A 70,415-nucleotide genomic window follows, 5' to 3' on the forward strand; every position below is an offset into this window, starting at 1 on the left:
CATGGGGATTTGCCAGTAGCCGGATCTCAAATCAATAGAAGAAAAGTACGAAGCGGAGTGCAGACAATCAATTGCGTCATCTATACGTGGAAGCGGGTAGACGTCCTTCTTCGTGGCCGTATTTAAGCGACGTTAGTCAACACAGAACCTCCATGTGCCATCTTTTTTCTTAACAAGGATAACTGGAGCTGCCCAAGGACTGGAAGACTCTCGAATTATGCCTCGCTTTAGCATCTCTTGAACTTGGTCATCTATTAACTTACGTTCAGTGGCTGAGACTCGATAGGGTTTCTGGCGTATAGGAGGTGCGGAGCCGGTGTTGATCGTGTGATGAATACGACTGGTAGGCGGTGGTGTAGAATCGTCTTTGGCAAAGTCGAACACGAACACGTGCTTCAGAAGGAGTTCCACTAGAGTGCGACGCTCGGTTGTGGGAAGAGCCTGATTAATCATAGTCTTAACTTGGGTCTCCATATCTCTTTTCACGTGCTGCTCACTGACAGAGTTGGTTAACGTCGCGACGGAACCTGACACACCTTCCTCGAAACGGGCGAGTTTGAGGCCCCGGGGCAACACAGCTGGCTCTTCAGAGTGGTTCACTGTCCACAGCTCGGTACGGCCTCCCACCACGGGAACGACGCAACGAGGCACGACGATACTCTTCTTAGAGCAGGCGAGTGTCGTAGGCTCTGCCACAGCTTCAAAAGATTCGCACTGATTGTGAACAGAGGAAACCCGCACGAATGCTGCGGAGAAAGCTGGTACAATAGTGTCTTCTTCCACCGCAAATGCTCCAAAATCCGGTGTCGAGTTATCCACAAGAGCTGAAAGTAGTGAAGAATTCAAAGAAATTTCTCCCGTACGACAGTCTAAAGTTGCACCACACTCTTGCAGAAAATCAATCCCAAGAATCACATCATGCGTTGACCGTGGTAGCACTGCGAATTCTGTTCTAAACGTTAGACCACCAATAACAACATCCGAAGCACACACACCAAGTGGAACCAAAGGTTCACCACCGACACCACGGAATAACGCTGCACGGTCACCACTAAACATCACTTTCCTACCTAAACGGTTCTTAAACCTCAAACTCATAACGGATACGGTAGCACCAGTGTCCACAAGAGCCATTGTTTTCACACCATCAATAAACACTTCCAGTTTGTTCTTCAACATAAACACGGGCAGAGGTATATTGGACGTCATCGACTCGCCGGCGGCCTCACCTCCATCGGCCGCGCCTCCTAGTTTCCCGGAGGCGGAGGGGATGCACGACGTCGAGGAGAAGGTGACCGCCGTTGGCGCTGAGGTGGCGGCGTCACACTGCGGTCAGATGCAGGTGATGAACTCCGCAAAGTGCTCGGACGGTACGGGTCCCAAGCGGACGTTGGGGGTCGCTGCTGCGCGGTGTGCCGTTGTCCGTAAGTAGGCGCCGGGGGTTGGCAGTCTTGAGAAGTCGGGAAACGACGGCGGCAATATCTAGCGATATGCCCTGCAATACCACACCGGTAGCACAAAGGTTGAGAGCGCCAGCGACCGCCATAAAAGTCCTGGCGAACAAAGTCGCGACGTTGGCTGGAGCCAGGATCTCGCTGCTGACGAACCACGTCTTCTGGGTAAGTGGGCCTCCTTTCCGTCGGCTGGTGGCCATAACGTTGGGCAATGTTCCGATCTTCCATGGGCAAAGTGCCGTTAGGTTGAGCCCACGGAGTCGACAGGGCGGCAACATCGTTCTCCGGTGCAGAACTGTGCCGCGGATATTCTGTGCGGCAGAAGGTGTCCCGGGATCTTGACAATTCCTCGCGCACAATCTCTCGAATCATATCAGCCATAGAATTTGGAGGACAGGCTTCAACACTGGCTATAGAGGTGACATTGGCCAATCTTCCGAATTTAGGGGTGATTCGACGCAGCTTAAGAGCTTCAAATGTTCTGCAATGTTTGATAACGTCAGCGGTGGTGCTCAGGCTCTCTTTACTAATCAGGAAATTGTAAACATCTTCCGCAATTCCTTTTAGAAGGTGGCCGACTTTATCTTCTTCAAGCATACTGGAGTTAACTAGCTTGCATAACTTTAAGATGGCTTCGATGTATGCCGTGCAAGTTTCTCCGGGTACTTGCGCGCGGTGAAGCAATGTCGGTTCCGCACGCTTCTTCTTAGCCGATTCATCCCCAAAATTTTTCTTTACCTCGGTCGTAAATGTAGCCCATGAACTCAGTGTATCCTCATGATTGTCGAACCAGTCAAGGGCCGTGGCGGCAAGGAAAAACACTACGTTAGCCAGTTTAGTAGCAGCGTTCCAGCGATTGTATTTGCTCACCCGCTCGTAGTGTTTCAGCCACTCGTCAACGTCCTCTTCAGGTTTACCAAAAAATGTGCGGGGCTCTCGATAATGTGGCCAGTTGTTCGCTGTGGATATCCCCGGTTGCTCGGCATTGTCGTCTCCAGGCATGTCCGATGGCAGTGGTGGGAAGCCTGCGAGTCTACGGCTCCTTCGGTAGATGGAATGCTCCGTGGTCGATACCCCGCACCTCCACCAAACTGTTACGTGCTTAGCACGCACGGGGGTTTATTCACAGAAGGGATCGGTCGGAGCAGGATGGAAGCAGGCAGCCTACCAGCGTCCCTCAGCTCTTTTTCTTCCTTTCTCCCTGCCGGTCAGTCCTTCATCTTCTGCTTCTTCCGTCGAGATTCTGTGGAAGCACGTGACAATATTATTTATTGTTCATTAATAAAAGTGGCTTATAATAATGGTTCTTTTCTACTTGGCTACAAATTTGGCGCCAAGATCAGGTGGCGTAGCTACTTTTGGCTACTTTTAGCTTCAGTTCTGGCTCTTTTTGAAAAATTCCCAACGGCAACCCTACCTGTTACTGATACTGCAATGTCACTGAAGCCTAAAATCACTTTTTAAACATCGATTGTCACTGCTGTCGTTCTTTTAATAAATTGTTCTTTGTACAAAACCATTTACGCTTTTCGTTCTCGAGCGAGCGCAGCTGCTAAGCAGTCGCGCCGCTCGTCAACATGCACCATGCTACATCAACAGACACATCGAAATACAATAACGAGTGAGCAAATTACGTAAGTACTTTAGGAAATCAAGCTTGAATGCAGCACGGGAGCAGTTAATTGCCAGTATTTACAAAGCTTCGATCGAGCTAGCGGCCGCCAGCACCAGTAACGCGCGAGTACAGTGCACTGTAGCGCGAGCAACCGGCCAGAACCAGCCGCCTAAACGCGCGGCCATATTGGATTTTTGATGCGTTTACCGCCTCTCCCAGGTTCCGCCACCATCGCCTCCGAAAAAAAAAACGTCCCCATTGGCTCTATGAGAGTGTCACTCCCTTGCTAAAGCACCGAACAGTGGTACAGAGTGGTCGCATGCAGGTAGACCATCGAAAAAATTCAGGGGGGCACTTTGTTGACCTAAAGTGCGGTGAGGCGAAAGCCTTAAGCGCAGTGTTGCTGCTTGTGTCACTGATGTGTGGTTAAGATGTTAAGCTTCGCTTGTAAGAGTGAAACACGACAGCGTCTTGCAACGCTGCCAGGGAGTCCACAGAACGCCATCGCCCGTTCGCTTCTACGCCTTGCTCGTCGGTAAATTGGTTTTTGAGGAAAGGAAATGTATCTTTTTTGACGAAAGGAAATGTATCTTTCTCGCATATCTCGGTGAACACCTGGACCTCACCGTAACGGGAAGGGAGGAAGATGGGAGTGAACGAAGACACCGTATTCACTAGACGCGCCTTTGTTCATTCCAAACCACCGAGCAGGCATGGCGGAGATCTGTCAAAACTGGCAATAAATACAAAAAGAGCAGGCATGGCGGAGTGGTAGCATGCTCGTGTCGCACTCCAGAAACCGGGGTTCGATTCCCGAACTCCACCAGTTTCCTACTCGGTTTTATTTATTTATGTAGCCTGATTAGAAAGGATAATTAGGCTAATTGGGTAAATTAAGCAATTAACTAAACTCATTCCCACTTACTTGGAGCATCACTATACGATCCCTTTAATTGGTTGCATGGTTACTAGCCAAAGTATAATTAACCCCGTTTGAAATTCGCGCACTGTGACGTCACGACCGTTTCGACCAATTGAAAAGCGTGACATTTCTGTCGACAGCTCCTGCTTACAACGATGAGGCATTAAAGGCTTCCGCCTTAACATTTGGTGGAAAAACCGAGGAAAGAACGTCTCCGCTACTATTTAGAGGGCTTTGTTTTCACCACTCCCCGCGAACACTTCCTTCAGTGCTACATATAGAGAGATGGCGCCACAGGCTTTTCCGAAACGAACGTGGCGCAAAATACCAGCGTGTGTCCGTGGTGGCCTTCAAGCGACGAGGCACCTTGGCCGAAATACAACTTGCACTACATTGTGATATTCTAGCACGAATTTTTTGCGATGTGGCCAGAAAAGTGTTTAAATACGAGCAGTACATGAAGGAAGCTCTACATAAACCTTACATACAGGTGCATTCAGCACACCTCCATTGATCATATGTATTTAGCTTTAGCTTCAAAGCATTAGAGTGCAAGAAGCTACTAAGGAGAGGAGGTGATCTGCTGTGCGAGAGCTCGAAAAACCTTCAAGGAATAAGTGAGTGGTATGGCCTTAGGTCGCAGAAACTCTAATCGCTTCCTTTCACATGCGTACGTCAATGCCATCTACTTTCGGTGACACGAGCAGAAATGGGGTAAAAAATTTGGTCGAACTGGAGTGAGTTCATGTTAACGGCGTCCGTATTGAAACATTGGATGTGGGCGGGATGAAGTTATCAATTAGAATAAACCGGCTTTTCAAATTAAGCAAGTTTGAATTAAATAAATACGCAGTTTCGAAACGCTCTTACAGACTTACGAAAAAAATACAAAGTTGCATGTAAAGACAGCTGAAAGAGTAGTATTTTCATTAGGTTTCGACAATCGATCCAGCCATGTTCTGCTGCAAATCTTCATTCGCCCTGCCATGGAATCTTTAGGTTAAGTTTTTTTTTTTCTCAGAATAAAGTATTGTCTTTGTGAGGGACTGTGGTCCCTTTGTATGAATTATGGGTCCAATAAATTTCTCTTCAGAGAAATAAAAACAATATGGCCTTGAACGTGCGTTATGGAATGGTTAACGACATTTGATGTTTAGTTTACTCTGCCTTGATTTTTTTTTTGCTAAAAGTAATAAAATCACAGTGCTAATAGAAGATCATAGTCTTCTTTCGCAGACCATAGTGCTCGCAGAACTAGTAAGCATGAGTGGTATCGAATATATATACACATATATTTGACACTATCTTTCTAATCATTTGATGCATCTTCGGGCTTCGGCGCTCGCTCAGGTGGTAGCACAATGAAAAAAGAATCGAAGAATTAGGAAGAGACGATGCCAATTCCGTTGGCCCGGTCAGCCGTCTTTTGCACCCCCATTCGTTGTTTGGCAGACAGACGACATATTGTAGTGCTCCCGCATACTCGTTGAAAGAAGGGACAAGGAGAGAGAGCACGTCTCACCGTTAATATAGAAGCAACACCCCTTCACCCCTATTTCAAGTTGCGGGAGTTGCGAACAGAAATTGAAAACTTTCGCCTTCCTGCTTAGGAGCTCACAAAACAATTGTTGTTTACATTTTAAGCGCATTAAAAGTCACGCACTCTTTCATATACGGGTCAATGGAGTCATCAGCGCTGGCAGCGTCAAATGGGTCAGCTGACGCATTCTTTTCGTTTGAAGGAGCAACGCTACAATAAACCGTAGTTTTCAAGAGGCGCTAGTTAAACTTTAGTTTCTCCGGATCCTCGTGTCAACGAAGCTGTTCTTCACTCTTATACGTTGATGAAACGCAACTTCATCATGATCAAATACCACACGTCAACGCGCCCGTGTGCTCCTAAAGAGAGGCATTTTTTAATTGGCATCGCTTAAAGCACGGCCGAATCACGGGGCACTTTCCGACCACCAGTTTGAGGAGTTATCGTTGCTTACTTGTTATGTTTTGCCTAATAAATACTTTTAGCTCTTTTGTTCTTTGTTGTTTTTCTTCTAGCCGTTAACGAAGATTGCTGAACTTCAAACGTCTATTAACACTCTGCCACTAACAACTCAAATTAAGCGCATAATGCGAATAGCAAAGGAGTAAGCTGACCTCTATCGCACTTTCTTTTAGGTCGCTGCTCAAGTCCGGGGTTAGATTTCCATCGCTTAATATATAATCTTGCTAATAGAGGCACATTTCCAACGCAGAGCATAGTAACTTAATTAGTTATCGATGGTAGGAGGCTTTTAAGCGGCGCAGCAGAGGTGTTGAAGTTAGCAAATACAGGCGATTGGAACCTCTGTTAAGACCTTCGTAACCATTAGGACATCGCATGTTTTGAATAGGGAATTTGGTTCCGCTGCCAATATAAGTATTACATTTCTTTAGTGATGCAACTCTACCCTGCCTCTAAACGAGTGCGCGGTAAAGCTTTTTACTCCCATTAGGCTAATTCATGTTTGGAGAGTAAACATGATGCTGGCGAAGCAAATGTTTCCCTTTAAAGTGTTTGTGCGCATTTCAGCTTGCAGCATTTGCTGTTTGAACAAATTTGTTTCCTCTTCCGAAAGCGAAACTATAGCTTTACTTGAGCCATAACAATGTAATAAGGGCATTGATTACAGTGGCAATAAAGTGCCATTTCGTTTGTGCTACTGACGGCAGAATTTCATTCATTTGGCAAGTAATTTGCGCAAGTAATTTAGTAATTAGACGCGCCAACTAGCACATCTTTCAGTGCGGACATGTGCCCTCTGGGATATAACTACATATATTTGTCGTGCTCTGTTAGTGGCCCACCCCTTAACCTTTGTGTATAATTATATGCAGTGAGTGCTAAAGGCGCGCACCTTACCCGTCCCTTATAAGCAGTCGCCTTATTTTAAGGCGAAAGCCTTTAATGCCTCATACTATCGTTAGCAGACGCGTCGGCAGCCGTGTCGACAGACGCGTCGGCAGATTCGTCCGCCTTTCGGCGTCACTGCTTAAAAGGCTCAAGGTTCCAGCATGAATAAAGGCGCATCTAGTGAATGCATGGGCTTCATAAATAAAATAAAAGGAGTAAAGTCAAGGAAAGGAAATTAAAAAAATAAAAATAAGAAAATAAACAAAAATAAAAACAGAATAAATATAAGATGCTAAAATAAAAATAAAAACACTAAAATTAAGAACAGGAGCAAAAAATAAATAAGAACAAAATATGAGAAATAAAAAGTAAATAAAAATAAACAGTGGCCAGGAAACGCTTTCGCCTTGCAGCACTTTAGAGAGCCAAAGTGACCCCTGAATTTTTTTGTTAGCAACACAGTTGCCTCCTTTCCCTCACTCCTTTTAGCGATGGTATGAACACATAATTGCCAATCCGAGAGAAAACGCGTGTCCACGCCACTTTTTATTCCGGTGTAGTAGATTTGAAGCATATATTCCGAGATAGTGATATCCGCATAAATCAGCAATGAACCCATATTACTGATCGTACTAGAAGCTCAGAACCAACCTAAGGATCAACCTCCTTTCATTTCGCTATGACCGATCCCTCTGAGCAGAGCCCGTCTCAGAGGGACCGCGCAATAGCAGCGCCATCTTTTAAAAGTGAGTAGAAGCGTGCCCGCTGTTTTTAAACATTCGCACCAGGTGGCGGCAGTTTTCGTATCAAATTGCTCACTGACTTGACCTGATTTGTGAACAGTACTTGCTGGTTGTTTTTAATTTATGCTGCTATAATGCACCATAACGCTGCAGATACAATAGCAGTAAATACGACATTGTTTGTAGCTACATTCTCGGCAGTGTTCTATGATACCTTTGAACTCGATGATACCCTTGATGATACCAGTGATCTCTGCTGTATTTGGAGCCAGAATTCCGTCTCTTGTTAGGGCAGCAAGCACCAAACGCTGGACAACCCTCACCGTCAAGTGCGCCAGTTGCTTCGACGAACAAGTTGGCATATGGGTATATTTTGCTGGTGTCCTATACATAGTACTATAATATGGAATAACAACTTATCCGATCACGAAGTACTCGACATTAGCGTCGGCTCTCAGTGATGTTAAGTTTCCCACTATAATTCAATAGCAGACATAACTACATAACTGCCCCGCTCCTAATTTTGCCTAATTTACAATTCTGATCTATGTGGGTCCAACAAACATAACCATATTCCAGTATCTAGCGTGCGTGACTAAAATACAATTGTGCTATCAAATTACTTGCCAAATGAATGAAATTCTCCCGTGAGTAGCACAAACCAAATGACACTTTATTGTAACTGTAATCAATGCCCATATTACATTGTTATGGCTCAAGTAAAAAAAAAAGAGGCCCAAGTAGTTTAATTGATTCGTAGTACTTAAATCTTTAACATTAACTGTATAAGTGTAGAACTTACTAAACTGATTTCTTGCGAAACAGACACGACCAATTTTCTTACCGGCTCTTACGACTGGGTGTGCACAGCAAGATAAGATGAGCTGACAGAGGCACACCTCAGGGCGCGGGTGGTACGGCTCTCCACTACTCAGACTAGCCGACAAGTCCTCAGTGATTTAAACATCAATTGCCCCCGACAGCTAGACACCAAAACCGACATCCCGGCCTCATGGAGAGGACAATTCATGGCAGCTCCACTACCCAGGAATATGCACCCCGATTTTCACCAGTCAAGACGACAAGCACGAGCCGAAGCCATGAAAAGGCACTACGGCGGTCGCGAGGGCGTGTTCTATGTTGATGCTGCGGGTCCCGAGCAGGCAATGACGGCCGTCGCGGTAGTGCATCAATATAAAGCAGTGGACGGACTAGTACTGGCTAGCCAGGACATACTGGATGCGGAAGAAGTGGCGATTGCTCTAGTTGCAACACACACTAGCTCAGAATACATTCTTACAGAATCACAGACAGCGTATCGCAATTACCTCAGGGGCAGGGTGGCACCGCTAGCAGCTAAAATCCTGCAAGATAGCTACACCCGTGGCTACCAACCCGCACAAAAAACAATTAAAATGGGTACCAGGTCATCAGGGCATCCCAGAGGACGAGAGCGCACATGCCTCAGCCCGAGCATTTCTCCCCCGGGCACCCACTGCGGATGCCGTGGAACCTCCTACCCCACTACTAACTTACACCAACATACTTCAGCAATTAAGATTATCCCGTCGGGTCTACCCTCCGCCGGCTCACTAGATAAAGGGGAGGAACAACACCCCCGAAAGCTACAGACCAACACTTACAACAGCCCACGAATACTACATACCATAGACCCGGAGTCATTTGACTCACAATGCAAATTCTGCGGGGAGAAGGATGACCTGTGCCATATGGTATGGGCCTGCCAACGAAATCAGGCGATCACTGTTAATAACCAGCAAACGCAGGAGGGGTGGGAGGCAGCTCTGACCAGCTCGGACGAGACGAGTCAAAAAGAACTCATCGAAATTGCGCGGACAGCAGCCTACGTCAATGGGGTTCCGGACTGAGAGCTCCAACCGCCGCTACAACCTCCTAAACTATTTCTTTAAAATATTTTCACCACCACCAGCAGGCAGGAAAGTTTGTGATTCGCATATGGTACTCTAATGCGAAATTTGAGCGCAGCTCATCAGCTGTTTCAGCTTTTCGATAGATTGAGGCAAAGAATTTGAGCAAATCATGCAAGTAGTACAATTACAGACAACCTGTTATTTTTCACACATATTCCTTCTTCAAGAAACACTCCACTAACAGTTCTTGATTGTCATGAAGGAAGCTTTGGGGACGGAGAAATAGATGAATATATGCTCGACTTGCTGCAGCAATGCCTGGTTCTCAAAGACGAGGTCTGCGCAACTATTTCGCGAGATTGTCACAGCTGCGGGAGCCGTTACGAGCGAGAGGAACGGGATGTTCTCCCGCATAAGTGGTAAGATGTTCCGGCTTGCCTTTATATCTACATTAATGTCCCCACTCCCCCTGCCATCCTGGCAGGTGCCAGCGTTTCTGGCACAGCGTTGTCAATGCCTTAGCATGCAGCGCACATCTGTCACTACCACCACTTAGCTTAAAGCATGGCTGATGTGTCCAGGGTTCCAAGAGGGCAGTTATGCACATTCCCTCTGGTTCAGGTGACCACCGAGATGTGCGAGACAGATACTGCGCATTTCCTTTCCTCAAAAACCAATTTACAAATTTTACTGCTTTCCAAGCCCCGCTCTATTGGTTTCGCAGCTGTGGGAGACAGATACTGCGCATTTCTTTTCCTCAGAAAAATACCGAACGCACTCTGGAAATTCTAAAGAGTGCTTGGCGTAAGCTTTGTGGTCAACCCACTGTCGCTTCCCCGAACCGCTTGGCGCGGAATGACTGGGGTTGCTTCGGAGTTATGCGTCTCACTCACTCGACTGCAACGAGACGTCTGGCGAAGGAGCGGCGGTTTGTAACTCTATGGTTTGGAATGAACAAAGGCGCGTCTAGTGAATACGGCGTCCGCTCATTCCCATCTTCCTCCCTTCCCGCTACGGCGAGGTTTAGGTGTCCTCCGAGATATGCGAGACAGATACATTTCCTTTCGCCAAAAACCAATTTACCGACGAGCAAGGCGTAGAACCGAACGGGCGATGGCGTTACTCGCTGGCAGCGTTGCAAGACGCTGTCGCGTTCCACACTCGGAGGCGAAGCTTAACATAACCACACGTCAGTGACACAAGCAGCAACACCGCGCTTAACTTTCGCCTCACCGCACTTAAGGTCAACAAAGTTCCCCGCTGAATTTTTGAAGAAGAATGCGAGATTGCCGCCTGCGAACGAGGGCGTTTGGTTGGAAAATTGTAGAGGGCTTTCGTTATTCTGCAAGTTCATCCGACCTCGGTGGCAATAAGCTAACAAAATTTCCTGTCTTTCCTACTGAACAGATTGTAGTCTATAGCAATGAACTACTTTATCAGGCTTCCAGTGCAGTCATCCCCATTCCTTTCTGTACCCCATCCTCCCGGCAGGAGGCCCTGCAGGCAGCGGACTTCGAGAGCCAGGTCGCCCTAGTTTTGCGGACTCGGTCCGAAGCAGCCTCCAGAGGACTGCTAGACTGGGAGGCCCCCATACAAAAGACGTCTCCATCAATTCGTCTTAATCAAATAAAAGTTGTCGCTGTTGTCATCTTCTTCTTCTTCACCATATGAAAATGGCACATATGGTGAAGAAGAAGAAGATATCATGAAGCTGTTGTCATCTGTTATTTTATCTCTCTTGCTCTTCATCGTCTTCTCCCTCTTTACATCAGTAAGCATGGCGCATCGGCTTCTATTTCTTCACTTTCCTTTTTATTATCCAAGCCCGCCTCAATAAGACTGCGTTCAATGTTTTAAGGCGACAGCCTTTAATGGCTCATACTGTCGTGACCAAGACGTGTTAGTAAATTTGTCCGCGTTTAAGATTGGACGAAATGGTCGTGACGTCACTGCGCGCGAATTTTGACGGGTGTCCACCGAAATATGTGAGACAGTTTCTGCGCAATTTTCTTTCCTCAAATACAATTTGCATTTTCTTCACTATGGCCCCTCTTTCTCTTTCTTCTTTCACTCCACTTCCTCCCTTCCTGTACGGTGCGGTTCAGGTGTCCACCGAGATGACAGAGAATTACAGCGCGATTTCCTTTCCTCGAAAGCGTTGCGTTCAAAGGGCAACGCATCGCGCCGAACGGATGGTGGCGTTCCATGGACTCCCTGGCGGCGCTACAACACGCTGTCGCGTTCCACTCCTAAAGGCAAAGATTAAGCGTCATTAATTGGAAGTTAATTAGTGAACCAACATCATGTGAAGTGAACAATCGCGTAGCAGAATGCAGCACTCAGGATTTCGCCTTTGACCACTTTAGCCACTAAAGTTCCTCGTAATTTTGTTTTTTCCAGATTCACCTCAGACTAGAAAAACCGTATGATTGTACAAAAAATACAAAATGTAACGCAAGCCCATGCGGCATGAATGTAGACACTGAATGCGTTCGTGAATTAAAAGAAAAAAAGCTTGGAAGCGAAGCTACCAATCGGAGAAGAAAAGGAAGATCAGGCTACGACGTCGCTGTTCGCCGCCACCGCCTGCGTCTTGGCCACTCGATCTCGCTTCGTCTCCAGTGTTCCTACAGGCAAGGCTGAACATCCGGGTGCCACCGGAGAGAGCTGAGGCGAACGCTTCTACTTGGAGCTGATTGACCACCACGAAGACAGCTGCGACGCGGATGTGGCTGAGCCGTTTTGAGGGGCAGTGGTGAACGTAGCGGACCCGGAGCTCGATCGAGGTGAAGGAGAACGGAGGGTGAAAAAGGACGAGGGACAGGAGCAAGCTGAGCAGCAGGAGGACCGTGCTGAAATGGGGGTGCGCAACTTGCTGTTCCGTTTTCAGACGTTCCAGTTCGTCGGCACCGTGATGACGAGCCTGGTCTGGACATTCGCCATTAACCGCTTGGTGAGTAGCCCACAGCAGAGGTTTACCGAGGATTCCGCTGCTATCACCGGTGTGGTTACACTACGAATTGTTAGACCAAAGTGAGCGTACCTGAGTCAGCAGAGCTCGTGAAATCAGCCAAGGTGGAGTTCTAAGTGGAAATACTCTGAGGATTGCCAGTCGGGTAGCGGATATAACTGAACGCAGGAATCCTTTTTCTTTTCCAACCCGTACCCATCATATTACGTGACATAGACCAGTAACAAGTTACATAAATGCATTTACGGCCGAACGCCTCACATGAGTAGGTGGATAATTCTGACAACAATACGGAGTGTCTAGCGTTCCGTCCAGACGGAACTTCGCTGCTGCTGCAGTTCCGTCCAGACGGAATATCAGGTTACTGCAGCTATAGAGTTCCGTCCATACAATAGACAGTTTTAGTTTCACGTACGCAGAAGCTTCACGTAAGTAGAGCGCTTACAGGTAACCTGTGCGCACGCGCAGAACGTGAAGTGTCTGTGTGGGTCGCACGGACGTACGTGAGATTCGGATCTTTGCGTTTCGGTCTTCACGTTGCTTGCGTACGTGGCGTTGGCAAGATGGCGGCGCCCTGCCCGCCCGCTTCACAACGATAAAAGCTTCGTCGCTAATCCCTCGACGGGGTATCGGGCTGTAAACTGCTGTATTTGCCTTTAGTTCGACCATTCTTGCTCTCTCATGAAGTTCTAGGTGAGAACTAGCTTTTGTTTTCCAGATAGAAGTCAGTTTCAGCAGCTCCTTAGCGTGACGGAGAAGCGTTTGTGGTCGTCACAGCAACGGGTGTGCCGACGGTCTCGCGAGACCACGCGAAGCTCAAAGCCTCGCGGGATATCGCGAGACCTTCGGAACAGTCAGCGGGAAAAGCAAAACGGTGCACGTTTTGGCTCCATACGCACACGTCGTCAACATGAGTGGGACACCAGCGCGCCTTCGCTTCTCGAAAAGTGATGCTTTTGGAATGAAGAAGATGACTCAGCACCGCCACCAACGACGACGAAGCGCTAGCGCCGCCCGTGGAAGGCTCGTGCCGGAGAACTGCCGCTTGTGTGCCGGGCTCTCGCCTCGCTTGTTCCTAGACGACTTGCGCCCGGGTCTTCGTCGCCAGCGCTTCAACGTGCTGATAAACCACTCTACACTTTAAATATGCTGCGGGGCGTGAAGGAATGCAATCCCTTTGAAGATAACTTGCAACATACAGTTCGATGGAATGAAATCGCCCAACGTTTGTCAGAAGAAAGGGGGAAAGTATTTACCGCCCGCACTGTGGCTTGGCCTGGCCCCGCTCCAAGCAGCTCGGCTAAACAAAATTAGTTTTATCTGTACTAGATGGCGCGGCACAACATGCTAGCGCATTTTTTAGGTTCTATGGCAGATCTACACAGTTTGCATCCCGTACGTGTAGCTAAAAGTGTACGAAGCGACACGAGCGTACGCTACGTAGACTGCTCACGTTTACGTGCGTGAAGGTTCTACGTACGTATAACCTTCGCGAGGTTATACGTTATACGCTGTCGCGAGGGCATATGGACGAGCCACAGTTCCTGACATTTGATCTTCAACGGGCAAACGCCAACCCAACTAGCCCCACGCACAGTCGCTGAGTAGATGAGTAGACACGTTTTAGATCGATAGCTGAGAAGCCTCAATGGCAAAAAAAGAGAAAGAAAACGGCGTCGCCCATCACATAATTTCCATTGGCTGAAGGGAACTGACGTCATCAGGTGGGAAGTGACGTGACTTTCGGTAAAGGCATCAACAGCTTCTAATGCCGTATTGCCACAGCTTCTTACCAGCACCTAAGGTAATTAGTACCACAAGTTCAGGTGCAGGAGCGTTCTCTCTGCTTCCAACGGTGTCTTTTGGAGGGAGACTGAGGCCTTCTGTGTGCTGTTACCTTTCGCCTTCGTCGTGTGGAAGAAAACGGCGTGGCTGCAGCGGAACGCCGACTAGCCCCGAAACGCAAGTTGGGTGAACGCCTGGATTACCCACGGAAGCCGCGTCCGTCTGCCCGGATGAAGTTTTGAGCGAGCGTCTCCCTACACCGCGTGCGAAGAATGCACGTTCGAACGCATGAAATGCGCGGGAACGCCGCTCGTGGACATTCCAGCGTCTGCGCTACGTGGATGGCATCTTTCTCCCTCTCCCAACACCTGACGGCGGTGTGATCCCTCAGGAGTGTGTGTGTGTGTGATTGGTGCCACAGACAACTTCCTTCCTCGACAGGCCCGGCCCCCATCTAGGGAACGTAGGGAAAGGGAACACTTTAAAACCTCGGCAGCGGTACGACCGGGGGGCTTTTCATCAGATGGTCTCATCATGTGCTCTCCTCATGCAGCGTTTCAGCATGGAGCGTCTCGTCATCGAGCTCCCTTGTAAATAATGTAAATTTAATTGTATAAAAAAAAGCTGTACAGCTTTCCTTTGTAGCCGTATGGCTGCGCTCGGGTGGATGCCAATAGTAATTACTCCCTTATTACAAATCTACTTCACCTTGGGGGATTCCCCTAAACATTTGACCAACATAATTGTATAAAGTTTTCTCTCCTTGTCTTTTCCCGCACCCTCGTCTCCGACCTCCCTCATTCCCTCTCTGGCCCGACCATGCTACCTGATCCTTTAACAGTGCACTGCCGTCGATTGCGCAGGAGGAGTCCCTGGACTCCAGGAGCGGCAGCCAGGATCCCCTGACCGCGTTGGTGATATACCAGCTGAGGCTGCGGGTTCCTGCGATCGTCGGCCCTATGCTCTTCCTTGTATTCTCGGGGTTCCTGACCGACCAAGGCACACATTCCCTGCGGCAAAATGAGTGCCTTCTCGCTGTGTACGCACTCCTGGGGGTACCCTTCGTGCTGTCGCCCTTTCTCCTGCCCAAGCGTGACCCATGCGCTGCTCGGCGCACCCCGATCGAGGAGGTGAGCACTGGAGGCAGATTTCTACTCCACCGTTATCACATGGAGGCTTACAGAGAGTGAGTTATGTTTATAACCTAACCCGACAACAGTACTCCCGCACTCTCGTCAGGTTACATGCCTTCCAGTTGGAGCAGTCATCGAGTTGTGTCTCATGGAACCAGAGGAACATGTCCAATAGGGTAGCCATGTAGCATAGCGCGTCTGCTTCTGGATAAATCCAGAGGCCTACTCTTGCACGCTGCAGGATGCCTTTGCTGAAGGATTGAAGAGAACAGGAAACCAGCCTTTAAAAGAGTTCCATTACGGCACTTTTGATGTTGACGGAACACGACTCACAAAAACACTGGTGCACCGCTCATTATTTTCTGCACCTTGCACACAGCTATAGCGAAAGAAAACAAATGCTTCGTAAAGCAAGCGGCTCTGCCTCCGAGCTACTGGGCATGTATCCCGAAGGGCAAATGGCCACCTAGGCACTTCTCGAGATAATGCTTACACTTTTACTGTAAGCCATAACTTCAATGTAGGCCACTCCCTCCCACTCCACGACCTGCCTCGACCCTGGCGTCTTAGCAGTAACAGCGACGTTGCTTTCAGCAGCTTGCAATGCCTAAAGCACGCACGTGATAACCTTTGATCACACTAGATCACGTGGTCCTTACTGTGTATTTTTGCGGGTACTTATTTATTTATTTTTTATTTACATAATACTGCACACCTCATGTGGTCCAAGCAGGAAGGACAGATAAGACATAATTACAAGCGCCATAAGTTATTACATAGGCAAAAGGTTTACACATGACACAAATGAGGAAATACACAATTCAAAGGAAATACATTACACATCAATCTGCACGCAAGAATTCATTTCTAAGATTATTTTCAAAATTATCACTTGATACAATCTGTTCGGGCAGTGCATTCCAATCGTTTATTGTGCGCGGAAAGTAAGAGTATTTAAACGAGTTTGTTTTTGCAAAATATGGTGTTAGGGCATGGGAATGTTGGTGACGGGTTTTTCGTGTAGTCGAAGGTGTAACATAAGGTGAAGAAGAAATTCCAAACTTTCCCTGGATGAGGGAATGAAGAAACATTAATCGAGCAATTTTCCGTCTGATATGAAGAGGTTTAATTTCGTTGGAGACCATTAAAGCAGATGGGGAATCAGTTCTCTTGAATTTATTGTAAATGAAGCGCACATCCCGCCTTTGTACGTTTTCTATTTTTGCTATATCTTTTTTGGTGTACGGATCCCACACTATAGCCGCATACTCAAGTTTGGGCCGAATAAGGGAGTTATATGCTAATAGCTTAACGTGACTGGGTGCTCCTTTGAGCTTGTGTTTCAAAAATCCAAGTTTTTTTAACGCAGATGAACAGATGTAATCAATATGGTCACTCCAGTTAAGCTGTGAATCTATTAAAACGCCTAAATATTTGTATTTTTCTACTTCCGAGATAGTAGTGCCGCAAGCAGAGTAACTAAAGTGGATAGGTTGTTTCTTTCTTGTCATGCGCAAAACCACAGTCTTATCAGAATTGAAGACCATTCCTGATCTGTGACACCAGGCCACAATTCCGCGGAAAGCATCATTCAACAATATCTGGTCAGCCACAGAACTTATTGGGGTGTACAGCATGCAGTCATCGGCAAATAAACCAATTTTAACATTTCTATCAATGAAACACACAATGTCGTTTACATAGACTAAAAATAACAGTGGACCTAGTACACTTCCTTGGGGGACGCCAGATGTCACTGGAAGTAACGTGGAAGAGATGCCACCAATATCCACAAACTGTGTTCGATTTTGTAGGTAGGAAGCAATCCAGTTTACTAAGGTGAAGGGCACGCCTATTAATTTCAGTTTTTCAAGAAGTTTATTATGGGGGACTTTATCAAACGCTTTGCTGAAGTCTAAAAAAATTATGTCTAGTTGTCCAGATTTATCTAATATGGAACTAAAGTTATGGATAGCAGTAACCAACTGCGTGACAGTTGAAAAACCTTTCCTGAAGCCGTGTTGAAATGGAGACAAGCATCCTTTAGAGTTTAATATTTTATTTCAAGTATGTGGTTAGCGATAATGTGTTCGATTAGTTTGCAACAGGTACTCGTTTAAGAAATCGGACGGTAATTGCCTAAACACGCGCGGTCCCCCTTTTTATGCACAGGCACAACTCTGGCTGTTAGCCAGTCGGGGGGCAATGAAAAAGACGATAAAGATAAACAGAAAATTTTTGTTAAGAAATGAGCTAATGATTCAGCATAACGGCGTAAGAAGGCGTTTGGTATGTCGTCTGGACCATGTGAACTTTTAGTATCTAACCGGAGTAGGGATTCAACAACGCCTTCGTAGGATACAGTGATTGATTCTTCAGGCGGAAGGTCAAATACATGTTCATTGGCACTTTCTTTAGAAAACACAGAATGAAAGTAGGCATTGAAATGCGTCGCAATCGATTGAGGGCACGTAATCACGTTGTTATGCACAGTGATTTAGTTTATTTGCTTGTGGGAAGTTCGAAGGTGATCCCAAAATTTATGGGGATCATTTCGTATAAATTGTGGAAGACTTTCTGTAAAATAATGTTTTTTTGCTGATTTAATGCTAGAAGAAAGCTCTTCTGTTAAAATAGCTAACTGACTAGAACTGGCGTTCTTAGCTTTTTTCAGCCGTTTCCCAAAAACAATTCTCTGTCTTCTTGCGCAGCATACTGGTATGCAAACCAAGATCAAAGCGGCAAATCCCTTTAAAGGAGGTCTGAATTAGAGCACTGCACGGGCCTCAATCTGAGGCCCAAGCCCGGCCCGGGCCTGAGACCTGAAGCCCGGCCCAGGCCCGCGGCTTCAAGCCCGGACCCGGCCCAGGCCCTCTAAATTATCGCTCTAGCGAGCCTGGCCCGGCCCGTGAATCCCGGAATTAAGCCCAGCCCGGGCCCGGCACGTTTCACAGTAACGCTTGAGGTATACTGTTCACTCTGAGCAAGTAGACTGCTACTAGACCGATAAGAATCTGCCCGGCAAATGTTCTGAAACCTCAGTTTGGCTTGCAGAAAGTTGGTTCTTTTTAAACCAGAAGGAAGTGATTAAGAGTAGTGCTCGCCAGGCCCGTCTTTTGGACAGTGATCTCGTGTAGGTGCGCAAAGATAAACTCGGACGTTCCGAGAGCCAAATAAAAAGAGCTGCATACGCACGTAATAGACTACTTTGCATTCCGCCATGATTTTAATCAGTTATATTTTGCCGCCCGGAAGTATAAACATTAAAGCTGCCTAGCAAGCAATGGGATGACATTTTTTTAGTGAACGTGATCTCACAGGTTGAATCCATAGCCGAACTGGTCGCCTTTCAACAGAAACGAAAAGCTAAAAGGCTTTAGTATTTCAGCGTGTGTTTTGAAGGCTCCTAAACTCATGTGTTCTTCCCGCATGCATTTCTAATAGGGTATAGGTATGTTTTGGGATGACGAACGATCAATGGCCAATTAAGACCGGTTGAATTTTACTCTTAGTGGTGGAGCAGAAGATAACGCGCGAACCACGTGACAACTTACAGGGCAATACACTTGTCATGACAACCAGACTGAAGAAGCGAGGAGGGACAGATGTGGTTATGAGATGAGATTTACAAACTCTCGCGAGCTTTTGTGGCTATTTCATTTGCGAGACGTTCCAGTCAGCTGATCAGAAAGAAAACCAAACGCGCTTTAGTTGGTGAATTTTCTCACACTTGGAAAATATAGCTATAAAATTATAGCTGTGTTTTTGGGGCTTAAGGGCCCAAGGGGAGCCAGGCTGTGTGAGACACCGAAGCAGAGGGTTCCGGATCATTTCGACCACCTGGGTTTCAACGAGCAATGATACTATAAAGTACATGGCTGTCATACTTGCCGCCTAAATAGAAATGCGGCCGCCGAGGCTAGGAGCAAACCCTGGTTCCCCGGCTCAGTAATCAAGCGCCTTGACCACTAAGCCACCGAGGCGTGGAAGTAAGGAAATAAATAAGTCAATGAATAAAGCTTCGTTTTTTTTCTCAGCGCGTACTATAATCCATAGCTCATCCGTGTCGCTGCTCCAATGCCGCAGTTGTGTACTTCACTCTGCAATAATGAATGAATAGTTGGACACCAGCCGTTTCTGTACGGACCCAAGCCCGACTCGGGACCGCAGCTTTAAGCCCGAGTTCGGTGCGGGCCCGCAACTTCAGGCCCGGGCCCGGCAAAACAGACCATGTCCCGGCCCGGCCTGGGCTTTCGGGCCGGCCCGAGCCCGTGCAGTGCACTAATCTGAATTCCAACCAGTGACATCGGCCTATTTCCGTGACGTCACTATGAATCGCATTGCGCCTGCTAGCAAACCAAGATTAAAGCGGCAAATCCCCTTAAAGCAGGTCTGAATTCCAACCAATGACATCGGCCTATTTTCATGACGTCACTATCAATCGCATTGCACCTGCCAGCCACTTGCTAGCGCTCGTGGCAAGTTCTGGGCCATTTACCGTGACGGACATAAGAATAGGGCTACAACATGAGCTGAAATACCTGCTTTGAGGTTGTTAGGTGCTTTGTTCTTGAGTTTTACTCGACTATATTGCAATTAGTGTATGGTACACTTGGGCAGATGAGACTAGGAAATTGCGGGTATAAGGGGGTCGCAGCTGGCACTGGACTCAACTGTGAATCACTGGGACCTGCATTTGTTCTGCACTTGACGAAGGGTAAACAAGGTGGTCCCGATGGTAACGCTGCCGCACTCTTACGAAAGACACAGCAGCTCCAGTTTTTGTACAGGCGCCTTTACACTTACGGGCGTTAGATTTCCCGTAATTTAAGTAATCTTTATTGTAGAATCCTTCCCTACATGATGAATGTCTCGTTTTCTGCCTCTTTACAGGACAACCTAGCATGCGTTTGCCCAGCAGACTCGGCTCCCGTTGAAGAAGCATCACTGCTCTGGACATGGATGTCGCGCTACGGTCCAGTGCTCCTGGTCGGCATCATCAGCGCTGCGAAGCTGTACAGAGACAGGAATGAGATGGAACCAGTGGCGGCGCCACTAGCGGCTCCGTTAGCAGCTCCAATAGCAGCTCCGATGGCTCATCCGATGGCTCATCCGATGGTGGGTCCGATGGCTGATCCGATGGCGGGTCCGATGGCGGGTCCGATGGCGGGTCCGATGCCGGATCCGATGGCTGGTCCGATTCCGGCGGAAGTTCTATATGAGATGTATCTGCTGGCAATGGAAGATGCTGAACTGTGGCGTGACCGTGCGAGAGGCTGAACACCAAAAAGGGGATGCCAGGAGTTGGACGTCTGGGCAGCATCGTCAAGGAAGACATAGAGGAATGTGCACTGAGAGGTTCTGTTTGCTTGTTTCTGAGATAAACTCCATTATCAGCTGCACTGTCGTGGTCCTCATTGCCAGTGCCACTTATCTTCGTGAAGTCGAGAAAGGCAAGGCTGGCATGCCTAAAAAAATCCCGGGTAGCGCAAATTAATTCAGATTCCTCCACTACAGCGTCTCTCAGGGAAGTTATACCACACATACCATGCCACATAATACTTGCGGGAATGCTTTCGTGTCCTGGCTTTTTGTTCGACCGACTCAGGGGGAAAACAGGGATGTCAGCAGTGAAAACTTTGAGATCCCTGAGGCGACCCGCATTGGAGAATGCGAAAGCAAAACGTCGGCATACTATATCGACGTCAGTGGCTGTTCTGACGTCCATGCACTATATCGACGTCCATGGCTACTTTCACGTCTAAGTGTATTTTTTGGCGTTTGATTAATTGCACCTCATCAACCAAATTTCTCCCACGGCAGCATTTTATCGCACACGATCTGTCACAATCTCATTTTCACACATTTATCTACAGAACGACGTAATCGTGCGGACAAAATTTGCGGACACGTTTTGCGGACGCGACAGAGCCATATAACGCTCTCGCATTAAAGGAAAATTGAGTGGAGAAAGTGGCACACTTCAATGTATAAAAGATGAATGGAAAAAACAAAATACAGTGGGAAGAGCAACTTGGATCACTCAACCCTTATAAAAATGGTCTATAGACAGTCTATAGACTTCTTATCGACTCTACTGACTTTCTATAGATATTGCTTCTTGCCTATTCATATCTATAGACTGCCTATAGACAAAATTCTACTAAAAGTGTATGGCCATAAATCCAGAGATTGTCTATAGACTGTCTATGGAATTTGTATTGCCTATAGACTGTTCTCTAGGATTTGTCTATAGACAGTCTATATAGACTTTATAGAAAGAAGTCTACAGACACACTATAAACTGTTTAAAACTTTTTTTTTGTAAGGGAAATCCCACCGGTGGCACACCTGCCATTGCAGGGCAGTGGCGCATCGCTTAACCGCAGCACCACTGCGCCAGGAGAAGTACGAGGATTCCCAGGGATCTATTAATTTGAAGTATATAATGACCAATACTGCATGTATGGGTATTATAACATTAGCTATTGCGTCATACCCTTAAGGAGGAGCTTAAACGGCTTTTGAAGAGGCTTTAGAATTCGATTGAAACGAGCTGAATGAGTTGAAACTTGAGGGTAAAGCATTCGAAATCTTTTGAAGCGAAAAGCTTCACTAGGCTCGTCAACACCGCGCTTCGCGTGGGCCACCCCTGGGCGCCGCCGTGGCGCGCCCTTTCCCTCCTCGCCACCCCCTCCGTTCTCCTCCCCGCCACCGGTTTACCCTTCGCCGCTGCCGCGCGGTCTCCGCCGCAGTCCCAAGAGGAGAAGGTTATTTCGCAAGGCGTTGCGAGAACGCGTGAGCGGCGGCGGCGGCCGTAGAAGAGGCGCAGACATTCGCCATGGAAGGAGGAAAAGAAGACCCAGAAGTGGTAGCGAGGGAGTTGGCTACTGCGCGCTCGCCTCCTCGCCACCGTTTGCCCTTTCGTCGCAGCCGCGTGTTTACCAAAGTTGATACGCATGCGGAAGGAGGGCTAATAACGCGCTTGCCTACGCCGTTATCGTGGTGCTCCCAGTGCATTGTGCGCGAACTGCGACAGCCATGCCGTCAAACAAAGCATAACTGCAGCTTTTCGCTTGTATATCCAGGCTTAACCAGAGCTAAGCCACTGCCAATTTGTTGCGCTAGCAATTGAAAGGTGATGTAATCGCCGACTAAAGCGGCGTCGGCGTTCAGGCTTCTCTGCAGTGCATGGCGGCAGGCAGAGGCCGCAATGATGGTGTCACATACGGCGGCGCTAACTTTCCAGCGAAGAAGCGGTTGTTTCAAGGAAGGAAACGAATGCCGTCCAGGGTGAAGCTCACAAAGCATTGTTTGCATGTATCAGACGCCGCATGGCAGCATATAGACGAAAGCCACGGACGTCTGAAATTTCGCCATCAACGACGTCACCACGAGTTTCTCCGCACTCCTCTAGCGCACTGAGGAGAAGCTTGAACATGGTCGCGGTTTTATTCGGCGATTACGTCACCATTTTAAATGCTAGCGCCAAACTACACTACTTCGCATGCTCTACCTAGAAGCTTCATAGATTCGAATTCTTGAATAGCCTATAATTCTGAAAAAAACCCTTTCACCTCACCCCCCCCCCCAAAAAAAAAAAAAAATTTTTGAACTTTGTTATTGCCTTTTGTCTCTAAATTTTCTAAAGTACTTGCGCTAAATGATTTTATAGGGTGAATTCATTTGGCGCAAGGAAATTTCGTCCATACTGTTGTCATATTTCACCGAGTATCCATCCTCAGGTGATTTCACGTATTTCATAGTTTCAACTGCGAGTTCGCCTTACCCGCGATACAGCAGTGTGGTGCGGGCGAGGCTTTATTTCTGAATCATTTAATTCGCTCAATCTACTACCTGTTAGTTCGCCACTCTTCGCTTACATTTAACGGCCCATGCTGGTGCTTACTTCGAAAAATTAATGTACAAAATTTAGGTGACACGATGAACAGAATTAACATTTCCTTCTTTGATTATAGATATTGTTTAGTCATGTGCACCAGTAACGTTTTTATAAAATTTATTCATGCATCAAATGCATAATATGGATAATTTGTTCGAATCTGCTAAGGAACGTCATGGTGAATAATGAAAAGGCTAGCTAGCTAGTTAGCCTTCATCTTGAAGGGAAACAAGAGAGCTAAAGCAACACAGCTAAAGATTTAGACAAGCTAATCATCATCATCATCTTCTTCTGAGCCCATCCGGGTAGCATTCTTCTTTCATTGTCGACTACTTTCACTCGATCATCATCCTCTTCCACTCCCACCCTGATAACACTGCATTTCATATTCTTTCAGGCCAACCTGTTTTTAGAAAATCTTTGCGCTCACACAGGAAATCTGAAAGGTTACGGACGCCGAGATGCACGGATATTGATGTTACAGTATTTTATAGCGTGGCTTCATTAAATAAAATATAACTCAAAGCGGCGCTTTAGAACAGAAGAGAAGGAGAAGGAACAAGTTACGAAATCGCCGTTCGAAGCCGGCGGATGCTAACTTTCGTGAGCCTCACTCTGCCAACTTAACTTGATTGCGCACTCGTTGTGGGCAAAGGCGAACTTCAGGAAGCGACCAGAGAGGCCTGAGTTCCGCAGTCACACCTGGGACTGACTTGCCGCCTCGAAGTGAGCGCTGACACGCTGATGGCTGAGCCGGCTTTCGAGGAACCGAATGATGTGAACCCGGGGCTGGACCTCAGTGAAGAGGAGGAGGAGTGGGATGAAGATGAGGAGGAAGCGGTGGAAGAGGATGAGCGCCAGGACAACGCTGTTAATGAGATGCGTGGCCAGGCAGCCAAGCCACTTCGCTACCATATCTTCCAGGTAGTCGGGACTCTGGCTATCAGCATCTCCGGCACTCTCGCCATATACGGAGTGGTAAGTGAGGCGATTCCTACCGTTTGTGGAAGGGTGTCTCCTAGCAGTTGCACGGGCAAATGGCGACGGCAGAAAGCTTGGTAGCGGATATAAAAGTATGCAGGCACTCTTTATTCGTTCCTACGTATGCCCATCGAAGGATGTACCATTGATAAGCTGCTTAATATGCATTGATAAGCTGCTTAATATGCATAAGATGGAATGCCTCACATCGCACCATGGACAGCTGTAATACCTCCAGTGACCACACAAACTTTCTTCATAGAAAAAGTAGACTGAGTGTCATGTAGACCCGAAAGCTAAGGTAGATAAGGTTCTTGTAGGCCCAAATGCTCATGTAGCCTCGTGACCACCACAGTACCTCGTAGGAAACGAATACAATACAGCAGCCCCCATTGCTTTCCGGTCACGTGTGGCGCTTGAGGACCGTTTCCCCTATATTGCGTTCCAATAGACTGGAGGGCGGTTACCACGACTCGACTCCAACCCATTCAAACAAGAGATCACACCATCGGCCCCTAGCTTGTCAAACAATGGTTACACAACCAGCTTTACTACAGGGGGTAGCATGAACGGCAGTGAGCTCCGAAAGTAAAGGCGATCGGTAGCAGCAAGAGCTCTGATCAGCTCGTTTTCTTATTCACTGTAGCCGTTCTGGCTCATTTTTTTTTTTTTTTGATGGCATTCACTTTGTTCCATCGTGGCCGAGGAAGAGCACGAACGCAGGTTACCAGGGCAGGAACGAAAGTGGGCTTTACTCATAGACGCATCTGCTTATATAGCGCTTATATAGGTTCCAGTTTTATCTCCTCCGCCTTGAAGGGACACTGGATTGATTTTGGCGGTCATATTCTAGTTCAACAGGTCTGAAGAGGAGGTCTTTGTGAGTTTTAGAAGAGAGAACTGGTGGGCTAGATGGTTCTTGAGAATCATGGTGAGGGAACAGCGCAGGGGACGAGACAGAAGGAACATTGAAAGACACTCAGGACACTGAATATTCGAGTCTAATTGAAAAGCTCTGCGTGAACCCTATAATTTGCAAACAATTTTTAAAAATAACGGTTCGCTATAGCTCAACACAGTTTAGGTCGACACCTTACCACGCATCCCTTACCACGATGACGTCAGTGGGTAGTCTGCGCACCCAGGTGGCGTGGGCTGGATGGGCTAAATGGGCCGCGGAGGGATGCAGTCGCGACCTGTGTATCTTTTAATGCGAGAGAATTATATGGCTCTGTTGCGTCAGCAAAAAGTTTCCGCAGTTTTGCACGCACGATTACGTCATCCTCTGAAGATAAATATGTGAAAGTCTGATTGTGACAGATAGTGCGTGATTCAGCAAAAAGTGTCCGCAGTTTTGCACGCACGATTACGTCATACTCTGAAGATTAATATGTGAAAGTCTGATTGTGACAGATAGTGCGTGATAAAATGTTGCCGTGAGAAAAAGTTGGTTGATGAGGTATAAGTAGTTAATTAATTGAACACAAAAAAAAAACGTGAGAAATACACTTATACGTAAAATTAGCCATGGGCGTCGATATAGTACATGGACGTCCGAACAGCCACGGACGTCGATATAGTATGTGGACGTTTTGCTTTCACATTGCTCCAGTGCGGGTCGCCGCTGTAACCTCAAAGTTTCTTTGTTTTCTGTTTTTTTTTTCTGGTGTGGCGACGTGTATCAGTTGACGGGCGCGACGACGAGAATCATTTTAGTGCAGTAGTACTTACAGTGGACATTCCTCACATTTAGCCGTTGTTGTTTGGTTGCCTGACCGCCTGCCTGCTTTGTGGCCGATTCCCGCCTCCCCACTGGGCTGTAGGTAACCTGGCAAGATGTGTATATGTATATGCACCTGGCAGGTTGGCAGCTTACCAGTGCCCACCGAGTTATGGGCAAAATACCCACCGTGGCAGGTAGAAGTTCAATTAATGATTGGTCGCGGGAGGTGGCCAGGGGAGAGAAACCTAGGTCTTACAAGCCTCGGCACCCTTACAAGAATTTCTTTAAATAATCTATAGACTGTCCATCGACTTCTGTCTGTAAAGTCTATAGACAAATCCTAGAGAATAGTCAACAGGCAATAAAAAGCCTTTAGACAATCCGTAGACAATCTATAGATTTATGGCCATACAATTTTATGAGACGTTTGTCTGCAGAATGTCTTTAGACTATGAATAGATAAGAAGAAATATATATAGGAAGCCAATAGAATCAATATTAAGTCTTTAGACTGTCAATGGACCATTTTTATAAGGGCGATGGCAGCAAGGGCGATGGCAGCAATTGCCCTCTCAGGGCAGTGGCGCATCGCTTAACTGCTGCACCACTGCGCAAAGAGTGGTACCAGTATTCCCAGAGACCTATGAATGTAAATTAGAGAATGACCAATTCCGCATGTATGAGCATTAACCTATTGTCGCTACCCGAACAACTTCCATCTGAATAATGGATCTCAACACCGGAACGGAAGTGAAAGCCGAAGTGCTAGAGCACCTAATTCGAACTTTGCATGACTACGCAAATCCAGTGTCATTTTCTTTTAACTGCCGATATCGTCGGTGTTAATGAAGCTGTAGCTTAAAATGTCTTTGTGGTTTGGTGGTGAGCGGTAGAATGCCGACTGTTCGAGCGCTTTTCCTCACCCTTGTATATACCATTTCATGCTCCCTTAAATAGTGCAAAGGAATACTTCCCTTAAATATGTGTACTTCAAATCATTCCACCTTTGAAATCCGTAGCATCACTTCAATTATAACGGGAACATATAACTGCTTGAAACGCAACCTACTCTTCAATGGTTTTGTTCGCACGGATATGGGAGCAGTGTGGCAGAAATATGGGGCATAGAAACGTGGGGTGGAGCGCATATGGCAGGTTCTCTCAGATCATCAATGGCAGTTTGCCAATATGCCTCAAGAGAAAGGTATACAAATGTTGTATCTTACCGGTACTCACCTATGGGGCAGAAACGTGGAGGCTAACAAAGAGGGTTCAACTTAAGTTAAGGACAACGCAGCGAGCTATGGATAGGAAAATGATAGGTGTAACGTTAAGAGGTCGGAAGCGGGCGGAGTGGGTGAGAGAACAAACGAGGATTAATGAGATCCTAGTCGAAATCAAGAGGAACAAATGGGCTGGGGCAGGGCATGTAATGCGCAGAATAACCGCTGGTTGTTTATTTATTTATTTATTTATTAATTATACCCTCAGGGTACAAATGTACATTATAGATGAGGGGGGCGGATGCAGAGGCATACACATTGTACACAAAAAAGTTATTAGTAAAAAATATACACAATCTCTGTAAAACCAGTACAAAAACGAAAGTAAGCATACAAAAAGAATGAAAAAGAACAAATGTACAAAGAGTAAATTACGAAATTGGTAACAGTGTTAATAAATACAGAAAAATATGACAAGGAAAACAAATAATAAACAAGGAATGCAATAAACAAACAGTCGTAATGGAAATATGAACAGCATCTATGAACGCCATGATGATGATATGAGCACTAGCTATGAAAAGAAACTGTGTAATGCTGATTTAAAGTTCTCAATTTCAGATATACTTGTTAGTGATGCTGGTAGGTTATTCCAGTCATTGCTTGTCCGAGGAATAAACGAGTATGAATATGCAAGCGTATTTGAGTGTGGAATATGTACCTTTTTGCTGTGGTCACGGCGAGTTGAGGGCCACGGAGTGGATTCCAAGAGAAGTCAAGCGTAGCAGGGGGTGACAGAATGTTAGGTGGGCGGATGAGATTAAGAAGTTTGCGGGGATACGATGGCCGGAACTGGCGAAGGACAGGATTAAGTGGAGAGACATGGAAGAGGCCTTCGTCCTGCAGTGGGCGTGGTCAGGCTGGTGATGATGAATATCGTCTCGGCTCGTGCAGATTGCGTTTTGGTGAAGTCCGAATTTCTGCGTCTGCACAGCCGTCGCCTGACCAGGAGGCGTCTCTGGACCCGTGGAACGACAGCTGGGATGCCTTTCCCGCGCTCCTGGTCTCCCAGCTGCAGGTCCGGCTGTTCGCCGTCGTCCTGCCCGTCCTCTTCCTCGCTTTTCCCGAGGTCCTCGGCTCCCTGAAGCAGAACGCGTGTCTGCTCGTCGTCTACACGGCCCTCGTGGCGCCCTTCATCCTTCTGCCCGTTCTCCTGCCGATGCCGCCCTGCTCCGGTCCGGACACCGCGAGAAAGCCGGTGGGCATCGACGACACAGTTCTTCAGACCCGTCGAAACATGCTAGTTGAGAGCCTTCAGGCACGGAATACGTTCTACGCCTTACAGGAGCATGAATAACGGATTTTCGACTGTTTGTTTTCTTCTTCAGGAAGCCACTTAACAGATTAGAATTCATGAATCGCAAAGTTGGATTCGTCGAGCTCGCTAAATGATTTGTAATTGAATTCCTGTTCTTGTGGTTTTTTAGTTTCAACAGCAGCTAGTAAGAAAGGATTAAAACTACCACAGGTATTAGTGCTTTGGGAGCAATCGAAAATTATTTCGAAGCCCTTCACTACGGTTTTCGTCATAGTCTGTGTTGCTAAGGGAATGTTTAAGCACGCATACCATACCATACCATACCATACCATACCATACCATACCATACCATACCATACCATACCATACCATACCATACCATACCATACCAAATACCGTACCGTACCGTACCGTACCATACCATAATGTACCTTATAGCACAACCATTAGCCTCTTAAAAAGACTACTACCATCTCGCATGGAGTAAATGCAAATGTACGCATTATTGCATCCCTGACGTTCGTCGCGAGGTTTAAATGCTATAATAATAAAAATCTCTGCCTCTCCCGTAAACGAGAGTAGAGTAAGCATGAAATGTTTACGGGCCTAATGTCATCTCGGTGGACACCCGAACCGCACCGTACAGGAAGGGAGGAACGCCACCACCCGTTCAGCGCGATGCCTTGCCATTTGACCGCAAGGTTTTTTGAGGAAAGGAAATGGCGCAGTAATTCTCTGCCATCTCGGTGGACACCCGAACCGCACCGTAAAGGAAGGGAGGAACGCCACCACCCGTTCGGCGCGATGCCTTGCCCTTTGAACGCAGCGCTTCTCCCCCGGGCCCCTGTGCGCCTGCGCGGCTTTGCTTCGATGCGCGAAGCCCCTAAGAGATCACGTGTGACAACGAAGTGTAACGCGGCATTTATGTGCTTTTTGCACGCGTTATTAGAAATCGGAAATTATAATTCCGTGCATTATCAAACCCACAGCTCCACTGATATCTTGATAAACATTGAGAAGGCACTGGCAGCAGTTATTTTTTGTCTCGTTTGGAGACCAACCGGCGCTTGCATGCCGGTCGCGTAGGAGGGCTTAGAGAGTCTCGTTAAATCTCGTTAAGTCTCGTACGGTGCCCGGATGTTCTCGTTTCAGAGCCCGGATGACTGGATTTCAGTGCCCGGATGACTGGATTTCAGTGCCCGGATGACTGGATTTCAGTGCCCGGATGAGTGGATTTCAGTGCCCGGATGATGGCTTTCGGTCTCGGCGTGACGTCACCACACTGCCGACAACGGGAGCTAAAAGCATTTCATGCTTAATAAATACTTTATTCACACCAAAGAAACAATACAAGACGCGGACGCGCCAAAGCCTCAATTGGGCTTGTAGGGCGCCGTCCGGCAGCAGCAACAACCTCTGTTACCAAATCAATTCTTACCATACCATACCATACTAATACGAATCTATGATTCGTATTAGTCCCAATTTGCACGATTTTCGATTACCATGCAGTCCAACATGGTGTATACCCTCTATATGTTAGTGATTAGTAGCACACAAGTGTCGCGGCGTAAAATGCGGCCATAGGAACTTGTCCGGCGAGGAGGCATGATACGCAGCCTGCATGGAGTGGCACCGTTTTTTCGCGTCGCACGTCCAAAAGAAACAGACACAAACAAAAACAGTTCTTGCACTCTGCATCTGCTGGTAAGCCAGCACACTATCCACTAGACAAAAGCACTCTGGCGGTGCCATCTGGCAGTGGTACACGGCACTGGTTAACACTCGCCTCCTCCTCACAGCACCACCCGAGACGCAGTTCATCCCTGGACTCCAGCATCGGCGGAGACGCGTCAGCGGCGCTGTGGACGTGGGTCTTCTGGTACGGTCCCGTGCTCCTGGTCAGCATCCTCAGCGCCGCAAAGATATACAGAACCAGGAATATGGAGGCGCCAATGGCCCCGCCAATGCCGCAGCAGCCACTGCCGCCGGCACACGAAGAAACTGGACTGTGGATGGACCGCCGCAGAGGATAGACTAAAACGAGAGAGGCGGCCACTTTTTAAAGCCTCGTCATGTCTGACTTGGCATCGTGCTGTTTTGTTTCTCAATTTCTCCCTCAAATAAAAAAGCTTGCAGTATGGTCCGTACTAAGCCTGCATTACCCTGTTGCATGAAATTAAATTGGTCATTCCTTTGTGCTCTCAAAGCCGCGGTGGCTCAGTGGTTATGGCGCTCGGCTGCTGACCCGAAAGACGCGGGTTGGATCCCGGCCGCGGCGGTCGAATTTCGATGGAGGCGAAATTCTAGAGGCCCGTCTACTGTGCGACGTCAGTGCACGTTAAAGAACCCCAGGTGGTCGAAATTTTGAAATTGCTGCCGCGGTGGCTCAGTGGTTATGGTGCTCGGCTGCTGACCCGAAAAATGCGGGTGCGATCCCGGCCGCGGCGGCTGAATTTCGATGGAGGCGAAATTCTAGAGGCCCGTGTACTGTGCGATGTCAGTGCACGTTAAAGAACACCAGATGGTCGAAATTTCCGGAGCCCTTCACTACGACGTCCCTCATAGCCTGACATGCTTTGGGACGTTAAACCCCCGTAAACCAATAAACCAACACATAATTTGAACGGGTGCATTATATCAACAGAAAAAATACCATACTGCTTAAAGCAAGGAGTGACAGAATGTACCATGACAGAAATGTCATGGTACATTCACAATCAATCTGGCAGCACGTTTCTGTGCAACTAATATGTTGTGTTTGTTATGTTTTGTTGTGATACCCGAGACACTCATGCCGTAGGTAATGACAGGAAGTATGCACTATAAATAAGAACTTTTGTTCTTTGTTCTTTACGACACCGTCGTCCGCACAGGTGCTCGTGTTCTTACGATAAGCTCAGGTGAAGAGCAGGTGTACAGGGTCGTGCCTCATTATTATGCACGCTTGGTTCCCGAGCAAATCTATCCATGAACTTTGTTGTTAATAATAACGAAATGCGAAAAAAAAACGGAAATAAAAACACCTTGTAATTAAAGTCTCCTTCGGTGCTAGTGGCAGTCAGTGAAGAGAAAATTAGACAAAACCTAGGAAGTTAGAAGCGCATTATACTGGTCGCCATTATCTTAGATATTGCGGCACAGTCTGAAGACCCTATAGTGGCGTATCACGTGCGTGATGGTGTCTCATGGCGTGATCGCATATCTTCTACTGAGACTCTTCGCATCCTGTGAACCGCTGGTACATACTAGTCGCTGGAAGCTGTTGAAAGAAGCTTCACATTCATCCCAAGTCAGGAAACACAATAAACCGCAAAGGAAATCAACTGGGCACTTTGGCATTGCAAAATATGAAAGCACAAAAAAGAAAAGCGGGCCGTCGCTAAGGTTTTTCCATTTTTGCACTGCCTTTCACTGGTTTCCTGCTGACAGAATACAGGAAAGGAAACATCTGGTTGCTGCAGTCGAGAGTTACTTCTGACCACTGTTCATATTAATGCGACAGAAATATATGAATCCAAATGGGCTCTATCCATTTTCGCCGGGTGCATTTTACAGGCAGTTAGATTCCGTTCTGATTAGACGTAAGTACATTCAAAAGGAGTGGTTCTCAGAAATATTTTGCAGATCAGTTTTAATTGTAAAGAAACTGTGGTATAATATAAGGTACTCTCCTGAAAATATTGAGGGTAAAGGTCCGTTGTTCCGATGCATTGCAAAATCTTTAAAGATTTTTCCATCACTCTCATTGAGCAGTTAATTTAGCCATAAAAAACCAACGAGGAACGTCTTCGATTATATCAAAGATGCCCATAACAAAAAAAAATGCAACCTTGTCAAGGGAAGTCCCGTGGATATTAAGGCGGAAGCCTTTAATGCCTCATCGTTGTAAGCAGGAGTTATCGACAGAAATGTCACGCTTTTCAATTGGCCGAAATGGTCGTGACAATAGACCGATCCCACCAACCGATCTGCGCATGCGCCAGTTTTCCGGAAGTCGCGCCGCCGCCATGCTAGTTGTAGTCACGTCGTGAGCCGCACTACAGCTGCACCCGTTGGCTGCACCGTTCTAATCAGCGCTCGTTGAGTACGCGCAAACTTCCCGCACGTCTCTCCGAATTCACCACCGAGGAAATTTCGTCATGTGAGTACTTTACGAAATTTTATTGACTCTTTCATGACAGCTGTACGCTCGAAAGTTTCTGCTGCTCTTCCTTTTCTGTTGTTGATGTGCGCCGGGTACCGCATTGGTTTTTGCTACAGTGTTATTCTGTTACACTACAATTTGAGGTATGTATGAGTACTCTTTTGATGTAAGCACTTGTTTTGCTGCACTGTTTTCGCTTATGTGCTTCGCAATGAGTGTAACGTTAACAGCGACGGATATAGGAGCACCGCGTACTTGTTGGCGACAGTCTTGAAATGCGGCGCCGAGTATTTTGAGCTCCGGTACTTATGTGGCTTTTGCCGATGACCAATATTTAGCCGCAGTGATATCTGGAGGTCCATTGGCAGGCTAGGTGACATTTTTTATTTGTGTTAAAGCGAATGGTCAGGTTACTACTTCGAAAAATTCAACTGCGTAGCTTGAGTCGAGTGTACCATCTTCGCGCTGGGGAATACGCGTCATTCTTTATATAAGTAGCCGTAATAAGATTTTATTAACGATTCATACTGGCCGATTAGGTCTGAGCTTGACTTGCGCATGTGCCTTACAATCACGGGTTTTGGGTGCGGTATAAAACGTGCGGATCGCCCTCCTTCGAAATTGAAGTTGTTAGTTCAGCGCCCTGTGTGTGTCGTCTATCCTTCGTCCCTCGTCTGCCAGCGCTGCATGTTCAGGTTTAAGCTGTATGTAAGCATACAGAGGAAACAATGCGCGCGGTGCCGCTTTTCTCGCGATTGCACTCGGTCATCTAAGGGCTGCATATTTTAGCAGGTGCTGTGATTTCAAATCAGTTCATAAAACTGTATTATCTTGCATTTGATACATTTAATACTGGAAGTAATTTTATTTACATTGTTTCATTTGTTTTGGATTGATTTTTGCATCATGATTTTTGTCTTATTCCTGCCTTTTCTTTTCACTACTGTTATCCTAATTATTGCCAGCTCATAAACCTTACTTGATATTTAGAGTTCCTTGTAATTGCAACTTAACATATTTAGATTTGCCTTAAAATGCTTTAAGCATTTTAAGTGCATCCCCGCCTCAATACAGTACCTACCTTCAAAGGATTTTAGGGAGTGTCTGAATGATAAAATCAGTGAAAATGAAAAAGAGCATTGATTGAAGCCTATGTCTGCTCTAGGAAAATAAATTGTTATCAGATTAACAACACAGCATGACACCGGATTTAATAGATATCTGTAGGATACAAGCATGATGAAATGAAGGTTGTATCACGTTAGCACTATATGCAGCCTGTTTATTACCTTAGCTTATATATGGACTATGGGGCACTGATTATCTGGTACTGCCTGGTTTTTTTTCTTAGCATTGCATGGTGTGTAAATGCTTCTGTTTCACCTATGACAATGGAAATGCCATCATCAAAATATGTAGTCTTAGAAAGTGTATGGACTGTAGGAAGTTGAGCATGCAGTGTTCGGTTTGAAATTGCCCTGGCATGTGGTATGACCAGACTTTTCCACATTTTTGACAGCTGTGCACGATTCTGCCATGTCAACTGGACTACGCAGTCACAACAGTCAAGGCTGGACCAACGAAACGCGGTCACTGAACCCTTTATTCGGAAAGGAGCACATTGTCAGGTATGCAAACTGTATACAGTATGCTGTCATTGTTCTCTAAAACAGATGAGCGTGTATTCGAAACGTGAGGGAACATGCACATGGTGAAATGTTTGAGAAAGTTTTGTTTTTTTTTCTCAAACCAGTAGTGTGCTGGTACAAATTCTTTAATTATGAAGTGTTTGCAAGGTTTTTACAATACTCAGTGTTATTTACTCGTTATGGTAATGGTTTCAGTTCTACTGTGCACATTGCTTTTTTACTGATTATTCAAAATGCATCCTATGGTTATTCTTTCGTTTGAAATGTAGTAATGCTTAGAAGTGCTTATTTTGTTGATCTGTGTGCTGCATTTATATTTTGGTTTGGTGTAATCTCAAGCCAGTGTAAAATCTCGGAAGTGGGAAAGGGGATGGTGCTTATTAAGCAATTTAAGTGCCTTTTTGCTCATTTTGGGGGAACTAGTGCTTGTCTATGCAAAGTCACTATTATATTATCTAAAATACACTGACCGCAACATGTCAAGATGGCTCGTGAAAATTCCAAATGCCTGTTTTATAAAGCAGCACCAAGATTTCTTTGTGTCTGACTTTAACCAACAGAGTCCTCCTAAATTGCCTTTTTCGGATGTACAGACCAGATTTAAGCTCATGTGAAGGCGGAATTTATTTTCAGAGCTTCTACAGTGCTAAAAAACTTAATATGCAAAGTAATCGGGGTTCTCCCCAGAAAATTTTGAGAGGTGGAAATTTGTGGGCCAGGGGGAGGGGACAGAGACTGTGTAAATGGCCTCATTGCATTTTTTAGGACGCTTCATCGCACAGTCTGTGGCTGGAATGTGTAGATATACATGCCTGAAAAAAAATTCTTGGAAATGATATTAATGGTGAAGTTTATTTTCTTGTGCAGGTACATTGAGAGCAAAGGGGCTCAAAAACACAGAGAGAGTGGCCTCCGGCTTTTCACGTCAGGCCATTTACAGAAGTTGACATTTTCAACTGAAGACACGGCAGAGACCGTGGTGAAGGCACAAGTTCTGGCATCTATGGCAACACGAACAGCATATAATGTTGGTGTCAAGTTGCTTAAGTGTGACGGAGAAGTGATAAGCGGCAATTGTTCATGCATTGCTGGGAAAGGCGGAGTATGCAAACATGTGTGCTGTGTTTTGTATGGGTTGATGCACATTGCACAGCATGATCTAAATAATGTACCAGATGCCGTGGCATGCACTGAAGGCGAGCGTCAGTGGTACAACCCACGAGACCCTAAGAAAGTCACTGAGAAATTCCAGCACATTGTTTTTTCTAAGGACACCACTGAAAGACTCAGTGACGCACCAAAGCATCACAAAAAAAGAGCAGTGTACTCATCACTGCGAAGTGAGAACATGGATTTGACCACACTGCATCTTATAAACCTGCATGGCAAGTTGAGAGCCAGCAAACTGGATTGCTTTGCAGATGTCTTGGAAGCCAATGACTTCATGCCAGCAAAGCGAAAAAAAGCTGAAGATTCAGACCCTGAAGATGTGCCTGGACTACCTGCAAGGTGGCTGGAGCGAGCTAAACAAGGGGACGCTTTGTTGCCTTACACAGAGGAAGAAATTGCAGCCTTAGAGGCAGCCACACGACTTCAGAGTGGTTGCCTTCTTTGGCATAGGTACAGGGAGGGCATCATTACAGCATCACTGGCACATAGAGTGTACACTTGGGTCAAAACATGCCAAACAAAAATGGGACCACATGATGCCCGATGTCTCACTGCTGCAGTAATGGGAGGGAAGAAAGTTAGGGCAACATTTGCAATGAAGCGGGGACTGCTGTGCGAGCCCGAAGCACGACAAGCCTTTCAGGACCAAAATGACGGGCATTTGGAGCTGGAGGTCAGTGAGACTGGCCTCTTCCTCTCTAAGGAGCATAGCTTCCTAGGAGCAAGCCCAGATGGCCTTGTTAAGTGCAAATGCTGTGCACTGCGGCTACTGGAAATCAAAGTTCCTGTCAAGGTTGAAGACTTTGCCAAAATGCAGTTGCGTGATGGACAGCTAAAGAAAAGCAGCAGGTATTATACGCAGGTGCAAGTCCAGATGGGTGTGACTGGTCTGGATTCCTGTGTACTCTTCGTGTACAGCAAAGAAAAGTGTGTGCAGATTCTCGTGCCCTTTGACAGTGGTTTCTTTGCAGAGGTAGTGAAACGTTGCAAATTTTTTGTTACTATGTATTTGCTGCCCCACATTTCCAGCAACTGCTGAAGTACTGTGTACTGAAGTTTGGTGAAAAAATGAATACTGCTGTTTTTTTTTTTCGAACTGTCTTGTGTACTTGCCTGTGATCAGCACAAATGTTAATCAGCAGCATTATGGATCCGGGAAGACAGGGTTAGCTGTTAAAAAGCTACCTTGTTATTAAAGTAGCCTAACTGACACCTGCAGCTGTGCTTGTAAAGTATCTATCTTTGTATTGTGGGAACTCACAAACAGCATTTGTATGTAGGATAGGTGTATTAATACATTGCACAGAAACATCTTGGGCATGCGTATTGTACTACTCGCCATAATCTAATCATTTAATCATGAGGACAATGAATCATGCACATTGAAGCAATCAGGAACAATAAATTTCACTGCTGGATTCTTTAACATGGTATTAAGCTTGTGTTTAGTGCACAATTTAGCATTTTCTGGCTGGCAGCATAAAATGAACAATAATTAGTGACATTGTTGAGACACTGTTGAGTACAATTTTCAAATCATGGCAGTCATGATCTGTGCAAGTATTCAAAAAAAAAATTTCAAGTTCACTGGTGACTTGAAAGTCAATGGTATTTCAGGTGACACATGAGACGCCTGTTGTAAAAATGAATGCTTTCTTAAACATTGCTTTTATTAATTGTACATGAACCTCTCTTAGACAAACTCAATAGCTCATAACGAAGCACAAAACATTCTTTGGATTTCGGATGCTTTTTAACCACGTGACCATGCACGGACATGAAGGTGGCTGTCTAGTGACTTATGTGCTTGAAAGCTGAGCTTAGTCTACATATACTTCCAAGTAAAAGAATGATGCCCACTGTACTACAGCATTGTCAGCATGCTGATGACAAATAGCTACCTTTTTCCACAGTTTTATGAGTGCATTGGATTGCAGAACATGTTCAAACAGACTGACTGCGATAGCAACGGTTAAGCATGTCTGTTGTGCATACATCAGTAATTGTCTTTTTTATGCGCTGGTACTACCAAAGTTGAGTCTATTGGAAGGAATGGGAAATGGAGACAATGTGCTAGGAAAGCTTGTCATCCTCTGTACGCAATGGGTGACAACCTTGAACATGCCCGAATCTTTGGGGAATGCTAGCACCTTAAAAGATGGGAACCCCTTGAAACACTGGACTGAACTTACTGTCTGTTCTGTATTCAACATGTATAAATGATTGTCACCAACGTCCTTCGAGTAACCAAAAGATCAGGCTGGCTTCCAGAGAGCCTACTGTGCAATGGACCATTCTCACAACATCAATGAGTTGATAAATAAGAGCATATAATGTAACCAACTTCTGTGCACAGCCTTCATAAATTATAAAACTTGTGACTTGGTCAAAGTCTCAGAAATTGTGCAGACATTCTGCAACAACTGCGTAGAGGAGGCATCTAATAAGGTAGTGAGAAATCTCAGTTGCACAGCCATGATATTCCTTCATGGAGGAAGTGAAAAAATTACAATCAGGGAGAGTGTCAGAAATGACGACATGATTTCTCCAATAGTGTAGTGTTGATCATGCGTTTACAAGCAACAAGAAATAAGTGCAGTTAGTCGGGGACCATAAGTCAGTTATTGACATCATGGTTGAAATCTAGAAATGGGCATGGGCAAGACACGTAATGCAAAGGAAACATAACGGATGGTCCCTTAAAACAGCAGATGAGATTCTGAGAGGGGGGAAAGCGTAGCAGGGAGTGCTGTTTTGTTGACGGATGAGAATAGAAGTTTGGGACATGAGGTGCATGCAGCTCATTACATTAATACAGAAGTCTGCCCTGCAGTGAGCACAGGCTGATAATGGCTATGTCAATCAACGAAAAACATGGATCATGATGATGACATGTACAAGCATACTGGCACAGCCTTCCATTGAAAACGTGAAGAGCCTGTTGTGGTTGCTGAGTGGTTAGGGCACTCGACTATTGACCCGAGAGACCGGGCTCAAACCTGGCTGCTGCAGCAGCATTTTGATTGAGGTGAATCACAAGGCACTTATATACAGTATATACAGTGAAGTGTCAGTGCACATTTAAGAACCCCAGGTGGTCAAAATTATTCTGCAGCCCTTAACTACAGTGTCTCTCATAGCCTGAGCTGCTATGGGACATTAATCTCCATAAATCAAATCAAACAGCAAACACTGAGAATTCGCATCTGCTCACAGCAATGGTTCACCAGCGAAGTTAGTCAAGAGTGCACAAATGTGCCACACTTTGTTCAGTTGTCCAGACATGCTGTTTGGGAACACTTGGGAGAGTATTTTGTATGTCTTGATCCTCCTGATCACCCTTTCCACGTGTATCCTCACACTAGCAATCCGTCGTGTCTCATTTTCATCTTCTTCCGAGAGCTGAGGCCGTCCTTCCAGGAATGGTGGTATGTTGAGGTGCAGGGACCGCTGCTTGCACTCTTCTTCTATCGTGAATCCTCTGTCAGCCATCAAACTTCGCCCTGGTGCAAACTTCTCTAGCACCCCGGAAGAATTTGTAAGTGCTTTGTCAGACACTCTCCCGGGAGCCAGATCTGACACAAATGTTACAAATCCATTGGGGCTGCAAACAACTAATCCCTTTGCGGTGTTATGTTTTTTATATGTGGAGTACGTTTCATTTTGGACTCGGAATGACGATGGCGTTTCGATGAAAATTTCTGTGCAGTCGAGTATGCCGTCAACAGTATTGTAGCCTTTGTCGCTGAATGGTTTTGGCCTGTACTTGTCGCATAGCTCTGGTGGCATCCAGGTTGGGACCTAGAATGAGGTATGAAAGAAGCTATATTTGTAATCTATACATACATATATAGTACCCGTTTTACTGCAATACTGCAAGGCCCCCTGTGGATGTTGTGATTCATCAAGACCATTGAAGAGACAGAAGAGAAAAGGCACAATAAGGAACATCATAAGGAAAAAAGAAGTGATGCTGACATACCTGGCAAAGCCTATTGTCCAAAAAATCCAACCATGTTGCCCAGATCCTTGAGACCGTGGTTTTCGACACGCCAAACCTGTTAATAAAACATCATTTATCAAAATGTGCACTTCAGTAATTTGCAGCTGCTAGACAACAAAATAAGTGAGAAGAGGAAGCTACTGTTTCAGCTAGTTGAAAGATTTCATAACACCGGTGCTTAAACAACTGTAGTAGCAGAGGCAGGCAATATAACAAAGGATGTGTAGGAATGTAGCGTGTACCCTTAGCTTAGCTCCTGAATTCGATGCGGCAATCAATGGAAGTAATCGCTAACGAAAGTAGCACTTGTTAATGGTCATTTCTTTAATTTATTGCTGGCACGCATACGAGTATGATGTGGCCCCCCTGTCAACGTGACTATCCACTGATATGTACAAATATTTCCTGGAATATTAATGTGTGTATAAAAGGAGCATCATGGTCCCTTGAAGTCATCGGGCATCTCATGGACTGCTAGAATCTACAGGGACAAAATGTTTTCCTAAAAGATCGACATCGTATTGTGGAGATCTAACACATTACCCATGGTGCTCACTGGCCGGGTAGCCCCTGCGTTATTAAAATTCAGGTTGCATGATGTTAAACAACACGGATGATTAACTTTTAGCTTAAAATTGTAATTTGGAATACACTGTACAACACTACGCTCTAAGGCATTCAGCTGGTAGTTTTACAGAGCATAAGCAACTATGGCCATCATGCACTGAACAGCTGTTCATCACAATGTGTTTTAAGAATGTAAGGTGGTTAACTCTTTGGACATTGTTACTCAAGAATCAAAATGTCTTTATAACGAGGTAGTACTGTATGAGGAGTAACTGCATATACTGAAGCTGTCCTTCTGATAAAACATGTTAAGCTGCACATTTTGGTTACATTTTTCAGAGCATCCTACACACATACTGTGTATGTGAATGTAAGCAAGAGTGACAATCATATTGGGTACTGCATTGTCAATCAAGATGCACCAAAGTAACGGCATAAATCAAAAAGGCTGGTCAGATTTGCCTGTTTACTCTGCACAGTGAATTCATACAAAATGTTTTCGCAGCAAATTTCCTCATAAACAGATGGGGAAAATTTCTTAGTCACACTTATTAACCAAACAAAACCTAAGTATAAATGGCTCTAAGTGCCAAATAAAAATGTTTCAAGCTTTAAATATTGACAGCCTACCTGTATGCAAGATCAAGGCCATCAAGACCAAGCCGCAGCCGCATCAGGACAAGCACAAGCTGGGTATTCAAAGGCAGGGTGAACTTTCTGTCCTCACTGCTGGTTTCTTTCATCTGCCAGAACTGAAGACGTTTCGCATCTGGCTCTAAAAATGACCAAAAAGCCTCCAAACGCTCACTGGACGTGAAGCCTGTGTAATAGCGAAGCTTTTTCTCATCTTTCACAAGCCCTTCATACGTGTTTTCCATATTCTGAGCAGCTTCAGTCTTGCAAGTTTTTACTTTTTTCTGCATGGATGACAGCTCGAGTCTCAAGCACCTGTTCTTCTGCTGAAGACGGTCATACAACTTTTTTGTTTCGGCGTGATCAAGCCGACTTCGTTCCAGCTGGCGCTTTAGCTCTGCCACTTGTGCATTTGCTGTTTCAGCTTGCTCCAAAAGATCTGTCACAATGTGCTTTTGTTCGGAAACTTTCTTGACTAGCTCATCATAACTTAATTTTTGGCTGCTGTACGAGTGGTCCAGGACTATGTCCGCTTCAGGCTCTGAACTGTCGCTGTCATAGCTGCTGCTGGCAACGGCGGAGACTTCCTGTCCGCGTTGTTCGGTAGGCACAGTTGAGGTGCTGGGAACTTCAGGCTGGAAGGTGAAAATAAAGCATAAGAAACCAATGTGTTTTAGTAACCTAAGAAATCTTGTAATGTTTGCAATGCGGCTGTAGGTGATGCTTTGCACACGCATTTTTTTGTTGCTTCCCATGAGTTCAAATTTACTGAATATCCCCTCTTGTTTTTATGCGACAGTACAATTAATCTAGCCATCTCTTTGTGTCAAACTATCCCAAAAATAGAAATGAAGTATACGTAAGCATGACATGCTGTTTTTCTTTCCTCATTGTGCTTATTTTACCTGAGTTCTTGTCAGCAGTCGCCTCTTCTTCACCTTTTGCTGTCTCAGAGGGAAAATTGTGGGAACACGGATCATATACGTCTTTTTTCCCCCTTCGAAATGGGCACTGCATACTCTGTGTCCCGTGGTCGGCACAAACTTTGAGAACCTGGGTAGAGAGAGTTTCAGCATTACAACTATGATACTGCAAAGCATGGCCAGGGCTACTGCACTGTACTTTATGCATTTTGGTATGCTCAAGCTGCATGCCTTCCCTGCGCTACTACAGTCACACTTTCTCTAGATTAAAAGTACATATTGTTCAAGAACATCAGGATGGTGCCAATATGGTGCATTTAATTTTCTTTTTTTTACAAAACTACAAATGCATATAATCTACAACTGTTGCAGACACTTAGCTCAATAGTTGCAATGAAATCGGTCGCGTGCTTATGCCAGCTTACAACATCGCGGAAGTAAAGGCGAAGTTTAGAGATACCGCTAGACCTTGGGATAATTCGTAAAAGTTCACCTGAACTTGGGCCATGATGTCCCTGCTAAGCTGTTGCCAAGGGTCCCGTGAAGCGAGCATATTACGTCGCTAGCAAATGTAACGCCTGGCTGCGCCATGCGATAAAAAAAATCAAGGAGTACTGCCTTCACCCGCTGCGCCGTTCGCGTTTCTTGTACCGCGCTTGTACCACGGCGCATGGCAAGAACAGACGACTCTGGAGTCGTTCACGATAAAGTCATGGACGACGGTACCCCTTTTTTTACCGTACATCTAGAAGCACCATGAAAAGAAAGGCGAACGGCGAAGCGCGTCGACACAGCGCAGTTCGCACTTATTTGTGTCGCCGCTGTAAACTCGTCAGTCAGCTTACCTTCTCCTTATGCATGCTTGTTTCCTACCAGTGGTGTAAATGAAACAACGGAACCCCCGTTCAGATCTAAAATATCTCTACCTGTAATAAAAGCACGCAATGATAATGAAGCAGAGAAACGCGGGACCTAGAGCAAGAAACATCGGCGTGCAGCGTGCTAACGATGGTTGATCCATTCCGGAATAGGCATACGAAGGCACAGGTGCCCAAACATTATACTGTTTGAAATTTTCAACTACTCGTGTTTCATTCCAATACAAGAAGGTGCACAATTTACTTGGAAAAAAGCTTTATACGTCGTAAAAAGCTGTCTTACCTGCCAGTCTGTCCGGCCCTGTTTATCCGCTGAAGCCACGTCTGTCGGAGTTCTTGGTCCTTAGGAAAGACATAAAACCCGAGGCCTTTGTTCCTTGCACTGTTGTTGTAGCACCCAGGAACGCAACAGGTGAATCCTCCCATTGCAGGATAGCTCCACACGGAATTTTTAATCGTCCGGACGCGCGACGCATACGCAAACCGTGCGGCTGGAGCGACCGGATGACTACATCTACCAGCATGCACCGCGGCAGCGGTGGCGCCGTGAAACTAGCCGGTGGGATCGGTCTATTGTACTTCGGCTAGTAATCATGCAACCAATTAAAGGGATCGTATAGTAATTCTCCAACTATGTGGGACTGAGTTTAGTTCATTGCTTAATTAACCAATTAGCATAATTAAGCTTTCTAGTCAGACCAGATAAATAAATAAAACCGAGAAGAAATTTGGTCGACATCGGGAATCCAACCCCGGTTTTCGGAGTGCGAGACGCGCATGCTAACCACTTCGCCATGCCAGCTTTTTTTTTTATTACCTGGCTTTGGCTCATGACATTGCACAACAAAAATACACATAACGCTATATACATACGACACTGTCGTGGTCAGCCAGCACGAGACTGGCGTCGTCAGATTAAAATTCCCGCAACATACACAACGGCTCTAGTCTTGAGAGCCACTCGGGAGGCTCCGCAGCTGCTTTTTGGATGCAGGTTTTGCATTGCTCGCGTGTGAACGTTCAGAAGCTACACAGGATTTTTGCAGTTTTCATATGGGCGTCCGAATGGGAACGTTGTAGCAGAACGAACCTGTTCCGGCGGGTAAAAGACGGGGGGCTAGGGCTTCGCCATGCCAGCTCGATGGCTTATAATGAACAAAGGCGCGTCAGGTGAATACGTTGTCTTCGTTCACTCCCATCTTCATCCCTTCCCGTTACGGCGAGGTTTAGGTGTCCACCCAGATATGCGAGACAGATACATTTCCTTTCCTCAGACCATGTACCGACGAGCAAGGCGTAGCACCGAACGGGCGACGGCGTTCTGTGGACTACCTGGTAGCGTTGCAAGACGCTGTCGCGTTCCACTCTTTAGAGGCGAAGCTTAACGTCTTAACAACGCATCACTGACACAAACAGCAACACCGCGCTTAATGTTTTCGCCTCATCGCACTTTAGGTCAACAAAGTGCCCCCCTCCCCCTTCTGAATTTTATTGTTATGGTAGAAGCTTACTATATAAATTGCGTTCGTAAACAATGTCCACTTGAACAATGTGGTTGTCCATAATTTCTTGGTCTGTTGCGAAGTTTATAAAGTTTTTTATAACGTGGTGTAGATTCCTTGCATTCCCAAACATTTTTTTTCAGGCTTTTACTTCCTCAGAACGTTAAAGAATAATTGGAATGAGTACTGTGAGAACAAAAAAGAAATGTTTTTAAAATCAAAAGTTTCAAGGTTTTGTAGTATACTGGGTGTTTCAGATTTTGAAAAAAATAAACGAAAATGTTTTGAACTCACTAAATGTAAAAGCAGATTGTCTTTTACTCAGCTAAGATACATGTCATAGTCATCTGAGAATTTTCTCCGCAATTTTTTTTAACCATGCTGCTATTATTTGCGAAGTTAGGATGAAATGTTTTTCGTCAAAAACAGGCTTGGTGAATGTCTGCCACCGCCACACCGTACACCTTCAGTTTTTTTTTAGAGAAACCGAAGATGGTCGAGCAAAAAGCGCAGGTCGTTTGGCGTAGGATGACCCATTACTGGACATCCTACGCCAAACGACCTATAGGTGTCAACTTTCCTTGGCAATGAAGGGAAGACTACATGTGCAGAACTCCCGCAACCATGGCATTCCGCCAAAAGGTCTGGCCGCAACATTGCTCCCACCGCGTAAACTGCCCCGGACTAGAGACTTAGACGAAACGTTTTTCACCACCACCATCGCCGCAGTAACTTGGCTTCATCGCTGGTGCAGTTGGCGCCACCTGTGGAAGTTTGCTGTAACTGTACACTAGCCCAGCAAATTTGTTGTAATCAAGAAAACTTTTTTTCCTTCTTGTCAACGTTCATAGCTGGCAGTTGTTATGAATATCCCTAAAATAAGGAAAATCAACAATATAGTAAATATTCCTAGTGATAAAAGCTGTATGATGGAATAACCTCCTTCAGGCTTTGCCATGCGAACGTCATACAATCTTTATAGTATTGTACGTTTGTATAACAAACGTCTAATTATGTATAATTTTGTAAGGAAGTAGGACGTTTGCTGGACATTTGTGTGTTAATTGTACGAGATTTGTATGACAAAGCTCTATGAGTGTATGGCATCTGACATCTTTTTCACAAGGAATGTTTTAAGAGAAATCTAATCTCTGGAAGCGAGGATTATATTCCGCTGGACAAAGAGAGCTTGCAGAGGGCGTACTATTCCTCCGTAGCTTAGAAAAACTTTTCGCGGAGTGTAGCAAAGCTCAACAATCAAGCGAATGAGCTTCTGATTACCTTATAACGGTATTGGACAGAAAAAAAAAATGTTCGTATTTTTTTTTTGCTTTCATAGGAAGAGACAACAAAAGCTCAACGCCCTGCCTTCGGAGCGTGTTGTCACGGTGATAACAACCTGTATGTCTGCCAGTGCGATTACCCAAGAAGTACGCAAGTCCTCACCACAAGAGCGTTGTTTTATGCGTATCATATTGCAGTTCAGCCCTTGGGCGCGGCCGGGCAGCCACCAAACCACGCGACGTGACGTCACGACAGCCGGAGGAAAAACCGTAGGTAAAGATGATGGCGATTCTTGGTGACAATTGCAAACACAGTGAATAGGAAAAAAAAGAAAAGGAAAAAAAAAGGAAAAAAAAATAAAAAAAAGAACGGCTGAGCATGGCGGCGGTTGCCACCGCCCCGTTTCAAAGGGGGCGCTCCTATCCATCCATCCATCCATCCATACGTCACGGAGGAAAAGCTGCTGAGAAAATCGAATGCCGCCAAGCAATACCTCGCGCAAAAAGACCGCGCAATATGCAACGCATTCTTGGCTTAACCAAGCTAAGCCTGCGCATCTTTTTCTAACTAGTGCCGAAAGGCAATCAAATTGCCCAAGAAAGTTTGAGCTACGCTTATGAGAAATGTCATTTAGTCTTCCGCGTAATGTCACCACAGACATACTGAAAGTTGTAGTGTTCTGCACTGCACATTAACCGATGCAATCCCCACCAAAAAGTCACCTTTTATTATGCGACAGAACACTAACCACAAATAAGTCTTGTTCGGTTCTTCACTCCCTTTTTGCTAAAGCAAAAGGTTCATGGGGAGAAACGAGGACGTCCTATAAGAGGATGAGCAGTAAGGCCTTATTGTATCCTGTGCGAGGATGAGGAGGAAAGCTCAAGGAAGAAGAAAGAGGACGTCCGAATAACTGAAAAGTATAGTTCGTCGGGTGCAACGGACGCTAGTATGATGCAATACATTGAACTGCTGGCCTGTCAAACGCATTAATGTGAAAGCATATTCGCAGAGAAAGTTTGAAACATTTGAGATTGAGAAAAACTGAAGACGACACGCCGCATCACGTTCAGCGCCCCCTGCAAATGAACTTCGGTGCTTTCCCGCCGTAGCGAGGCCACTTCTTGATGATCGCGTATAGGGCGTTGCCGGGACACGACGTGCAATTGGCGTCCCGGTGACCGTGAAGCCTGTATCCCTTCTTGATGAGGCCCTGCAGAAACAGACAAGACAATGCAGCGAGATCTCTTCGCTATAATCTCCTGCAATAATTGTCTTTTAAGCAGAGAACCTTTTTGAGTTTGTCTTTTAAGTACAATCGTTTTTTGAGAGCATAATAAACAGTAGTGTGACCATCAGAGCACAGGAAGTTGGAAGATCTCAACACAAGCGGTTTCAGACCAGCCGAAGCAACTACAAGCCAAGAAGCACCAAAGTAATCAAACAGGTTCGGCTGTCTTCTTCGCACTGCTGGAGTGCTGTCCTCATTTTCAGCGCTTGCGTCTACACGAAAATAATTTTAAAAAATGGTGAACCTGCCACCAAAAATTTAGTTATTCTGACCTCAGAATCGCAATTTTGCTTTTAGTGTTTCTCATTTTGAATGCGCTGGCATGATGAGAAAGAATCGTTAAGCCCCAAGTCACGACGGAGTTCCAAGATGATGCGTAGCACTCAAGGCCCTCTAGAAACCGCCTCGCGAACGTTAATGTCTCTGCAGGCTTCGCTATTCATAACGCATTGTTTCGCGTCCAAGTTCCAGGTACAGAATTTGCGTCCACTGAGTCGTCCACACTACGTCGTTTTCATGTTGTTTTTTTAACATCTGCAAGGCTGCCGCAACAGAATATAGCTTCGCGTACACTGCCCTCGCTACGAACGTTGAGCTGTCAACAAGGTATATAGTTGTTGTCGTCTAATTATTTCTAACTGACCCTTCTGGACCGTTTAATGAGTTTGGAGTCCTCTTAAAATTCTACGTTAAATCCCAGCTCCGGCATCAGTTGAGCCGACAAGTTTCATTAAAACTTTGGGTTTTTAATCCTGCCTGCAGTTTAGAGACAAGTACAGTCAGACGAAGCTTACGACGAACTTTTCACACGACATGTAGCTTGCACACATGCGAAATTGAATATAAACGGTGCGCCAAAAATCTCCAATGTCAGAGGGTCTGCTTTTCAGCAGCATATTCTGGTGCTACAAACACCTGCGGAGATATTAATGATCGGTAAGGCGACAATGATGCTTCTCAGATTCTGAAGAGATTCGGAGGTTCAGGGTCACCATAAGTACCCCACTACACTGCTCAAAAGTCTGCCCTGTGCCCTGGAAACTTTTGCCGCGCCCTGTATATTTTTTGAGCTGGAATATACCTTAGACATAGTTCGCGAATTATAATAGTTCGACTTAGTTTGTAATGTGGTTAAAAATGTGGTAATGAAACGAACTACTTTTCTACGTGTTTAACCCACCACGGTGGTTTAGGGATTTGGGCACTCAGCTACTGATCCAGAGAGCTCGGATTCATTATGGCCGCGGCGGCCACTTTTCGATAGGGGCGAAACTCAAAAGATGCCCGTGTGCTGCCAGACGTCAGCGCAGTATAAATAATCCCAGATCGTCTAAACAAATCCGAACCTCTCCACTACGGCGTCCCTCCCATTCCATGTCAGAATTCGGGGAATCAAACCACGCAATCAGCAATTTTCTACGCGCTCCCACTATTTTGCTTCAGAACACTTTTGGGCCCAAGCATTCATGACAGAATACTTCAAAAAGTAGCATTAATAATTTGCATTACCTCGGAACACACACATATGGCTTTAAAAAAAGACTCTTAGGCACTATATATATAATCCTGGTTTGGAGCAGAACAGAGCAGAAATGCGAGAAGAAATCTTGATTTTCACATCAACTTGTACCACAGGGCATTGCACCACATTATCAAATCAAATCAAATCTTTTTTAAATCATCCAGATGTTAGGGGCGCAGGAAAAAAGCTCTCACTGGACCTTGATTGAGCGCCTGCCCCCCCCCCCCCCCCCCCCCCCCCCCCCCCGTACAAGGTTTCAAGAATTGTTTACATACCTCTCCATATTAACTCTTGTTTATGCAATTATTGCTTGGCTCGCTGCTTTTATTTTGCCATCGTTGTCTACGCAACACATTTTGCGCAATGTATTTTGGCTTGCTTTCGTTTATGGGGATTAGCATCCTAAAGAGACTCAGGCTACCAGGTATATGCCGTAGTGAAAGGCTACGCATAATTTCGACCGCCTGGGGTTCTTTACCGTGCACTAACATTGCACACTGCATGGGCCTCGAGGAACGTATTTAATTTTGGGTGTAATGAAAGAACTCACTACTTCTGTGAAGCCGCCGCAGTGGCTCAGTGGTTATGGTGCTCGGCTGCTGACCCAAAAGACGCGAGTTCTAACCCGACCGCGGCGGTAGAATTTCGATGGAGGCGATATTCTAGAGGCCCCTGTACTGTACGATGCCAGTTCACGGTAAAGAACCCCACCCAGGTGATCGAAATTTCCAGAGCCCTTCACTACGGCGTCCCTCATAGACTGAGTGGCTTTAATTGGGACGTTAAACCCCATAAAACGAAAGTACTCCCCGTGAAAAAAAATATATATATCTCTTTTGAACAGTCAAAATGTTTGCGAGTTAGGGCGAGGAGTTACTGTTCTCAATCTCGTTTCAGACAGTATTCTATGTGTATAAGAAAAGGTAGGGAGGTGAATTTAGGTTGTGTATGTAAGCGGGGATTATCGTTGGGCTTCAAGTGAGCTTACCTTTTTCACGCCACAGGCGATCAAATTCTTGGCGGCTTGCAGCATTTTAGCGCTGGGCTTCTTTTTCGAGAAGTCGCCGATGAATGAGATGGCAATTGCGTTTTTATTGTATCCTACCGTATGCGCCCCTTCAACGCCGAACCCACGACCTTCGTAGACACGACCATCTCCGCCGATCAAGAAGCTGTAGCCAATGTCGGGCCACCCTGCGAAAGCGGTTGGTATTGAGAGGGTTTTAGACACCGCTCGCCATTCGGTATGAGAGTATGCTAACGGGTTACGGACAGCAACGTCTTCTTCGCCGCCGTCGCATCTCATAACAATCGACAGTGTTCATGATCTTTTCGCGGTGTAAGGTTGTTGCACCTCCAGAGTCATCGCCCTAAACAGACCGTATCTTCCCTAATACCTGTCGCTAGCGCGCTACTGTAAACTATTTTTAGTTTGGAGTGCAATTCCGGGAGACGCATTCTATTGAAAGCGTGCAGAAAGCCAACAAGTTGCGCAACTTTCTGCCGCATACATCTCCGCGTTAGGTTTTAACTATTGGCATTCGTAACGTAATCATAACAACAAAATTTGTTTGTTAAGATTTGTTTTCTTTTTCAAAGTAATAACAAACTTCTGAACATTTCTGCTTGATTTAAATTATTTTGTAGAGCTTAGAAGTCATCAGATCGTAGCACGTTTACTGGCTTCCAACCTGTATTTTTCCCCATGCATGTTTAAAACCCTATCTTGGTTTCAGGATCTCCTGCTAAATGCCAAGAGTACCGATTCTATTTTTTTTATTTCAAGCCATAAGAAAAGGGCGCTGCTTTGATTCTGATATGCCTGAGAGCAAAATGATACTTAGTATGTCGTGTGTAGCGAAGCTCCCGTGCTTCGCAATTAGGGCTTCACCCTGTTGGCGGCTGTTTACAGTGGAATATCATTGATAAGAACTTCTCTTTTATTCGAACTTACGCATGCGTCTCGTAAGAAACTAAAATAAAATCGAGCGTTTATAATGAAAGGGTGCCCCGCAATATGAGCGCCACTTTGAACAAGTTCTGTGTCCTCTTCGAGTGTGAATTAACGGGAGCCCATTTAAGTACTTTAAACTTATCCTTTTCAGGCGCCATTTTTTGTTTTGGCTGAAATCAATTATTTTTTCACCTAAGTAGTATATTCAGGCCTCAAGAAAGGAAAATTGATAGTTTTCGAACGTGAAAGACCAGCAGGTAAATTTTTACAACGATGTGGAGAATTCCGTACAAGGAGTTAGATTTGTTAGAAATAATAACATCGAAATGTTCTAAGGATCGTGGAATCGCTTTGTGTTTCGAATATTCACATTACGCTCGAAACTGAGCAAGAACCATCGATGTTTTCACTAGCGGCAAAATCTGTCTGCACAAAAACGGCAGAGAAAGTGCTACCTAGCTCACTCTTATGTGAAATATTATTTACTGCATTCGCTACATGGTACAAAAAAGCAACTTATTTGCAAGAAGAAGGGTGCTCAATTTGACTGAAATAATGAAATCACTGTTAAGTGATCCAGTTTCTCAGAAAAACCTGTAAGTTTGTCGCTTACACAATTGTGTACAAAACGCCTGAAAGGGTTATACTATGCGCGGAATCTTCGTGTCCAGAAACTCAGGAAAGTTCGCACTTACTGTTGTTGTTCATGTGGTAGTTCTGGTGACCCCTCATCAAGCGGCTGCAGGTAGCCAGGTTGTGGCAACCGGGCCCCGTTGTGTGGTGAATGAAGACGCGCTGGGCCTGCTTGGGCCGCATGGGACTACGGGCCCGAGGTCGGCGGGCCCCCCACTTCTTTCGCGACACCACTCCGGGACATTGTGCGTCTGCGCATGCGCAATAGCCGGTACCGTGAAAGCGCGCCGGCTACAAATAAATGCGGGCAGGCCTACAGGTCTGCAAGATTGCAAAGATTGCAAGTTTTATCTGAGCTGTAGACCCAAATACTGCCCTAGTCTTATCTCTTTGCAAATCTTTACTACATACCTGTTGTAACTTATTACTTTGCAATCGCTCTAATTTGAATCGCTAAGATTTGCAATACCTTTCGTTCTTCTTTACCGTCTTTGTCGACATTTCATGATCTGTTTTGCTACAAATTGCCCATTGCTCAACTGCAATTGTTATAAATGTGACGCTGTTGCAGTTGTTTTGGAGGTTATCTGCCTCATTTAAGCACATTGCGCCTCTTGTTATCATAAAAGTGTTTTAAGAAAAATAATGAGTAAGGTAATTTAATTACTTTGAAATGTAATTTTCCCATGAATGTTTCTATGTACACCGCAGCTTATAACGATGGTGATGATGCCTATAACCACTCAGTTTATTTGTTTAGTGCCAGATCATAACAGCCCCTAGCAATTTGATCACAAAAGCTGCTTATGCGTTTAAAAAGTAGATCTGGAATAAATTTTCTGCCTCTCAGATTTAAAGGGGTAGACATCAAATTCCAAGGTTGTACAAAAGACTGCCATACGTTTCCTTTGTATGTGAGGACCATAAGAGCGAAGTATTAAATTTAAAGGATGTCTAGAACATATTTTAATTTCATTTTAAAGTTTATGAAAATGCTCACTCTTGAAGTCTGAGCCATCGCTAGTGCATCAATGTGACGTAGGAACAGAGAAGAAAACACAAGCATTTATTTCCTACGTCATTGCACAGTTTTCTGACGTACGGGACCAAGTTTTGCGGTTTCGCGGCCTAACAACCTTGGTTACGAGTGCTCACGAGTCTTTTTTTTTTTTTCTGCACGCTCGCGAGTGCGACGGTGCTTTATGCCCGGCGTTGCCGTAGGCGATGTCGTTGCCGAAAGATCCACTTTTGCACAGGCATATTGCCGATGCTCTAATGTAGGAAGCATTCTCTGGTATCATGGATGTTATGTATTTTCTTGTGCGAACGTGAAGTACGCCGAGCATGCCGGCCGGCCGGCCAGCCTGGATACCGTCTGCCGGCGTCATAAAAAGGAGCTAAAGTGTGTTCTTGACGTAAATAATAAACCCTGGGATAAGAAATGTGAAAAATGTGTCCTTTTTGAGGATCGCTGACCAATACTGAGCTGCTGGCAAAGGTAACGACTGTGATACGAGCAAACTTCTTGCCACAACCGCCTCGCAGCTGCCGCTGGCCCGACGTTGGGGTCCGGCTCGCCTGGCGCCCGCTCGCTTCGCTGCTGAATGCGTCGCGGAGATTTACCATATACTATTATTTTATTGTGAGATGATGCTGTTGACAGTAAAGCGATGTGTAGAGTAGGCCTTTTATTATAGCGCAGGCGACTTCCGAAGCGCCGGCCGCTGCGGCTTCGATGCGAAAGAGGCTATAGGCCTAGCGACGACCACGGCAACCAGGCAGCAGAAGAGCTCGTCGCCCGGAGCGCCCACGAGCGATGCCGTTGCCGAAAGCTCGAAACATAAGCAGACATGCTTTGTCGCTGCTCGAGCAGTATTTCTGATAACAAGACGATCTTGTTTTTTCTTATGAGATTTGTACACCATCCCAAGCAGCGCTCAGGCACTGCTGCACGGCGGCGAAGTGCGACACCGGTTGTGGGCGGAGCTTGGGTAGAGCGGCACAGCGATGCTCACCGCTCCGTGTCCCTGCTTGCAGTAGGGCGGCAGTTCGCAAGCGACGATCGGTGCGGCGCGTCGGGCAAGTGGCCATATGGCTTGATGAATATTGCTGCGCGTGCATTATTTGTCTAAATAATGATTGCACTTCGCGCTCTGAGCTCGCTACTTTTTTTTGGTCGGCTAATGTTTTCGCTCGGCCACCGATATGCCCAAGGCACGTCGGCCGACGGGTCTCGTTTTGGTCGGCGGCGTTGTCACACTAGGACGACGTTGTCACACTAGGACATCAGTACTAGGACGACGCTTGGTCGTTGAGGCGTCGTCGTCGTCGTCGGTGCAGTGTGACTGGCTAGTCGGGGAACGACCAGGTTGGCCGACGCGACCGTCGGCGTCGCTGTCGCGTCGACCTCGGGGTCCCGTCGGCCTAGTGTGAACGCGCCTGAACTGCGCGCTGGTCCCAGGCTGCCCTAGTCGTCGCTAGGCCTAGTTGGTCTCGCTTCGAAGCCGCAGTTGACGGCGCTTTGGAAGTCGACTGTGCTATAATAAAAGGCCTACTCTTCACATCGCTTTAGTGCGAACTCGTCCCACAATAGAAGATAAGTTCGATTTCCACGACGCCTTCATCAACAGAGCTAGCAGACGAGCAGCGCGCACGAAGCAGCAGCGTCGAGCTGTCGGGATGGGACAACGTCGGCGTGAGGTCGGCGCTGTTGTCGGGAGAGTGTGACACACGGGTCGGCCGACGGCTGCTATCTCGGCGACGCGACGGCGATGCGCTCGTCAGGCGACGACCGGCGCTCGTCGGCGTCTGCGCAGTGTGACAGACGCGCCGACGGCAAGAAAATCGCTGCCGCCGACCATCGCCAGACTGAAATTGGCCGATCGTCGGCCTAGTGTGAACGCGCCTTTACCATTTGACGTTGCCTACACGCTCGGCGTTCGCTGGCACAATCTGAGCTGCGTCGGGCCTGACGCCTGCCTCCTCTTCGGAATCGCTGGCCAGCGGATAAAAAATGAAGTGGTCGTCGGGGTTCGAACCGCGGCGTGTTCTTCCTCGTCTGCGTCATCCCGCGATTCCTCATAGTCGGTGTCTTCGCCGAAATAAAACTCTTCTTTCCGACTCGAAGCTGTTCGGAATTGCGACTTGCCCTCCGCCCGCTCTCCGTGTTTACGCGCACCACGTGCGTGTCAAGCAGACGACATGCCTACAACGACGTCACGGTTTTCTGGACCCACGTGACAACGCATTGTCTGGTTTTTCACGTCATGTAAAAGCCTGGCAAAACCTGGCAACTACGAACCGAAACCGAAACTGCTGGGTACAAATAATACGATTATTAATTATATAATGCGAGTTCATGCTTCTAAGATGGTGTTCCATGCTCACTGAATCGCTACGCATTATTTACAACCCATAGGTAAAACACAAAAATGTGGTGTCTCTACCCCTTTAAAAAATCCGGCTAACACTTCAAGAGGCAACAGACGCAGTTGTAAAAAACTCGTGGCTGTCTTCACCACATGGTAAAAGAAGAAAATGCTTTAGCGTTTAGGTTGCATGCTATGGTAGCTACATTGCATGACCAATGTTCTTGTGATTTTCCCGCCAAAACTCCGGTTGGAAGTGGATTCCGTTTCCCTTATATATCATGCATGAGTCATAACTAGAGACCGGATTTTAGGCAAATGCCTATTTTTTTCAACGCTTCGTAGGCGCACCATTTTTACATATGAGCACGAATTAGGTGTTAACAATATGTTTAATATTCTTTCTATAGTGCCTATAAATGCCTATTTTGGATGTCAGTGCCTATAAATGCCTATTTCCGACGCCGGTGCCTAAAAATGCCCTATTTTACAGAAAAGGGGCCTGAAATACGGTGTGGTTTTGCTTTCAGATTCTGTTTACTTTCGAATCCATTTCGGTTTTGAGTCGAACACACACGTGGCAACATTAGATGACCTCGTCAGTTGGCTGTGGTGAACACTGCACCTACGCCGGCTGCGTACACGATACCAACCACGTCAGCCGAAAATATCGAAGCAACTTTTTTCCTATTTTCTGCCATTTTATCGTGGCAGGTTGTTGATGACTTTGGCTGTTAAATTGGTAGTTCCTATCAAACCAAAAACCTCTCAGAGACGTCTAGCTAGACGTCTCTGAGAGGTTTTTGGTTTGCTGGGTTGACCAGATGGCACCACATTTCGGAAAGTATACGGAGTAATTCCCAGTTGGTTCTAACTGAAACCAACTGTACAATGTTCCATAAACCTGTTGAAACAGTTTAACTGATTAAAATTTCCACCTGGGTAACCTGCCTTATTTTCGTTCCATGTGCCCCAGCCGCATGCCATCTTCATCAAATGGCATTTGGTGGTAATCTTGTTGGTTCTTGGTGGGAACAGCCGAAATAACAAAACGCAGACACAGAAAGGAACACATAGAACGAAGACGAAGCCTTTCTGTGTCTGCGTTTTGTTATTTCGGCTGTTCCCACCAAGAAGTATGAACCAACTAGCTCAGTTTTCTACTCTTTTAATCTTGTTGGAGCAGGCCACACTACACTAGACAGCTGGCAGTCGTGCGTGCATATGAAAACGCATTCATGCACGCACGCATTCGTGCTTGTCTGCTACTGCTTCCATAGCTTTAACAGTGATTTCTAGATGGAGGATGTTGATTTTACCATGGATCCTCGTGGATATACGTAGGCCCGTGCAGAACTATGATTCTTTTCGGCATATTCCGCATCAAGCAGCACTGTGTGTAACATTTTCTAACATCTTCTATTTATGGTTTCCAGACCTTTCTAATGGCAAGCACCATTTGATAGTTGCGTGGCTCCAGACACGTGAAGCCACAAACTATAAAACACTGTTTACACAAATGACAACATATTTATTAATGTTGAAGCATCGGGTATGCCTGCAATAAATAAGTTCAATTCCTGTGTGAGCGAAGACTGAACCCATTTGTCAGATGCTTTGAATTGACAATGTTTCTATCAATTTCTAAATACATGGCCTCCTGTTAAGGTGTTCATTGCTTCTGCTTTTGTACACGACAAGCGAATTGTTTGTTCCGAGGTATACCAAAGTGTTTTAAAAGGGTTGGTAACCGTCCCTTTTGCTCTGCTGAAGCATGTGTATTGTATGTAAAGTAGCGCGACAGCCTTAAAAAAAACGGCTTCTAATATTCGCACCTTGCTTAAAGTCCCAAATCATTCCATCTGTGTTTGTTTTATTTTACGGCAGATATTGCGCGCTGAAGTTCGGAACTGTGTGTGCACTTTTGATAAAGTTTATAGTGCCTATTTTTCTCCGTTTGGTGCCTAAAATGCAATTTTAGCCGCCTATTTATGGCGCCTAAAACGTGCTTTTTAGTGCCTAAAAATCCGGCCTCTAGTCATAACCTTGCCTTTCATTAGGTTATCATATGGGAATATACTAACCCAACCCGCTAACCAGCCCACTAACACACCTTAATCTATTTTCGGGGGTGGGCCTACTTGCAAAATATCGAACGTCTTTTGGAATTTTGGGGGGTGGGCCACGTTCCAGAATTTGTAGTGGGCCAACTTCCAAATTTTAGGGGTCCATCTGCCATCTGCCATTGTAGGCAACGGTGAACAGGTTGGGATGGCGTTACAAAATCACGTGACTGAAAGTCTGTCGATCAATCAGGTGACGCATCAGAGCAGGTTGTGATGACGTCAAAAGGTCATGTGACATTTCGTAACCAATCGGGGAGCTTCGTTACGGAGAAACCGTTAAACTGCAAGACGAAACATGAATGTTATCGCATAAAAAGGACAAGCTCACCAGTTCCTTCAAGTAGAACTGAAAGCATGATGACGAGCACAGCCAGCACTGCGACCGTCCTCCGGCCCATGATCATCTTCAGCAGCGATCTTCGTCAGCACTCTGTTGCAAGTGACGTGTCCTTTTGGAATTGAAAACTTCGAAAGTTTACGCAGCTGGCGCTTCAAGAGCGTAGATTGTAGAACGCTGCCTCAAGCCTGGGTATATTAAACAGCAGTACTCTAGCAATAAGTGGGCTGCCGCTTCTTACTTGCTTCCGCTCATTCTGAGAGAATACACAGGCGCAGTTAGGTTCGGACGCCCTCACTAACCAGATGAATGTCTCTCGGCGACTGCTTCTAAAACTGTTTAAAGTAAATAGAATAAAGGCTGCGAAAGACGGCTCGAAAAGTCCAGCGCTACGGACAATGCCTGCGCATCGATCACCTTAGCAAGTTGCCGGGGGGGGGGGGGGGGGGGGGGCAGGTTTGAGTTCTCTACCCGTTCTGTCGCACTGCTTCCGGGAAAGGTATTGCGAGCGCTTTCGAGAGCGCGAAGGGGACCGCGTTGAAGGTCCACCTCCTCGACTAACCTAACTACTTGTTCCGTACGCCCACGAGCAGCTCTGACCACAATAAGCCTTTGTTTTCGCGGTAACCGCGTGGAACTCCCTCATTATTATCCTTCGGGTTTTTACCATTGAAGACAATTGCATTGTTCATCGGCGTTAGCAATGTCGTCCGATGGTCTCGTGACGCAGTGGATAATGGATGCGACTGTATGCACACCTGGAGCTTATTCGCAAAATGCGATGAAATTATGGCCACAAGGGCAGACCGAACCAAACATCTCAATAGCTTCGCACGTGCCTAGTTTATTATCCAGTGGCACCTGTAAAAACTATTGTAGTAGAGGAGACCGTCCCCTTAAACATGAGCAGTGCCTGCGCAAACGGAGAACAATAGAAGGAAAGCATAGGCGGCACATCGGTGCCACTCCACTCTCACTGTGGGGCATTCGTATGCTTTCGGATTCAGTTTTCTCTTTTAAAAAGCACCACAGAGAAAGGATTCTGACGTTCAATGCCTCAAGCGCTGCAGGGGCTGAAGTTAACAGCTGGGACCTGATTGAGTGCAAAACTATGCTCTCTTTGTCAGCACAGAAACACAATAAAGCCACCAGTCCCTGTTTCCGCGGAGCTGCACACAATTGTTGTTGTTGAATTGCGGTGGTCATGTACAAGAGAACGTTTTTGTCTTCATTGTGCGAGGTGAATAGTGCTGCACGTGCTTCGCTTTGTGTGTGTGTGTGTGTGTGTGTGTGTGTGTGTGTGTGTGTGCTGTACCACACAGAGCTGTGGGGCACGTCAGCAGCGTTTCGACACTGTTCCCTCTTCCTTGTTTTAGCCTGTTGTTTTTCCTTTGCGACTATGTGTAACTGTCTCGAAGTCCAATGATTGTCCTTGCATAAAGAGACCATGACACCGAATGTTAAAAATTAAGCTGCTTATTGCATCTTATTTCCCACAAGTAAAATTGCAGTTCCTCAAGATTTTGCGTTCAGTCGGTGTGATATCTATTTTTAAAATGATTTTTTTTCTGCTTGTTTCGCGAAAACTTCCCCACTCTGGCAAGCTTTGATCGCTGACCTCATAAGGACATAGAATCCCATGCTGTCTGCTGTACATCGTTCGCTGGGTTGAGGTAATTGCATACAAAGCGTGTATGGAGGCCACTGCAAAAGTTTTGTTTTAATTTGGCCAAATAAAACTTTTTTTCTACTCGGAACCTTTGAGCCAATAACACGAGTTTAGAGATCCTTGGTGAACTTAGCTTGATCAGTGTTCCAGCATTGATATTGTTGAGGACACAGATATCTATGGGTTCAGGCTGTATTATTAAATAATGCATTTAGAAAAGCATTGCACATTCACTGAGTGATCTTCTTCAAGCAGCCAAGTGCCACTCAAAGAAGGCTGTCCTCCAAATGGCGCTTGTGTGTTGTCACGACGCAGCGGTGAACCGACTTGCACCTTTAGGCGTAGATAACAACGCAGGTGGCTGGCTAGTGGGAGCCTCTTGACTGGGTTGTCATGACAACAGACTCAGCGCTTTGAGCAGCAGGCTCTCTAGAGGGGAATTTGCAGCTTCGGTGTCCATTTGTATTCGACTACGACAACAGGCGTGTCCCTATATCTCCTTAAATTCAGAGTAATCTGCGACAGTTGAAAAAATGGTTTTCAAGGATCCTGGAATTACCCACAAAAGACATGCGACAGCCGGCTATATTCTATGGCGAAACAGTAATAGCCGAGAAAAAAATGGTAATGTGGAAGCGGAATTCATTTTCGAAGCCATTTTCTGTTTACGATAAACCTTTTCACACAACGAGACTTAACAAGAACGCAGATCTTCACGTGTTCGAAGAAACCAAACCCTCGTGACTGAAAGGGATGTCTAAGCGAGGCACAGGGTAGACTCTGAAGTTACTCGTTTTTACCTAAAACATTTGCCTTTCATGCTTACCCGGAGTTGCACGTAAAAAAATGTTGGTGGCGGTGAACGATTAGGCGTACACTGTATTGGATCTGTAGCGGCTGTTCTGTAGCTGTAACAAACACAATAGAAGCAGTAAGCAGCAAAGAAATCAAATAAAGCACCATTAAACAAAGCAGTAGTGAATTACCTATATACGATTGATATTGGCCGACTTTTGCACCTAAAGAACAATTTTTCATCACTGCAGATTGAACTTAAGACTGAGAAGCTGATCAACAAATTTAGGCCGGGGAATCAACACCAAGGACTCATTCGCTCATTGAGCAGTTCCTGTGAAAAAAAAAAATCCTCTCTGGATATGTACATTTTTATGAAACATTGTCTTCAGAGGAATTGTCAACGGTACAAGTGAAGTGGCTTAAACAGAAAGCCTGGTAACAACTTAGCTGAAAAGGGGAAATGGAAAATAATTATCAATTTAAATGCATACCCTCCGGCTTTTGCTGGGAGGCAATACCGCTTTTGTAAAGTGGAGGTATTATACCTTCAGTGTACCTAGCCAGCAAGCAGCCATAATGAGAGCAGATGTAGAGTTCTGATAAAGCGTTATTTGTGTTATTGTTCTTAATTATGTTGTTAATTGTGGTTATTGTTGTTAATTTGACCTACAATTCCTTGCACTCGGACTGTACGCGTAACTTTAACTCACTATTTAATACAATCATTTAGTTTGCGTAGAATGCAGCAGCCTACGCCTCATGGCATCGCCGTGGTGTCATTATTTACGTTTTACTGCAAATTACAACCCTTTGCAGCAGGAACAAACTGGTCTAAACAAAGGATATCTGGTAGATGATTCTTTGGAGGAGAAATTCGAGGCCCGTGTACTGTGCGATGTCAGTGCACGTTAAGAACCCCAGGGGGTCGAAATTTCCGGAGCCCTCCACTACGGCGTCTCTCATAGCCTTAGTCGCTTTGGGACGTTAAACCCCATAAACCAACCAACCAACCATCTGGAAGATGACGATGTCGAATTTCTTGCTGAAAACTAGGAAGACAACAATGGCGACGATGCAAGATCAACACAGCAGCTCAAGAAATTTGTGAAACTTCGGTCTGCCTGCATATCGTCGTTGTGGCTCTGTAAAAAAGTGCTCAAGTTGTATCGTATCCGCCCAGGAATTTTATGCTACTCGAATTATTGCGAGGGTCTTAGGCTCCTTCCTATATTTTTTTTTTTACCCAACCACATCTCAGCACGTGGCCGCAGTTAGCACGCGACCAGTGAAGAAGAAGGAGCTCGCGACCGGAGCCTGTCCATTCAGTCCAGCCTTTTCGGTTATTGCACTCAGTCTTTACGTCTGACTCTCGTCCCTTTCGAGTTTTTGCTTGCCTTCAGTCTAAGAGGCACTGCCTTTTGAACTCCAATCTGCAGGTCTTGCTCTTCGCTCTACGCAGCTTCCTAATCTTTGGTCCAGCTAAGGTAAGCCAGACACCTTCCGTATTCGACGTTCTTAAACTGTTCCCTCTAGGGCAATGAGGCTTGGCGGCCCCACGACCACAGTGAAGCGTCATTGTTCTTTTCCAAGAGGCGAATGCAGACGCTGCAGGCAGTTGAGGTAAAAAATTCAGGGGGGCACTTTGTTGACCTAAAGTGCGGTGAGGCGAAAACCTTTAGCGCGGTGTTGCTGCTTCTGTCACTGATGTGTGGTTAAGATGTTAATTAAGTGCACAATTGTTTGCGAATCTTATATGCTGGAGACACTGGAGGGCGTTTGGGAGGCAACCGTCTGATTCGACGGCTTTCTTCACTCTCCAGCGTCCTAGACAAGAACTACGTATGCGTTGGCAGGAAGTAGCGTAGCCATTAGCACGCTCGGCTGCGGAACGAAAGGATGGTGGTTCGAATCCCATCGTGCACAATGGTTTGTTTTCTGGTCTGACTAGAAAAAGCGTGACACCTCTGCTGACAACCTTCTGCTGACAACCTTCTGCTGATAACCTTCTGTCTACAACAATCAGGTAGTAAAGGCTTTCGCCTTAATACCCAAAATCTACTGGACGTCGCGAGTTCTGCCGCAGCGCTTTGTGCAGCGTACTTATGGTTCGTTCGATGGTTCGAAACGGTTGCCGTCACCACTAGTGGCTGCATAGTCGAACCTCGCCTGTACTCACCCCATGCCAGCGACCTTTGCTACGTGTTAATCTGGGGTGCCCAGAAAGCGTGGGAATTCTGATGCTTTCTGACATGCTGCTGACAAGTGAACTGTGCATTATCTTCTTCAAGGATTTTGCGGCTGAGGTATATGAAAAAAATTGGTCTATTGGTGCGTTGCTGACAGTTATCACTCTTGAGTTATCGCTGCTACATTCTCCTGGAATATTGTTTGGGTGCCTTGTGCTCTTGCCCCCAATCTAAATCCCGTACTTCTCGTAATTTTCTTCGCATCTCTTCTCGTACTTTGTCGTGATAAAGTGTCACGTGCCTGAATATCGTGAGGCACACAAAAGTAGGGCTCATTTTGACTGCTATCTGTACTTACTTCCAGGACACTCACCGTAAATAGTCCCCCATGTCGCTAACCATTCGGGAGGTCCTTCCTGAGTCTGGTAAGTGTCAGATGCGGGGAACAATGTCAGCAGGAACTTGCAGGCTTGAGAAGAAAGGGAGCGCTAAGCTGGCGCTCATGAAAGGGATTTAGTTTGTTTATGCATCGAACCTGAAGTAGTTTAGTATAGGGACCACTAATCCATACTTGTTGAGCTTTATAGGTTGTTTGCTAAAGGCGATCGCCCATTCATGGTTCTTGCATCTTTTTCAATATACTGTAAGAATTGTAGAGCTTCATACTTTCTCCTGACCTAAACTTCGACATGGAGTGTAGCAGTACTTTGTAATTAAAAATGCGCGTTCACCCACAGGCAGGAAACAATGCTGTAGCGAGCTGTTCAGAATGCGACATATGTGGTCATTCTGAGGAAGCTATCTTAGAATCTGTGACATCAGTAGTTTGAGACATTCGTGTCAGAGACCGATGTGTTCATTCGCAAGTATATCCCAACTACACCCTCAACTACCCAATTCCTGTTTGCATGTGGGACTGGAAATCCCGATGGTATTTCCAGTGATCACATTCAAATGCAGGGATGGTACGGTATATGAAGGTGATCACTTCGGGATTAACCTAATCGGATTAAAGTGCTGTAACACGGTTATTGCCGCAACAAGGCTGCTACGAATACATAAGCTTAGCTAGCCGAAGGATTCCGCTATCCTGCACCATCATGTTTTCTTGAAAAGTGACAGTCACTCCAAGGAAGCTGTTGGTCCACTTTAGTGGGAACGAACATGATAACTTTCAAATCGCACTAGACTGTACTGATGCCTTCTGTTGTAATGATAGGCTGATTTGTCATAGCATGTCTTGAAACGTGTTCAATATACGTGTTAGAGGGTGTGTTTGTGGATGCTGTATGCAACAAAAAAAATATGCAAGGAATCGGCCTGCTCATAGCACTATGACGCTGACTTATCGCTTCTTTGGGTTTCAGGCACCGGACACAGTGCATCTCCCCTGATCTTGTGTAAGTACTATTATTGTGGCCTATTGACGCAACATTGCCTTACATGTGGCCACTGCGCTCGTTGGAAGGAAACGGGCGTGCCTTTCTGTGCGGTTATCCGGTATCGCGACTAAGGTGCACCATCATCATCATCATCATCGGCCTGACTACGCCCACTGCAGGGCAATGACCTCTCCCATGTCTCTCCAATGAACGCTGTCCTTTGCCAGTTGCGGCCGCCGTATCCCCGCAAACTTCTTAATTTCATCCGCCCACCTAACTTTCTGCCGTCCCCTGCTATCTCGTTGAATCCACTCCGTTACCCTTAAGGACCAGCGGTTATCTTGCCTTCGCATTACACGCCCTGCCCAAGCCAATTTCTTCCTCTTGATTTCGACTAGGATGTCATTAACCCGCGTTTGTCCCCTCCCCCACTCCGTCCGCTTCCGGTCTCTTAATGTTACACCTATCATTTTTCTTTCTATAGCTCGCTGCGTTGTCCTTAACTTATGCTGAACCTTTTTCGTTAGCCTCCACGTTTCTGCCCCGTAGGTAAGGTTGTACGCAAGCAAACCGGAACGAGTTCATACGTTAGTGTTGAAGGTTATGGGGTCACTCGCGTGCAGCCGGCCGGGAAGGCGCGCTTCCGTGCCAGCTATGCGCGGGCGTTCTCGTGTCCCCAACCCGTGGCGCAGAGTCACAGCCACGGCGGGTTCGGACGAAGTAGGCAACGAACAGAGTACGCTAGGAAACCGTTTATTTACCTAGCGCAAGGCAAAGCACACTGCGGAAGAATGTTCTATCCGATAATAGATGGTTCAGCAGCTTACCAAGTCGTCGTCGACTGGCGTTGGATAATCCGGGAGGGCGCGGGCAGGAGACGGGGTCGGCGGGGCAATCGGGCAGTCACCGCGGCGAGAGGAGAGACTAGACAGCCTTTGTTCCCGCGTGAGCTCTCCTTAAACCCCTACGACATTGCACCCCCTTGAGCAACCGGTTGCAACCAAGAGGGGTCGTTCACCCGTCCCTAAGACGCCAGAGCGTAGGCGTGACGTCACGTTCGAGCTGAGGGTGAGGAGAGTTGCCGGGTGCCCTCCTCTCCCCATTCCCTGCGGCGTGCGCTCTCGTCTCGTGACTCAGCGCGGGGCGGCGAGGGATATCTGTATATCCCACAAGGTGAAGATGAAAATAATTGACTCTCGGGCTGAAGGTGATTTCACACCGTCCTACAAAAACCATAACGTTGCCTTCTGAAGTTTATTCTCAAGCTTGTTACTGTCGGACCCGGATATATCGAAGCCATATATTTTGAATTATTGGCTACTTCGAACACAAAGGTTATCACCTTGAAAATCCAGTGCAAAATAATAGGGAAGTCGCGCACTATATTAAACTTCAATTTCGCCGGTCATCCGATATATCGACCTGCGCACCGCTCAGCTCCAAGTGGCGCATCTCCTAAGAGCGCTATTCGATCACTTTTCGCCAACGGCGACTGATCGGCTGCTTGGCCTTTTGCACCTGCTGGCACATTAAAAGCGCTTTGAAACCATTCGGCGAGGTTAACGTGGGTAGTGCTCGATGGCTGCCGTCGATCTCTTGTGTTCATTTTTCAATGACACATCGCTATCGGGAGGGGAAGCCAGCCCAACTAACGAGGCGGCCCTCGCCTGGGATGCCTCGCTCACTCTGCTGACGAAAACAATGAGGAAACAATCCAACTGAATTTTATAATGAACAACGCCTAGCGAGTGGTATGCGGCCAGTACGGTAGTGGGAGACATGTCGCTGCAAAGCGCGTCATTAAAGTGGGTGTAATGCATCTTTCGCTTCCAGGTTTTAAATAAGCTTCTATAGTTGTTTTTGTATATCGAATTATGAATATATCGAACTACAGTATTTCGCGATATCCACCGAGTTCGATATATCCGGGTTCGACTGTGTACTTAATGGCACTGTGCAGTCAATTTCTTTCGCATTCTGTTTAGGGCTGCCTTCAACATATTTTCCACTTTATATCGTCATTAGCAGGTCACCCTGTCGGATGACTTTTCCAAAGAACTATACCGCCTGCCATGTTACATCTTCCAAGTCTCACTATTCTTTTCTTCCACTTCAGCAAATAAAAAAGAGTAAGTATTGCATCATCTCTCGTAATCAATCGATGCGGGAAATTAATTATCCTCGGGACCATGAGTTATGAGTTGTCCTAAGAGCGTCAGCGTAGAGCATCGCCTGAAGATATTCACTGTCACACAGTGGGCGCAGAGCTTCGCGGGCTCCCACTGCATCCCATCTCGCTCAGTCGCACCATGCAGTGACGCAACACACTGCGTCGAAAAAGAGGTCTAATCGCCGCAAGCCGCCAGTTGCCAAAAATTGGCTGTGGCTTAGCTTGACTATACCAGAATATATGTAGCGAAAGCTAGCGCAACCACAAGGCAAGCGGTGTGACGTCATGCTAGATGGCGCGGCGAGCGCGCGGCGTCCACCAGCTGCGGGGGTTAGTAGGGTTAGTAAGGTCGGTCTTTGTGCCTCCTCAGAGCACCGCCACAGCGGGAAGCACAAGTTCGTGGCCAATGTAGCTGTCGCTACAAAAGAGGGAGCCATTGGTGTTGTTAGTTCTTCTAGCAGGAACAGCGGCTCAGTTCTGAATTTAATTAGCAGTTCACACCATTACATTCTCCGCAAACCCACCATTCCAATACAAGACGAGAGCGTGTTGAACCCGAATTCTAAGTTCACACAAAAAGCGCGAGAAAGGCGAAGCAATGCTTGTCTGGGTTTTATACTCCAACCTGTACATTTCTTAGCATGCTTTTGTCGTGCTGCTGCCGCAATTGGCCATATAGAAAGTAGCTTGGCCATAGTGTGCTCTATGCGTAATTCCATAGAGGTTAACTGCTCTGTTGCAAACGCATAGCTGTAGGCTGCCTGTGGTTTTTGCGCGGGGTCACCTATAGCAGGAAGGTAACCAAACAAAAAACACACTCGTTTTATTTTGGTGATAGTGCTTCGCCTTCTATTCGGGAGGAACTACGGTTGTGAAAGCCGGTAGCTGGAACTTTGAAGAACCCGTTGCAAGGCTAACTACTCATACGTACTGAAGGACTGATCTGCAAGGGTAACCTAATACCAAAACTGCGGTTGAGGAAAAACGAGGAGCCATAGCTTTTCAGCGAAGCGACTTGTTCGGTGTTTCCTTTTCACTCAAAAGCGCACGACTCAGCCATCCTGCAGTCAGTAGTCAACTTTATGCAAGTTTTTGTGCAGTATCCATCGCGGTAATCACTAAGTCCTGCTCGTCCTGATAAAAACATAGAGAGCCAACGACGATGTATTATACAGGTGACGTAATTCCTTGTGGGCTTGAATTCAAGAGCCCTTTCCTAATTCATGAGCGTACACCTTGGCAAACAATGGTCTGTGGTACAGAAGTGCAGTTGTAATATGTGCTTACAGCTTCGATATTTCGGCTTTTCATTAGCTAATATGCCCATGTTAGGGACGTTTTCCTGAGGAGTTGAGTTGTCACTCCTGATATCTGGCTTGGTATATACATCAGGCTTGTGCATGTCTGCAATCATATATTATCATAAAAAAATTGGCATTTGCATTGAGCAAGGTTCCGGCAGGTGAATTCAACTTGCTGTGCAGTTTTTTTCCCTATTGTCATCTTCCATAATGTCTGACACGTTTTCTTGTTCGACAGCGTTAACGATACATCTTGCTTTCTGAGGGCGAACGTCGACGAGATACGACGCAGGCGAAAACTTACGCATTAATCTGCGTTCCAAACGAAGCGATGCCCAAGTGATCTCGAGTCTGAGGGACGCGTTGGAAAGAGAGCGGGCAATCTTAACAGTGCCTCCATCTATCGTCAGGCGTTGAGAAAAGTAGACTCGTAGACGTAAGCACCGCTACAAGTACCTTCATCACTTTTTCGTGCCGGATGGGAGAAGTCTTTCAGGAACAGGAACATAAACATGAACAGGAGAAAGAGAGAAGTTTATTCAAGGCCAGCACTAAGGCCCCAGTGAAATGGATCGATTGCTTCGCTAAGGAGGCTCCTCTGCAGGGTCCCGGGAAAATGAAGGTTCTGCCACTGGGGCTCGCTGGGGATCCATTAAATCCAAAGGACGCCAAGTGCTACAGAATGTGTGGGACGGATAATTAAAACTAAGGCGGGGGATAATGGCAGCTACATGTATACAGATCGTGCTCTATGCCTCCCCTGATATTGACGAAGTTCGGGAAATCAGCTGTACCGCTACATTCGATGCTGTATTGCATTATTAAGGTGAATAAAGTGGCTAGCCTGAACTTCGCGGAGAATATGCGGTATCCGCCATTGTGCGCCACGCTCTGTGTTTCGCGCATGCGCTCAACGCAGAACAGGCTTAGCACGAGCCAGGCTGAACACAAATCGCGCTGGACACGAATTGTGCAGGCCCTCCGACTACAAGACTTTGATCACGGGCATCGTCATCTTTGTGCTGCTCGCCGGAGTTGTCGTCCTGGCCGCCTTCGTCCTCACTGCAGTTCTGGGTGGGTGAGAGCGTCGATTCGAGCGATCGAGCGTAAACTGCAAAGAGAAGCGAGCAGGTCACTCACTTCCTGCATAACCCGCTGAAAGACCATAATAAGCACCAGGTGTTTCAGGGAAGCCCACTACTATTTTAAGGCAAAAGCCTTTGACGGCTCATACTGTCATCCGTTGATAAAGCGTATCACACGCGTTTAACTCGGGAACTAAAAAAAAGATAGAAGAAAACCAATTGCTGCATACGATGTAGGAGGGAAAAATGAGCCAAGAAGCCAGGACACTAGCTTGGGCATGTTGGTTATTCAATTGTGACGGAACAGCGCAAAACACCGGGACAGGAGACAAGCGCTGACTTACAACTGATTTTTATTTCGAAGAAACACTGCTTCTTATACCTTCTTCACCCCCTCAAAAACATATTCGTCACAACCATATCGTTCAAGCGTCCAGAAAATTACAACATGCGACAAATAATCACAGATTTATAATCGCATTTTTAACATGTCAAATTCTTTCTTTGTCAAAGCAACAGACGGCGTGCTGACACATTCGTCGCGCAGACTTGCTATCGAAGCTGCCTCGATTATTTCACGGACTAACTGGTCTTTGTGATTAACCAAAGCTCTACATTTTTGAAAATCAGGTGCACAACTTGTTGAAGGGCAATCTCTGCAATGAATTCCCAGGTTCCTGTAAGCTTGCTCGAAATTAGTTTTGTGTTCTAGTAGCCTTTCGTTCATGCACCTGCCAGTCTGCCCTATGTATTGTTTACCACATGTCACAGGCAACGAATAAACAAGGCCTTCAGTACACTCCACAAAGGGGGTTCGATGCTTTACCGTGCATCCCTGCTTCTTTTTGGTCGGGTCGGAATTGACTAGTCTGCACAGTCTTTTGAGTTTATTAGGAGCCGTCAATTTAGCTATTAGAATCTAGTCAATCACTTTCCTATACTAGGATACAACTCAAGAACTAAGCGACAAATTGCGCCAAAGAAGTCCATCCAGCCAATGGCGTCGACCGATTCCCTCCCTCTCCCCCTTGACCGATTCTCCCCCTCTCCACCTTCACTGAACCCCTTGGGCCTGCTTGTGTGAAATTGCAGGGGATGGCAGATTAATGGGGAATAACCAGGGCTTAATCGGATTAACCGGGGCGTCACTCACTACGCACGAACACGTCTACTACAAGACATCGGCTCTTGCTTCCTACAATACATACAAATTATGGTCGACAAACGTTGCAATTTACGGGTCCTTATCTGTGGAATAGTCTTGAATATAACGTTCAAATTTCACCTACACTTCATGCCTTTCAGAAACAATTAAAACATTTTCTACTAAATTCAACCTAGTCTACATTCTTTAGTGCTGTGGTTTGTGTTTTTCTTTTCTAACTATAACATGTTTATTTGATATTGTCACTAGTATCCAGTGCCTACTGCTGTAACATGCTTATTGTCATATAGTTGCGTTATTTGTTGCTGTCGTCTACGTCATATGTAATAGCTTATAGTGGTCGGGACCCTTAAACAAATTTTGTTGGGTCCCTGAAATTGTCTGTTTGTATTTCATGTTTTATGCTAAATAAATACTTTCTTTCTTTCTTTCTTTCTTTCTTTCTTTCTTTCTTTCTTTCTTTCTTTCTTTCTTTCTTTCTTTCTTTCTTTCTTTCTTTCTTTCTTTCTTTCTTTCTTTCTTTCTTTCTTTCTAAAAAAAAATCATGAAAATCGGTATCTGCCGCTTCGTTCATGAGTTGTATCTAATTATAATTAAAACGATTCGCCCGTTTTTTGACGTCCGCCAACATTGGTATTACTATGCCACAAATAGCTTGTCTTCATTCACCCCAAGAAGCCTATCTTTAAAAAAATAGTGGTGTGCTTCCCTGAAACGCCGATTATAAGACAACAACGCAAACTTTGTTGTGATGTAAACTGCATTTTTGAGCATATTACCCACATGCCGAGTTCCCACTTGACGAAAGTTGGTCTCATACATTAATGCGGGAAATATTGCCGTTGTTTACAGGGTATAGTACGCGAATAAGAATCCATTTACGGATAAACGGACAAATGTATACGTACAGTAATGCTAAGTATGATGTCGATAGAACTTAAAGGTGCACTGAAGAGGAATCTGAACTTGTCTTTTTGCCGCGGGAACTCGATCTACACGTTCCCTGCATTCTTATAAACTTCGATTTATTGCCCTGTGCGGCCGATTTCCCTAATTAAATCGGATTAACGTCGGGCTCCCGCCTTTTTTTTTTTAATTCTCCGCAAACGGTGGTAGGAGTCGACCAACCTTTCAGCCAGTCCCGTGGCGGCTTGCCGCTCTGCCATCGGCGGAGTGATACGGAGTGACCGGCGAAAGCAAAGAGCCCACGCGTATTTTTATTTCTGTAGGCCTAATTTGCAGCAATGTAGTCTCTCACTAGACCTCTTTATTCACGGAAACCTAAAAGAAACAAAACAAAAGAGAGAGCAAAGTCGCCACGCTACTGCCTGAAAGGCACTCCATGCGTTGGTAGACTCTTCCCACCGTATGCGGGGAATTAAAAAAAAAAGGTGGGAGCCGGACGTTAATCCGATTTAAATTAGGGAAATCGGCTGCACAGGGCAATAATTTGAAGTTTCCAAGAACGCTAGAAACTTGTAGATCGAGTTCCAGCGTTAAAAATACGAGTTCAGATTCCTCTTCAGTGCACCTTTAAGGTTGTGTGAACACATACGTGTCGTAAAGCCAATAGTCATTGAAAGAGAAATTCCAATAACAACACAGGGCAGGTCATTCGTGGGAAACAATGTCACTGTTACATTATTTGTCGTGCGTATTTATATGGAAAAAATGTGCATACCTGCTACTAAAAGGGGAAAGCAATTGTTGGGGCTTTGAGCCATGTTATGTGCTACATTGCGTAGGCGCTTGGCAGAATTCGCAATGTGCGCCATAATAAATGTGTCGCAACTGGAGAACTCTTTTTTTGTTCTTAGTGTGGCATTCCCCACCCTCCCATAGGCGTGACAACAGCAATTTTTTCATCGCGAAGCCGCAGAGATTGAACACACTGCAAACTGCAAAGATTACTTTAGACACGACGAGGATATCGTCTTTTGGAAAGTGCGAAATACTCTTAAAAACGCATTTTGTGCCTCTCGTCGTTTTGAAACGGGGAAAAAAACTGCCCTTCCTAAAGAACATAAAATCAGCCAACAAACCAGCGCGCCAAAGACGATACAGCATCCTCCATCATCGCACCTTAATTCCCAAGAAAGTTGACACTTCTGCAACGGTC

At 46.0% G+C, this 70,415-nt stretch overlaps 5 protein-coding genes across 6 annotated transcripts; 3 read left to right on the forward strand and 2 right to left on the reverse strand.

Annotated features, from left to right (window-relative positions):
* The first annotated feature begins 11,816 nt into the window (after window positions 1-11,816).
* On the forward strand, window positions 11,817-20,807 carry LOC149331540 (uncharacterized). Of its 2 annotated transcripts, XM_089556713.1 has the most exons (4): window positions 11,817-12,346; window positions 12,407-12,469; window positions 15,136-15,402; window positions 20,299-20,807. In XM_089556713.1, the coding sequence occupies exons 2-4, from the start codon at window positions 12,431-12,433 to the stop codon at window positions 20,683-20,685; spliced, it is 693 nt and encodes a 230-aa protein (XP_089412839.1). In that variant the 5' UTR covers window positions 11,817-12,346; window positions 12,407-12,430; the 3' UTR covers window positions 20,686-20,807. The 2 variants fall into 2 exon arrangements, with proteins under 2 accessions (XP_089412839.1, XP_089412838.1); XM_089556712.1 differs by having other exon boundaries at window positions 11,820-12,469.
* Window positions 20,808-24,052: 3,245 nt separating this feature from the next.
* On the forward strand, window positions 24,053-30,756 carry LOC149331541 (uncharacterized). The gene is made up of 3 exons (XM_089555513.1): window positions 24,053-24,286; window positions 28,230-28,493; window positions 30,356-30,756. The coding sequence occupies exons 1-3, from the start codon at window positions 24,053-24,055 to the stop codon at window positions 30,587-30,589; spliced, it is 732 nt and encodes a 243-aa protein (XP_089411639.1). The 3' UTR covers window positions 30,590-30,756.
* A 3,427-nt stretch (window positions 30,757-34,183) lies between these two features.
* Window positions 34,184-36,986, forward strand: LOC149331542 (uncharacterized). The gene is made up of 2 exons (XM_089557361.1): window positions 34,184-34,188; window positions 35,217-36,986. The coding sequence occupies exons 1-2, from the start codon at window positions 34,184-34,186 to the stop codon at window positions 36,556-36,558; spliced, it is 1,347 nt and encodes a 448-aa protein (XP_089413487.1). The 3' UTR covers window positions 36,559-36,986.
* Window positions 35,200-42,973, reverse strand: LOC149331543 (uncharacterized). Its single transcript, XM_089556714.1, has 5 exons — window positions 42,807-42,973; window positions 41,628-41,775; window positions 40,720-41,357; window positions 39,502-39,577; window positions 35,200-39,320 (listed from the first exon to the last, which is right to left on the reverse strand). The coding sequence occupies exons 1-5, from the start codon at window positions 42,947-42,949 to the stop codon at window positions 38,730-38,732; spliced, it is 1,596 nt and encodes a 531-aa protein (XP_089412840.1). The 5' UTR covers window positions 42,950-42,973; the 3' UTR covers window positions 35,200-38,729.
* Window positions 42,974-46,013: 3,040 nt separating this feature from the next.
* On the reverse strand, window positions 46,014-56,856 carry LOC149331544 (peptidoglycan-recognition protein SB1-like). The gene is made up of 4 exons (XM_089555514.1): window positions 56,532-56,856; window positions 50,772-50,960; window positions 49,111-49,316; window positions 46,014-46,522 (listed from the first exon to the last, which is right to left on the reverse strand). Exons 1-4 carry the CDS (start codon window positions 56,605-56,607, stop codon window positions 46,379-46,381), a joined length of 615 nt encoding a protein of 204 aa, XP_089411640.1. The 5' UTR covers window positions 56,608-56,856; the 3' UTR covers window positions 46,014-46,378.
* Between the last annotated feature and the right edge of the window lie 13,559 nt (window positions 56,857-70,415).

The sequence above is a fragment of the Amblyomma mixtum genome, chromosome 8, assembly GCF_055824585.1.
Source record: "Amblyomma mixtum isolate Tamu chromosome 8, ASM5582458v1, whole genome shotgun sequence".
NCBI classification, from domain to species: domain Eukaryota; kingdom Metazoa; phylum Arthropoda; class Arachnida; order Ixodida; family Ixodidae; genus Amblyomma; species Amblyomma mixtum.

What these genes read in the sequence shown, in the direction of transcription:
- LOC149331541 (XM_089555513.1), top strand. Translation starts at nt 24,053, where the DNA reads ATGGCTGAGCCGGCTTTCGAGGAACCGAATGATGTGAACCCGGGGCTG. An exon ending in CTCTCGCCATATACGGAGTG is followed by an intron (nt 24,287 to 28,229) that starts GTAAGTGAGGCG and finishes GCGTCTGCACAG; the next exon opens with CCGTCGCCTGACCAGGAGGC. An exon ending in CGGACACCGCGAGAAAGCCG is followed by an intron (nt 28,494 to 30,355) that starts GTGGGCATCGAC and finishes TCCTCCTCACAG; the next exon opens with CACCACCCGAGACGCAGTTC.
- LOC149331543 (XM_089556714.1), bottom strand. Translation starts at nt 42,949, where the DNA reads ATGGGAGGATTCACCTGTTGCGTTCCTGGGTGCTACAACAACAGTGCA. An exon ending in AGGGCCGGACAGACTGGCAG is followed by an intron (nt 41,776 to 42,806) that starts GTAAGACAGCTT and finishes CTCTCTACCCAG; the next exon opens with GTTCTCAAAGTTTGTGCCGA. An exon ending in TGGACAATAGGCTTTGCCAG is followed by an intron (nt 39,321 to 39,501) that starts GTATGTCAGCAT and finishes ACCTCATTCTAG; the next exon opens with GTCCCAACCTGGATGCCACC.
- LOC149331540 (XM_089556712.1), top strand. Translation starts at nt 12,374, where the DNA reads ATGGGGGTGCGCAACTTGCTGTTCCGTTTTCAGACGTTCCAGTTCGTC. An exon ending in CATTCGCCATTAACCGCTTG is followed by an intron (nt 12,470 to 15,135) that starts GTGAGTAGCCCA and finishes TCGATTGCGCAG; the next exon opens with GAGGAGTCCCTGGACTCCAG. An exon ending in GGCGCACCCCGATCGAGGAG is followed by an intron (nt 15,403 to 20,298) that starts GTGAGCACTGGA and finishes GCCTCTTTACAG; the next exon opens with GACAACCTAGCATGCGTTTG.
- LOC149331544 (XM_089555514.1), bottom strand. Translation starts at nt 56,607, where the DNA reads ATGATCATGGGCCGGAGGACGGTCGCAGTGCTGGCTGTGCTCGTCATC. An exon ending in AGTTCTACTTGAAGGAACTG is followed by an intron (nt 50,961 to 56,531) that starts GTGAGCTTGTCC and finishes GCGCATGCGCAG; the next exon opens with ACGCACAATGTCCCGGAGTG. An exon ending in CTACCACATGAACAACAACA is followed by an intron (nt 49,317 to 50,771) that starts GTAAGTGCGAAC and finishes CCGCTTTCGCAG; the next exon opens with GGTGGCCCGACATTGGCTAC.